The sequence below is a fragment of the Odocoileus virginianus genome, unplaced genomic scaffold, assembly GCF_023699985.2.
Source record: "Odocoileus virginianus isolate 20LAN1187 ecotype Illinois unplaced genomic scaffold, Ovbor_1.2 Unplaced_Contig_31, whole genome shotgun sequence".
Taxonomy (NCBI): Eukaryota; Metazoa; Chordata; class Mammalia; order Artiodactyla; family Cervidae; genus Odocoileus; species Odocoileus virginianus.
In genome coordinates, this window is record NW_027224348.1 from 866095 (window position 1) to 938183 (window position 72089).

The following is a 72089-nucleotide window of genomic DNA, read 5'->3' on the forward strand; positions in this document are numbered from 1 at the left end:
GTGGAGAGTTCTGACAAAATGTGGTCTACTGGAGAAGGGAATGGCAAACTGCTTCAGTATGCTTATCTTGAGAACACCATGAACGGTATGAAAAAGCAAAAAGATATGACACTGCAAGATGAACTCCCCAGGTCGCTAGGTGTCTGATATTGCTATTGGAGAAGAGTGTAGAAACAGCCCCAGAAAGAATGAAGAAGCTGAGCCAAAGCAAAAACAACAAACAGTTGTAGGTGTGATTGATGATGGAAGTAAATTACAATGTTGTAAAGAATAATATTGCATAGGAACCTGGAATATTAGGTCCATGAATCAAGGCAAATTGGAAGTGGTCAAACAGGAGATTGCAAGAATGAAAATTGACATTTTAGGAATCAGTGAACCAAAATGGACTGGAATGGGCGAATTTAATTCAGATGGCCATTATATCTATTACTGTGGGCAAGAATCCCTTAGAAGAAATCGAGTCACCCTGAGTCAACAAGAGTCTGAATTGCAGTATTTTGGTTCAGTCTCAAAAATGAAAGAATGATCTTGGTTTGTTTCCAAGGCAAACCATTCAATATAATGGTAACCTGTCTATGCCCCAAACACAAATGCTGAAGTAACTGAAGACAAACAGTTATATGAAGACCTACAAGATCTTCTAGAAAAACACCCCCCCCCCCAAAAAAAAAAAAGTCTTTTTCATCATAGGGGACTGGAATCCAAAAGTAGGAAGTCAAGAGATACCCAGAGTAACAGGCAAGTTTGGCCTTGGAGTACAAAATGAAGCAGGGCAAAGGCTAATAGAATTTTGCCAAGAGAACACACTGGTCATAGCAAGTACCCCCTTCCAACAACACAAGAGATAACTGTACACACGGATATCACCAGACAGTCAGTACCAAAATCAGATTGATTATACGCTTTGCAGTCAAAGATGGAGAAACTCTATAGAGTCAGCAAAAACAAGACTGGGAGATGACTGGCTCAGATCATGAACTGCTTATGGCCAAATTCAGACTTAAAGAAAGTAGGGAAACCACTAGACCATTCAGGTATGTCCTAATTAAAATCCTTTACAAATATGCAGTGGAAGTGAAAAATAGATTCAAGGGATTAGATCTGATAGAGTGCCTAAAGAACTATGGACAGAGGTTTGTGACACTGTACAGGAGGTGGTGATCAAAACCATCCCCAAGAAAAGAAATGCAAAAGGCAAAATGGTTGTCTGAGGAGACCTTGCAAATAGCTGAAAAAAGAAAAGAACTGAAAGGCAAAGGAGAAGAGGAATGATATATCTCATCTGAATGCAGAGTTCCAAAGAATAGCAAGAAGAGATAAGAAAGCTTTACCAAGCGATCAATGCAAAGAGATAGAGGAAAACAACAGAATGGGAAAGACTAGAGATCTTTTCAAGAAAATTAGTTACCCAGGAAATATTTCTTACAGAAATAGGCACAATAAAGGGCAGAAATGGTATGGAACTAACAGAAGCAAAAAATATTAAGAAAAGGTGGCACTAATACACAGAAGTACTATACAAAAAAGAGGTTAATGACCCAGATAACCACAATGGTATGATCATTCACCTAGGTCCAGTTATCCTGGACTGGGAAGTCAAGTGGGTCCTTTAGGAAGCATCACTACAAACAAAGCTAGTGGAAATGATGCAATTACAGCTGAGGTCTTTCAAATTCTAAAACTGATGCTGTTAAAGTGCTGCACTCAATGTGCCAACAATTTTTGGAAACTCAGCAATGGCCAAAGGACTCAAAAGATCAATTTTCATTTCAATCCCAAAGAAAGCCAATGTGAAAGAAGGTTCAAACTAATGCACAATTGTGCTCATCTCACACATTAGCCAAGTAATGCTCAAAATTCTCCAAGCTAGGCTCTAGCAGTACATGAACGGAGAATTTCCAGATGGTCAAGCTGGATTCAGAAAAGGCAGATAAACCAAATATCAAATTGCCAATATCCATTGGATCATAGAAAAAGGAATAGAATTCTAGAAAAACATCTATTTCTTCTTCATTAGATTACGCTAGAGCTTTTGACTATGTGGATTACAATAAACTGTGGAAAATTCTTAAAGAGATAGAATACCAGACTACCTTACATGTCTCCTGAGAAATCTGTATGCAGGTCAAGAAGTAACAGTTAGAACCAGAAATGGAACAACAGACTGGTTCCAAATTTGGAAAGGAGTACATCAAGGCTGTATATTTCCATCTTGCTTATTTAACTTATATGTATAATTATATCATGTGAAATGCCAGGCTGGATGAAGCACAAGCTAGAATCAAGATTTCAGGGAGAAATGTCAATAACCTCAGATATGCAGATGACACCACCTTATGGCAGAAAGCAAAGAGGAACTAAAGAGCCTCTTGATGAAAGTGAAAGAGGAGAATGAAAAAGCTGGCTTGAAACTCAACATTCAAGTGGTCCCATCACTTCATGGCAAATAGATGTGGAAACAATGGAAACAGTGACAGACTTTATTTTCTTTGGCTCCAAAATCACTGCAGATGATAACTGCAGCCATTATATTAAAAGATGCTTGCTCCTTGGAAGTAAAGCTATGACAAACCTAGACAACATATTAAAAAACAGAGATATCACTTTACCAACAAAGGTCCATCTAGTCAAAGCTATATTTTTTCCAGTAGTCACATATGCATGTGACAGTTGAACTTTAAAGAAAGCTGAGCACCAAAGAATTGATACTTTTGAACTGTGGTGTTGGAGAAGACTCTTAAGAGTCCCTTGGACTTCAAGCCGATTGAACCAGTCAATCCTAAAGGAAATCAGTCCTGAATATTCATTGGAAGGACTGATACTGAAGCTGAATCTCCAATACTATGGCCACCTGATGTGAAGAACTGAATCATTTGAAAAGACCCTGATGCTGGGAAGAATGAAGGCGGGAGGAGAAGGGGACAACATAGGATGAGATGATTGGATGGAAACATCTACTTGATGGACATGAGTTTTTGCATGCTCTAGGAGTTGGTCATACAGGGAAGCCTGATGTGTTGCAGTCCACGGGGTCAGAAAGAGTCAGACATGACTGAGCAAATTAACTAGACTGAAAATATTTATAAGTTAACATACATTAAAAAGACATTAACACACAATCAAATAAATGAGTGATGATGAAGAATACATATTTCCAGTTACTCTTTTAATCAATATGTGTTAGGGACTAAATATTCAATACATGCTTACAGAATTAGATAAATATTTCATCTCTACTTTTGCTTGAACTATAGATCTGACACCAAATCAACTGGAGCTGTGCACATAAGAGTAAAAAAGGGGAAATTAAAACGATATGCCCTATTGTCAAACATTAAAATGATATGACTAATGAGCATTGGTCAAGAAGTATGGAATGTATACATATACTCTAAAAGTATTTTAATATTATTATGTTTAAAAATAGGTTCCATTTGACTCAACAATAATCTTTAAGGAATTTATATTAGGGGATAATGGAATAGCTGTGAGAATATTTATGTATGAAGAAATTTGTCACAGCAAAAAATCAGGAAAACATGATAGAAGCCTAAGCTTCTACTGATAAGCATTGATAAGATATTCATAACATGAATTTGGATATATTTATATAATTATGTTTTCAAAATAATTAAATACATTTGATATTGATAAGCTATATAAGAACGTTGTCAGTGTTTGAGTGCAAAATGCATAATAATTTGTGTAGTGTGATACAATTTGTATAAAATTATACTTGGATAACTGTGTGTGTTACTTTGTGTAGAAGGAGGAGTCATATACAGACAGATGGAAACAGAGATAGACAGAGACAGAGAATTGACATTTGAAAGCATGATCTCCAAAATTTTATCAGTGATTACTTTAAATGGTGAAATTTAGAGTGATTTTGAAAATTTTTCTTCTTTATCTTCTGCTTTAATTGTTTAATGAACACACATGAATTGTATACTAAAAATTCTGATTTATTTACTGTAGCCTGGTTGTTTTCCTAGGAGATTTCTTAAGTGAATAGATACTATCTTTTTTGTATCTTCTTTGTTCTATAAGCCCCATAGCACAACACCCTGCAGTTTTGTAGTCCTCAATAAATATTTCTTAAATATTTAAACTACACAAGGAACTATGTCAACTTCTAGAGTACTGCTAAAGTTTAAAAGAGTTAAACTAGAATTCAGAGTGATCTGATATACTAGCAAAGCATTACTTCCAAATCAGAATGAACTATAATAATTATATACAAAATAAAATGAACAATATCAAAATGGACAAATGAATCACAGAAAAAATCAGACATGAACAACAAGGTACTGAACAACAACAAATAGTTCAGTTCAGTCATGTCCAACGGTTTGCAACCCCATGGACTGCAGCACGCCAGGCTTCCCTGTCTATCACCAACTCCCAAAGCTTGCTCAAACTCATGTCCATCAAGTCGGTGATGTCATCCAACCATCTCATCCTCTGTCATCCCCTTCTCCTCCTGCCTTCAATCTTTCCCAGCATCAGGGTCCTTTCCAATGAGTCAGTTCCTTGAAATATATACAATTAATACAACAAATAGTGGATACATTAAATCTACATTATTCTAAAAGCTAAACAGAATTAGGTATGTATAGAGGTGTAAGAGGTCACATTTAGAAAGCTGACACCATCCTTTCAACTCACATATACATTCTTTTCTTTTAATTTGTCTTCTAAAAGTTGTAATTTTCTTTAAAAAATAGTTAATTAAAAATAAAAATAAAAAATAGTTAATTAAGAAGCTATTGTTTTTGTTGTTGCTGTTGTTCAGTTGCTAAATTGTGTCCAACTCTGCAATCCCATGTACTGCAGTATGCCAGGTCTGAAGCTGTGCTATTCATACAGTATTTGCCATGATGGCCAGAATCTTTTTTTTTTTTTTAAATTGGAGAATAATTGTTTTACAATATTTTCTTAGTTTCTGTTGTATAACAAAGTTAATCAGCAATATACTGCATATGTGTGTTGTGTGTGTGTGTGTGTGTGTGTGTGTGTGTGTATCCCCTCTCACTTGAGCCTCCCTTCCTCCTGCATCTCACCCCCAGATCATCACAGAACACTGCATTGAGCTCCCCATGCTATAGAGCTACTTAGTGCTAGCTATCTATTTTATACAAGGTAGAGTATGGATGCCATTTGCAATCTCCCAAGATAATGATTTTCATATGCTTAAATAGCACACGGACCTAGAAGAGAAAATGTGAGAGTTGGACCATAAAGAAAGCTGAGTCCTGAAGAATTGATGCTTTTGAACTGTGGTGTTGGAGAAGACTCTTGAGAGTCCCTTGGACTGAAAGGAGATCAAACCAATCAATCCTAAAGGAAATCAGTCCTGAACATTCATTGGAAGGACTGATGCTGAAGCTGAAGCTCCAATACTTTGGCCACCTGTTGTAAAGACCTGACTTATTGGAAAAGACCCTGATGCTGGGAAAGATTGAAGGCAGGAGGAGAAGGGGATGACAGGGTGAGATGGTTGGATGGCATCACTGACTCAATGGACATGAGTTTGAGCAAGCTCTAGGAGTTGGTGATGGACAGGGAAGCCTGGTGTGCTGCAGTCCATGGTGTTTCAAAGAGTCAGACATAACTGAGTGACTGAAATGAACTCAACCTAGAAGAGAAAATGTATAAAATTTATTAACTGTAATGGGAAAATTTTTCCTCTTGTCTTTCTTTATTCTAATTTTTTCTTTAAAGTCAGGCATTTTCAGGCTTCCCTGGTGTCTCAGTGGTAAAGAATCTTGTTGCCTGTCCAGGATATATGGGTTTGATCCTTCATCCGGGAAGATCTTGCATACCACGGACAAGCTAAGCCAGTGCACCACAACTGTTGAGCCTGTACTCTAGAACCCAAGAGCCACAACTATTGAGCCCATGTGTCATAACTACTGAAGCCTGAGTGCCCTAGAGTCCATGCTCTGCAACCAGAGAAGCCACCACAATGAGAAGCCCATCACTGCAACTAGAGAGTAGACCCTGCTCTCCACAACTAGAGAAAAACCCAGACAGCAACAAACACCCAGTACAGCCAAAAATTAATAAGTGAAATAAAAAATATTTTAAGCTTTTTTTTTCTTTTAAAGCATGCCTTTTCAAATCAGTATTCAAATTTAAGTCATACTTGGAATAGTAAAGGAAGATTTGACATTTTTTTAAATGTATAACTACCTACAGCTTTGTAAAGCTGTATAATCTTAACATGTTTTGATTTTTAAAGTTAATAAAGTTAAAATCTTTTGTAATGATTTTTTTCTGAAAATCTGCTCTAATTTATAATGATATTTATATGTATACAATTCCAATTATAGTTACTAAAATTATATCTTATGGTTTAAAACATTTCCAATTTCTGAAAGAGAGGTGAAGAGGTAATTTCATGTCAATGAACATGTACATTCTTATTCAGAGGATTTTAAGTAATCTGTTCACATATTGATTGAAGGAAGAGAATGAAAGAAAAAAGGAGTTTCAGCTTTATTTTATTCAAGTAGACAAAAGGAAGTATTTCCAGATTTTGAGAATTTTTAAAGGTTAAAATGGAAATCTAAGGAGGGCTATAGGGAGCCTGGTTGGGGAAGGCAGGCAAATTCTGGTGAATGAAATTCTTAGCTCTCCATAACAGCTAAGAATATCATCTAATGAAAGCAGGTTAGAGGGAGTAACTATACTATACAGCTGAAGATGATTAAGAGTCTAGAAGGGGGAAAAGACTGATTTTTACATGTTTGGGGGAAAATCAGAGTTTTTTCAATTTTTGATAGTTTTCAAACAATTCAAAGCTATAGAAAATTGTAAGAATTCTACATCTTTCACTGCAGCTCACTGTTTGGCTTGATTTTTCATTCATTTGTATATATACAAGCATGACTGCATATGTTTATATAAGAATATATATATATATATATGTGTGTGTGTAAATATAATTATATTAACTTGATGAGCTGAGAGTAAATTACAGATATCAGTGTTATTTATCCCCAATAATTTTAATAGGTTTCCTCTAAGAGCAAGGATTTTTTTGCACAGCTATTATATGACTGTCAAGTCAATGAAACTTAAACATGATCCCAAATATTACTCACCTTATAGTTCATAAAATTTTGACTGATTGTTCCAATATTATCTTTAAAATATTTCATTTTTCCAATTCAGAATCAAACATTGCATTTAGTTGTCATGTTCTCTTTAGTTTCTACTAACTTAGAGGACTTCTTCAACTTTGTCTTTTCATAGCACTGAAATTTTGAAATAATTCAGGCCTGTTGCTTTATAATTAGCTCTTAGTTTTGGTTTTTCTTATTGTCTCCTCATGGTTAGATTGATTTCATGTGTTTTCAAAAAAGAATATCAGAGAAGTCATGGGTGTCCTTCATAGCATATCATATAAAGAGATACAGGATGTCCACTTGTTCTAATACTGTTAGCTTTGATCACTTGACTGAGGTAGTGTTCACCAGATTACTCCATTGTAATGGAAACTTTTTTCCCCTTTGGAACTAGTAAGTAATCTGTGGAGAACATGTCTAAATTATATATCCTTCCTTTAACCCAAAGGCATAAGTAGTTTTGGAAATAATAAGCACTAAGTGCAAAACCCTACGAAGAGTCTAATCAAAGAGTGTTCCTTAGATAAGATGCTCTTAAAAACTGGTAAACCTCATGTTTCCACATTCTTATGATGTATTCCTTGGCATGTATAATATCAATATAAACATATGAGAAAATTGTAGTGTAAAAGTAGGGAACTTTTGCTCAAAATGTCACATGAACACACACAAAATACTTTGAGCTAGTAAAGCCCCAGTGTGATATGATCTATAATTTAAGTACAAGAAAGAGCTATGTGATTTCTGAAGAATATAGCTCATTACAAGGTAAGATATATTTGGTAGATACAATGGAGGTACAGCCACTGAACATTTAAGCTACCATAATAAATGCTATTTTAATTTCTTAGAGGAATAAACAAAATATGGCAAAGGAGGAAAGAACAAATGTGGTTATTTAGATTTTAAGAACTTTTGAAAAGTTTTTATGTAAGAAGCTATTTAAAATAAGTCAGCATAGGAATTTAAAAAAAAAGCCTATAGACATTTGAGTTTCTCCTCACAATTATTTCAAGACCCCAAAAAAATCTGCAAAAGGATTAAAAGAGCAATTATTCAGAAATAGTATTTGCATTGGTTGCAGTGGGAGATTGGTTACATGCCAGCGAATAACTAAATAAGTAGACACATTAAGGATAAAATGAGCTCATTTCCTCATTGTTGAGGAAGAGAATTACACATACAGAAAAGGAGAAAATTTCGATGAACCTTGTGGTGTTTAGGCTTTATCTGAATTAGTAGCTGGATAGTAGTTCCTAAATATCATTCAGAACACCTTGGGAAAATTATGATTTCAGTTCCAGGACATGAAGAGTACATGAAAAGCCTTAGACATTTCCTAAAACCAATAGGCAAAGACGTGTTCAAAGAATGATGGGGATGTATGAAGAGAACGTAGTAGGCAGTTTAAATGAGGCCCCACTGGTGAAGGACAAATTAGAGCAATTTCTCATTGAAATAAGTCTTTATAAAGTATATTAAATCCAACTAAATACAGTAGGAAACTATGAAATCATATCTATAGAAATTAATAAAGGCAGAAATAATAATTATAATGAACAATGTGATATTTACAGAGATTCAACTATTAAAATACTTCATGATTACAGAGAGAAAAAATAGAAAGCTTGCAGTGGGGAAGTCTGTCATACAAGTTCTTAATCAAGATCTGATCAAAGTGCATATCAATAATGAAAAAAAAATGTGCAACCTTATTAGGTGGAATGAGAAGAACACAAAATCTGTTCTGCAATATTGCTGCCAAAGGTGTATGACTTGAATGAAATTGTGAGGAACCATCAAAAAAACCAAACTGAGGAACATACATTATAATTGGTCTGCGCTTTTCAAAAGTGTCAAGGCAATGAAAGTCTAAGAAAGATAGTGGGACTGTTCTAAAGGGAAGGAAAAATAAAAGAATATAATAACTAAGCTTGGTCAATGTGTATATTCTGAAATAGATCTTATTTGCTATAAAGAACATTGTTTTAACATTTGGCATTACTTAAATGAGATCTGATGATTAGCTGGTGGTATGGCATTTATGTTAATTTCCCAGTTTGAGACATGGTGAATGTCCTTCTTTGTAGAAAATATAGACCAAATTATTGCTGGAAAGTCATAGGGCATCAAGTAACAATTTACTCTCAAATGGATCAAAGAAAATGTTTGTACTGTACTTGCAAGTTTTCTGTATAAATTCCAAATTGTTCCAAAAAAATTTAAAGCTCAAAGGATAGATGTGAATAGATCATTTACCTTTATTTTTATATTTTTGTCAATATACTACAATCTCTTCTGCTACTTATTGTACTTAAGTATGAAAAGGATAAGAGAATAAACATGCATTTAAAGTGCAAATATAGTTCATAAAGAGTGAAGTTTAAGCACGCAATAAGCTGTGGGATGCTCCAGAATAGTGTCAAGTTGATTATTTGACAGAAATGTAACTCAAAGAAAAGCTACAGGCAAGAATTAAGAAAACATTGAAATATGCTGTTAAATCAAGAATTTTTGAGTCATCCTTATGAGGAGAATATAAAGTAAATTAAGCTGCTTCGGTTCCTCTTTCTCCCTCTGCCTTTTTTATCCTTGTTATAATAAATTCTGGTTCTTATTAGTACAGCGTCCAAATGTCCCAAGAGCAATATAGTATTCATCAATAGTTGAAAGATCATTTTTATCCTTTTACAAGAGGTTGTAAGAACTTATAAATGAATGGTGCACAGTTGTTCTCCATTTTTAATGTCATGTATGTAACGAATCAAGTGTGAGCCACCTAATATTCCCTCTGGAAAATATGAAACAAAATTATAAAAACAAACGAATACATGCTAAAACAGAGAGAGAAAAGTTGGTAGAACATGGTGAATAAATAGTGAAATTAATGTACTATAAAGATCTTGGGAAAGAATTAACATATATAGTGTGTAAGTTGTGAAAAGCAGACTATAAAGTCAGAATATGTTTCAAAAGAATCATTTTTTCTGCCTGTTTGAAATAAGGATGTGGATTCACAGACAGGCTGGAACATTTAATTTTGTACTGTGAAATTGCTAAAGGATGTCTGGGAGCAATAATTTTGGACATAACAAAACCTATAAGGACAAATATATATATACATATATGTATATATATGTGTGTGTGTGTATATATACAATAAGTGCATATAGGCATTTGAAAATATTAAAAGAAAAGCAACAGTGCAAATTAGAATTATAAAAGTGATGAAAATACTAAGTCATCACTAATAGCTATTGAAGGGAACAGAAGTCAGGAACATAGCAGGGTATTTAACCCTGAGGACAATGCATAGAATATAAAACAAAGAAATAAAATGGAAAAAGACTGCCATATAATTTTGAATTCATAAAGGGGAATGTTTGTTCAAGAGTATTTTCAAAAATGCTGATCTTTAATTTTTTTTGTTTGTCTTAGACAATGCTTCCATTTAAAAAGAAAAAGTAAATTATTTATAATAACATTAAGACATAAAAACATTTTAATGAAAATATCAGTGACCATTTTTAAACAAAGAAAGCTGTTTAAGTAGCAATAATATTGTTTGGTATGTAAAGTGAAGTGAAATTCGCTCAGTATGTCCAACTCTTTGCAACCCCATGGTCTGTAGCCTGTAGCTACAGTCAGGCAGAGGACTACAGGCAGCCACAGGCAGAGGACTGTAGCTCCTCTGCCATGAGTATTCTTCAGGCAAGGATACTGGAGTGGGTTGTCATGCCCTCCTCCAGGGGATATTCTCAATTCAGGGATTGAACCCAGGTGTCCCGCATTGGAAATAGATTGTACCAACTAAGCAACCAGGAAAGCCCAATATTATGTATAATAATGATCAAAAAATAATAATTTCATGTGAAGATTTCTCAAAATGGAAAATGAAGCTAAGAGAATCAATATCATAGGGAAAATTCCTTGGCCTCAGCAGGAATATACAGTCATAAAATTGTGAACATTAAAGATCAATTCTTCAAGCAGGCACTTTTGAAGAGTATTAAGGGGAATAAAATAAGAAATGCAAAATATAGGAAACTTTGAATATATGAGCTTTGGCAATAACAAAGCTTAACTTCATGAAATATAATCATATTATCTCTCCATTATGAATAGTGTAGATTCTGTGGTTAAGGAAAACATTATTTTTGATTAATAGTGTAGGTAGAATAAATTGTTGATTCAATCTAGGTCACTGTTAAGAAATCAAGATGTATCAATATTGAAATGAATTTTCATTATCCATATTTCTTGCATATAAAGAAATTACATGAATTATTTTCTCTCCAAATAAGCTGTGCACTGTGAACTTTACAATCTCATATATATGTATAAAACTTATATAAGACTTATGTATATGTATATGTATAAGTCTTATAAAACTTATATGTATAAGTCATATAAGACTTACATGTATAAGTTTTATACATGTCTATGACTCAAAATAACATTATTGCCAATATCTGCTAGCATTAAATCCTTCAAAAACATCAAATAAAATGTTTGGATGAATCTGATAATTTCAAATTTATTTTTACTTTGTATTTACAAGAGATTTCAAATACAGAAAACTTGCAAGAATAAGAATAATACAAAGTATCTTGTAGTAAACTATAACGGAATATAATCTGCAAAAAAACATATATCATTATGCTGTAAACCTGAAACTAATGCAATATTGTAAATCAGATATGCTTTATTTCTTTTAATGAGTAATAAGGAGAGGGGAAATAAAAAATAGTACAAAAATATCAGTATGAATTTTACCAACTGTTAACATTTTCACTATTTGTTTATCATTTGCTTTTTTCTCTCTCCTCCTGCCCTCCATATGTAGTTTTTTTTTTTTTTCCAGAACGTTTTGAGATTAAGTTGTATACATCATGGACCTTCCACCTAAATACTTCAGTGTGTATATCTTAAGAATAAGGATCCTTTCTTAATAATCATAATAACATTTTCAATTTCAGTAAATTTACCATTGAACTTATACTTTTATAAACCATGTATATATAAATTTTCTGTAACTGAGCTGCAGGAGTTATTTGTATATTTTTGAGATTAATCCTTGGTCGGTTGCTTTGTTTCCTATTATTTTCTCCCATTCTGAAGGCTGTCATTTCACCTTGCTTATAGTTTCCTTTGTTGTGCAAAAGCTTTTAAGTTTAATTAGGGCCCATTTGTTTATTTTTGCTTTTATTTCCAATATTCTTGGAGGTGGGTCATAGAGGATTCTGCTGTGATTTATGTCAGAGAATGTTTTGCCTATGTCCTCCTCTAGGAGTTTTACAGTTTCTGGTCTTACCTTTAGATCTTTAATCCATTTTGAGTTTATTTTTGTGTATGATGTTACAAAGTGTTCTAGTGTCATTCTTTTACAAGTGGTTGACCAGTTTTCCCAGCACCACTTGTTAAAGAGGTTGTCTTTTCTCCATTGTATATTCTTGCCTCCTTTGTGAAGATAAGGTGTCCACAGGTATGTGGATTTATCTCTGGGCTTTCTATTCTGTTCCATTGATCTATATTTCTGTCTTTGTGCCAGTACCACACTGTCTTGATGACTGTGGCTTTGTAGTAGAGCCTGAAGTCAGGCAGGTTGATTCCTCCAGTTCCCTTCTTCTTTCTCAAGATTGCTGTTGGCTATTCAAGGTTTTTTGTATTTCCATGCAAATTGTGAAATTATTTGTTCTAGTTCTGTGAAGAATACCGTTGGTAGCTTGATAGGGATTGCATTGAATCTATAGATTGCTTTGGGTAGTATAGCCATTTTGACAATATTGATTCTTCCAATCCATGAACACGGTATATTTCTCCATCTATTTGTGTCCTCTGATTTCTTTCATCAGTGTTTTATAGTTTTCTATATATAGGTCTTTCGTTTCTTTAGGTAGATATACTCCTAAGTATTTTATTATTTTTGTTGCAATGGTGAATGGGATTGTTTCCTTAATTTCTCTTTCTGTTTTCTCATTGTTAGTGTATAGGAATGTGAGGGATTTCTGTGTGTTAATTTTATATCCTGCAACATTACTGTATTCATTGATTAGCTCTAATAATTTTCTGGTAGAGTCTTTAGGGTTTTCTATGTAGAGGATCATGTCGTCTGCAAACAGTGAGAGTTTTACTTCTTCTTTTCCTATCTGGATTCCTTTTATTTCTTTTTCTGCTCTGATTGCTGTCAAAAATGGGTCTAAGAACTAAACAGACATTTTTCCAAAGAAGACATACAGATGGCTAACAAACACATGAAAATATGCTCAACATCACTCATTATAAGAGAAATGCAAATCAAAACCACAATGAGGTACCATTACACCCCAGTCAGGATGGCTGCTATCCAAAAGTCTACAAGCAATAAATGCTGGAGAGGGTGTGGAGAAAAGGGAACCCTCTTACACTGTTGGTGGGAGTGCAAACTAGTACAGCTGCTGTGGAAAACAGTGTGGAGATTTCTTAAAAAACTGGAAATAGAACTGCCATATGACCCAGCCATCCCACTCCTCGCCATACACCCCGAGGAAACCAGATCTGAAAGAGACACATGCACCCCAATGTTCATCACAGCACTGTTTATAATAGACAGGACATGGAAGCAACCTAGATGCCCATCAGCAGACGAGTGGAAAAGGAAGCTGTGGTACATATACACCATGGAATATTACTCAGCCATTAAAAAGAATTCATTTAAATCAGTTCTAATGAGATGGATGAAACTGGAGCCCATTATACAGAGTGATGTAAGCCAGAAAGATAAAGACCATTACAGTATACTAACACATATATATGGAATTTAAAAAGATGGTAATGATAACCCTATATGCAAGACAGAAAAAGAGACACAGATGTATAGAACAGACTTTTGGACTCTGTGGGAGAAGGCGAGGGTGGGATGATCTGAGAGAATAACATTGAAACATGTATATTATCAAGTGTATATCATTTATTTTCAGTTGACCCAATTCACTTGGTGGCATATTATCCCTCTAGAACAAGATCCATAACTTTTAATTAATTCTCTTTAATCCCCTTTTCTGGAACATTTTACAGCATTTTTGTTTATAATATTGACATTTTCGAAGTGCATAGTAACCTACCTTTTTTAAAAAATCAAATATTAATGACTTAGCTTTATATTATATTTTGTCATTCGTGATTAAAGTTATACATCTCCAGCAGAATTCTGTAAAAGTGATGTCACATTTCCTCAAGGGCGTATCATCCAAAGGCAGATGAATTCCAACTGTACTATATTAAAGATGTTAAGTTTGAGCACCCAGTCAAGTTGTGGTTCTAACTGTTCATCTAATTACCTACAACCAAACTCCATTCTATGGTAATAATTTTCCATTGTAACATATACTGTCTGTTGGGTGAATCTTTAAGATCATATAAACATCCTGCTTTTCTTTAAACTTTCATTATAAAATTGGCATCTATTTTTTCCTGAATCAGTCTTTATTGGGATAGTTACTAAATGAAGATTGTCCCATTATTTCACATTCACAAGTCAGCCTTTGGCATTCTGTTCATTTATCTATTTACTAATGGGGTAGACTCATATATTTTTGTAATTTTCCCAATTGTTTGATTCATTAATATACTCATTTTAGTGCTAAGATTTCTCAAATTTGGCTAGCAAAAGACTTTTCAAGCTGATTCCTCTGTCATTTTACCATGTCTCCAGCCTAAGATATTGGTTCAGTGTTCATTTTGACCTATACTGCCCTAGTCTAGGAAACAGATATCTCCCCTAGGAGCCTTAGTCTCTTTAAAATTCCTATTGGAAACTAAGATTTAGGTGGTAGTTGTGTCCACTGTTATCAGGGTTCCTTTGCTTCTAGGTTGTTTCATTGCTAAGTATAGGAAATATATGCATGTTTATACACATTGCATATGCACGTGCATTTACATGTACATATTTATGCATAAGTGGGCAGGTAGGTATATATTTAGATAAAATCACAATTTCTTATTGTTGTTGTTCAGTCGCTAAGTCATGTCCGACTCTTTGCGACCCTGTGGACTGTAGCCTGCCAGGCTCCTCTGTCCATGGAATTTACCAAACAAGAATATTGGAATAGGTTTCCATTTCCTTCTGCAATATGGATATCTCCAACTTCAACCCATTCCACAGGTTCTTTCTTGTCTAAGCATATTCCACATTTGTATGATTCTTCTTCCACAGTGAGAACCCTGGTTCAGTCAATCTGTTTTAATCATTAAAAAAAAAAAGTATTATTTAAATACTTGGATTTGGGTTCCCCAAGACAATCTTCATGCTCAATGGTTCGCTAGAAGGAACCCTAGAACTTTTCAATCCAATCCCAAACTAGGGCAATGCCAAATAATGTTCAAACTACTGCACAATTGCACTCATTTCACATGCTAGCAAGGTTAATTCTCAAAATCCTTCAAGATAGGCTTCAGCAGTATGTGAACAGAGAACTTCCAGATGTACAAGCTGGATTTAGAAAAGGCAGAGGAACCAGAGATCAAATTGCCAACATCCGTTGGATCATAGAAAAAGCTAGAGAATTCCAGAAAAACATATACTTCTGCTTCATTGACTACACTAAAGCCTTTGACTGTGTAGATCACAACAAACTGTGGAAAATTCTTAAAGAGATGGGAGTACTAGACCACCATACCTGCCTCCTGAGAAACCTATATGCAGGCCAAGAAGCAACAGTTATAACCAGACAGGAACAACAGACTGGTTCAAAATTGGAAAAGGAGTATGTCAAGGCTGTATATTGTCATCTGCTTATTTAAGTTATATGCAGAGTACATCATGTGAAATGCTGGGCTGGATGAAGCACAAGCTGAAATCAAGATTGCCTGGAGAAATATCAATAACCTCAGATATACAGATGACACCACCCTTATAGCAGAAAGTGAAGAGGAATTAAAGAGCTTCTTGGTGAAAGTGAAAGAGGAGAGTGAAGAAGCTGGCTTAAAATTCAGCATTCAAAAAATGAAGACCATGGCATCCAGTCCCATCACTTCATGGCAAATAGATGGGGAAACAATAGAAACAGTGAGAGACTTTATTTTCCTAGGCTCCAAAATCACTGTGGATGGTGATTGCAGCCATGAAATTAAAAGAAATTTGCTCCTTGGAAGAAAAGTTATGCCAAAACCTAGACAGTGTATTGAAAACAGAGACATTACATTGCCAACAAAGGTCCATATAATCAAAGCTATGGTTTTCTAGTAGTCATGTATGGATGTGAGATTTGGACCATGAAGAAGGCTGAGTACTGAATTGATACCTTTGAACTTTGGTTCTGGAGAAGACTCTTGAGAGTGCCTTGGACAGCAAGGACATCAAACCTATCAATCCTAAAGGAAATTAATCCTAAATATTCATTGGAAGGACTGATACCAAAACTGAATTTCTAATACTTTGGCCACCTGAAATGAAGAACTGACTCATTGGAAAAGACCCTGATGCTGGGAAAGACTGAGGGCGGGAGGAGAGGGGATCACAGAAGATGACTTGACTGGATGACATCACCGACTCAATGGACATGAGTTTGAGCAAGCTCTGGGAGATGGTGAAGGACAGAGGAGCCTGGTGTGCTGAAGTCCATGGGGTTGCAAAGATTCGGACAAGACTGAGAGACTAAACAACAGTAGCAAGAGTATACAGATCAATATCAGAAAATAGAAAAAGGCATGTGTGGCCAACTTCAGGAGAAACCAGGCACAAGCTTTGCCTCCCAGTGGAGTCACACAGGGACAAACTTAATTGTCCCAGCAATGATATAGGACAGTGCATGAAAATTTTTGCCAGCTAGGAAATCTCATCCAAGCCTCAATGTTCAGGGTTTTAACTAGGGTCATTCATGCATGCATGCAGTCCATGTGACTAGCCTCACTCTTAAGAGTGTTGCTGGCCAAAATCTTGGCTTTCTCTGCCCACTGAAGCTGAATAAAAAATATGGAGACAGAGTTTGGAGGAAATAGAAAGGTGGCTTTAATTCTCACCTGTCAAATAAGGGAACACAGTAGGCTCATGCCTCAAGAACTGTGCCCCTGTCCATGAGGAGTCTAGGGGCTTATTTGATGTCTCCCGGGTGTTAGTATTTTGTCTTCTTTCTTTGACATTATTTCCGAAACAGTCTTAGGCTGGCTTCAGTAGCCCAGTAATTGAGTCTGACAGTTAGGTGACTCTGAGGCCTTCTTTCTGATATGTAAAAAATAAAAAGAGCTATAAAAGACAAAAGTCAAGGGAATACTTAGCATAGAGTCAAAGGATAATAGGTGGGAAATGTAGCTACTGCAGAGTTAGGGGGTAGAAAATCAAATTTAGTAATAGACATGAAGAGTCAGGAGCAGTTAAAGTAAAAAAAAAAAATGGGAATGTTCAGACTGTTCTTCTTATCTTCTTTGTTTTCAGGAAAGGGGAAAAAAAAATCATTCTTCTTTTTTTCCTTGTCACTGCAACAAGATTCCTGTCTGCCCCGCTTAGAGAAAAACAGGCACTGACTTTAAATCACATTATTAAATTAATCTATCAAATCAAAATTGTACTAAACACATTTATCATGCAGAATAACCCAAGTGCTAAGAGCATGAATATCAGGAGCCAGCTGAATGCCAGTTCAGAAAGCTGGTCCTTCTTTGGAGACCATAGAAAGTTTCAAGGTTTCAGTAACCAAGGCCTATTGAGGTAACTCTTTAATGACCTGTATATAACTTCCCATGAAAGAATGAGTTTTATGCCAAAATTTTTATATCATTATGATAATAATTTTGAAAGATCTAGAGATGATTTACCATTTTCTTCCAGATTCATGATTTTGTGTTTCCTATGGTACTATTCTATTCATATAGTGTTAACAAGATCAGTTTCTGTCTCAAACCAGAAAAAAAAAAATTGCCAGCAAATTTTTAAGAATAATATGCTTATTTCCACTACAGTGGATCTTCCCAACCCAAGGATCAAACTCAGGTCTCCCAAATTGCAGGCAGATTCTTTACCAGCTAAGCCACAAGGGATGCTCTTGCCTAGAGAATTCCAAGGACAGAGGAGCAGGACAGGCTGCATTCCATGGACTCACAGAGTTGGACACTACTGTGAGACTCACTTTCACTTTCACTTTTTATGCTATTTCTTAGATCTCAAGACCATTTATTGCTTATGATATTTACTATAGTAATATATGTTGACTGTAGATATTTTGTAAAATGCAGAAACATATAAATAAGAAAATTTGGCTAATACCACTACTATTAGGAGATGGCTGCCACACAAACTTGCTCAGTGCATCCTCCTACATCTAGCAACCTATCTCTTCACTATGGCTTTTGATTGAATGCATTTAAAATGTTGAATTGTAAACTCAGAAAAAATTTTTCCTTAAGAATTTGGGCATAACGATTTTTCCTAACTTTAAAGGAAAATGACTAAGTCCCATATAAAACATTTATAGCATATCTGTAAGCCCACTCACAGAGAATTAATAACATAATTTGTTTTGACTTCATTAAAGCCAGAATCATCCTATAAATTAAGGTCCATACATTAAAAAGAAAAGTTACTCTCCATAAGTAAAAGAAACAAAAAAAGCAACAAATTAAATTTCTTTCTCTGCTTATTACTGCTAAATTACCTTTCTTATTGAATATACATATGCAGTGTTTGGGCTTTCAAGGTGGTGCTAGTGGTAAAGAACCTACCTGCCAATGCATGAGACATAAGAGATGCAGTTCATTCCTGGGTTGGGAAGATCCCCTGGAGGACAGTACAGCAACCCACTACAGAATTATTGCCTGGAGAATCCCATGGATAGAGGAGCCTGGTGGGCTACGGTCCATAGCGTCACAAAGAGTTGAACACAACTGAAGTGATTTAGCAAGCACACATGCTGTCTTTAGTGTGTTATTACACAGTTTAATACAGAAACATATTAAAAACACTTTTGGCATTTCAGAAATCTTAGAATCTTATGATTAAGTCTGTCAGAAATATACTAAGAATATCTTTCAAAAATGATCCTTGAAAGAAGTTGCAATTTTAATCAATTCCAGGAATGGTCAATATGAAATTATCAGATTTCTATTAATATCAATGTATCAGTCAAGATTCTCCAGAGAAACAGAACCAATAGTGTGTGTGTGTGTGTGTGTGTGTGTGTGTGTGTGTCTGTCTGTCTGTCTGTCTGTGTCTGTGTCTGTGTGTGTGTGTAGATAAAATGATATAGAGATAGAGAGACAGAGAGAGATCTATTTTAAGGAATTACCTCATGTGATTGTGGAGCCTGACAAGTCTAAACTCTACAGGGTAGCTGGCAGCCTGGAGACTCAGAAGAGTTAATGTTTCAGCTCAAGTCTGAAGGTAGTCTGCTAGCAGAATTCACTCTGTATTTGTCTGTGTCCCAATCTCCTCTTCTTATAAGGACACTAGTCAAATTGGATTTGGGTCTACTCTAATAATTTCATTTTAACTTAATTACACCAGTCAACTAAAAAATAAAATAAAAAAAAGGAACACCACAATGTAAGAGTTATGGGTTAAGTTTTATTGGGGACAAAAAGAGAACTATAGTCCAGGAGACAGCCTCTCAAATAGCTCTGAGGTACTGCTCCAAAGAAGTAAGGGGAGAGATTCAGTACATATGTGATTTTAGTGAAGGGAAGATAGGTGCTGTCAAGCACAAATTTTGGCAGAGGTTGCTGGTAGTCACAAGAAGTTGCTGCTAGTCACAAGGAGCAGATGTCTCCATTAATGATTTTAGTGCTTTTCTAGATATGAGAAGATACAAGAATTTGATTCATAAAATCTTCTCCTGAAAATATCAGTTTATCTGAAGGCCTGTTCTGCCATTTTTTCCCAGGTCATGATCTCTGCCCTGAACTTTCAGGATGTGATGAAGGTCAGTGACTGTAGTGGCTAGTAAACTACTCCTTGTAGAGGCAGATGGTGACTGACAATATTTACTTAGCACAGTTTTAAATAACCAAATACAATCAAATTTTGAGTTGTTAGGGGTTAGGACTTCAACAAATGACTTCGGAGGAGAACACAGCCCATAACAATCAACAACTGTGATTTAAATTTTAAAGTAATATACAATGTATACTTTTATCAAGTGTTTAAGTTTATAGTATATCAGAGAAGATTTCCCAATAAAATTTCTTGAGAAAATTCAGCCTGTGTCAAATTTTGTATTTCTCCACATGTTTTGAACAGGTTGGGTCTTAATTTTTATTTTAGAAATACTTTTATTTAATATATATTGATTTTTTTGAAAGTAATAATCATCTTGTGTCCTTATTTTTAATTTATTTAGCTATTGCATGGAAAAAAAAGTCCAGGAATATGTCTTTGTGAAATGAAATTCACAAAAAGAAAAGTATCAAACAGTTGGTAAAAACCCAGGGTATTCAGATATCCAGGGTAAATTTACGCTAAGTTGTTGTTTAGTTGCTAAGTCATGTCTGACTCTTTTGTGACCCCGTGGACTGTAGCCTGCCAGGCTCCTCTGTCCTGGATTTCTCAGGCAAGAATACTGGAGTGGGCTGCCACTTCCTTCTCCAGGGGATCTTCCTGACCCAGGGATCAAACCAGGTCTCCTACACTGCAGGCAGATTCTTTACTGCTGAATGACAGGGAAGCACATATGCTGAAGTCAATTGCTTAAAGTTGAAAGACTAAGAGAAATAAACTGCTGTAATGTTATACAAAACTGCTATTTTGAAAGAAAATGGGAATTCTAGACCCTTTTATTTTGGCCAATTTTCAGTTCTATCAATCCTTCAAAGCCTAATGTGAAGTTTTCCTTCATCATGAAGTCTTTCTGAGCATTTACATTCATTTATTTTATTTTGAGGTCTTCACACATTTATGTTTTCTATCACAATGATTGACACATTTGATACCTATCAAAAAAAAAAATTCTTTAGAGGGCAGGAACTTCATCTTGCACTATTTTATGCCCAAAGCTGCTAAAAAGTGAATATACACTAATAAGTTCCCGATCACTTTACAATGTTTAGATTAGATTTCAGGAATTTCTTTAAAAAACATTTTATGTACTTATTTATATTTGGCTGTGCTGTGTCTTCATTGCTGAACGTAGGCTTTCTCTAGGTGCAGTATATGGACTTCTCATTGCAGTGGCTTCTCTTGTTGCAGAACATGGGCTCTAGATGCTCAGGCTGCAGTAGCCGTGGCTCTCAGGCTCAGTTGCTCCATGGCATGTGTGATCTTTCCAGACGAAGAATCAAATTCCTGTCCCCTGCATTTGCAGATGAGTTCTTAACCAGTGGAGCACCAGAGAAATCCAACTTTCAGGCGCTTTGATAAACATGTTACTGTAGTTCTGAAAGAGAAAGTCAAGGCAAGGCATCAGAGCTAAATGTGAAGGTTGTTGAAGTTGTGGGAATGCATTTCTGAAATATTCTCTGATTACCTTTTGATAAGGATACAGAAATCAGCTAAGCATGATACTGAGATTTTCAGAGGACAAAAGACTCTTATGTGATCATGAAACATACTTTCTGTTACCAAGGATTTGTTGTTGTAACAAGTGAACTAAAAGTGATTATACTGAAAACTAGCTCTGTATGGTCAGCAGGGTATTATTTCCCTTTTGCCTCATACTTTTTTCCTATTAGTCCATGTCATAGATTCCTTGCATTTCACTTCCCAAAACTTTGAAATGCATTAGGTAGACAGTTATATACATTTCATCATCGTTTTCCCATCTAAGAAAAATAAATTTGATCATGCATTACATGCTTAATTGATACTTGTTCCCCACACCCAAGTCCCCTATTTTCTTTTGAGTTACATACTCTTTATTTCCTTTTGATTGTGTGTGTGCTCAGTCATTTACGACTCTTTGCAACCCGATAGACTGTTGCCTGCCAGGCTCCTCTGTGCATGGGATTTTCCAGGCAAGAATACTGGAGTGAGTTGCCATTTCCTTCTCCAGGAGATCTTCCTGACCCAGGGATTGAACTCAAGTCTCTTATGTCTCCTGCATTGGCAGGTGGGTTCTTTATCACTAGTTCCACCTGGGGTTCAGTCTGGTGGGTTATAGTCCACAGAGCTGCAAAGAGTCAGAAATAATTGAAGTGACTTAGCAGGCACCTGTGCTACTGTCATAAGCTTCTTTCTCCTGGTTAGCGAACATATTTTCACTAGTAAACAAAGTTATTTTTTTCTTACATGCAATCTATTTCTGAGACTAAATATCCAGTAGCTTAATCAATTCAGTTCAATTCAGATGCTCAGTCATGTCAAAAATTTGTGACCCCATGCACTGCAGTAGGTCAGGCTTCCCTGTCCATTAACAACTCCTGGAGCTTGTACAAACTTACGTCCATCGAGTTGGTGGTGCCATACAACCATCTTGTCCTCTGTCGTCCCCTTCTCCTCCTGCCCTCAATCTCTCTCATCATGAGTGGCTTTTCCAATGAGTCAGTTCTTTGCTTCAGGTGGCCAAAGTATTGGAGCTTCAGCTTCAGCATCAGTTCTTCCAATGGATATTCAGGACTGATTTTCTTTAGGATTGACTGGTTGGGTCTCTCTGCAGTCCAAAGGACCCTCAAGAGTCTTCTCCAACACCACAGTTCAAAAGCGTCAATTCTTCAGCACTCAGTTTTCTTTATGGTCCAACTCTCACATCCAAACATGACTACTGGAAAAACCATAACTTTAACTGTATGGGACTTTGTTTGTAAATTAATGTGCCTGGTTTTTAATATGCTGTCTAGGCTTGTCATAACTTTTCTTCCAAGGAGCAAGCATTTTTTAATTTCATGGCTGCAGTCACCATGGTGACTGAAATCACCATGACTTCCAGTGATTTTGGAACCCCCCAAAAAAAAGTCTCTGACTGTTTCCATTGTTTCCCCATCTACTTTCCATAAGGTGATAGGACTGGATGCCATGGTCATTTTTCGAATGTTGAGTTTTAAGCCAGCTTTTTCACTCTCCTCATTCACTTTCATCAAGAGGCTCTTTAGTTCCTCTTTGCTTTCTTCCAAAAGGGTTGTGTCATCTGCATATGGTTATTGATATTTCTCCTAGCAATCTTGATTCCACTTGTACTTCAACCAGCCCAGCATTTTGCATGATGTGCTCTGCATATAAGTTAAATAAGCGAGATGACAATATATAGCCTTGAGGTACTACTTTCCCAATTTGAAAGCAGTCCATTGTTCCATATTCAGATCTAACTGTCACTTCTTGACTTGCATAGAGATTTTTTTCAGGAGACAGATAAGGTGGTCTGGTATTCCCATCTCTTTAACAATTTTATACTGTTTGTTGTGATCCACATAGTCAAAGGATTTAGCATAGTCAATGAAACAGATGTAGATATTCTGAAATTCTCTGACTTTTTCTATGATCCAAATGATGTTAGCAATTTGATCTCTACTTCCTCTGCCTTTTCTAAATCCAGCTTGAAAATCTGGAAGTTCTTGGTTGATGTACTGCTGAAGCCTAGCTTGGAGATGTTTGAGCATTATTTTGCTTGCCTGTGAGATGAGTGCAAATGTGTGCTAGTTTGAACATTCTTTGACATTGCCGTTCTTTGAGATTGAAATGAAAACTGAGCTTTTCCAGTCCTCTGGCCACTTGCTGAGTTTTCCAAATTTGCTGGCATATTGAGTGCAGCACTTTCACAGTATCATCATTTAGGATTTGAAATAGCTCAGCTGGAATTCCATCACCTCCACTAGCTTTGTTCATAGTGATGCTTCCTGAGGCCCACTTGACTTCACACTCCAGGATGCCAGCTCTAGGTGAGTGATCACATCATTGTGGTTATCTGGATTATGAAGATCTTTTTTGTGTATTTCTTCTGTGTATTCTTGCCACATCTTCTTTGTATCCTCTGCTTCTGTTAGTTCCATACAATTTATGTCATTTATTTTGCCTATCTATGCATGAAATGTACCCTTGGTATCTCTAATTTTCTTGCAGAGATCTCTAGTCTTTCCACTTCCATTGTTTTCCTTTATTTCTTTGTACTGATCACTTAGGAAGGCTTTCTTTTCTTTCCTTGCTTTTCTTCGAACTGTGCATTCAGATGAATATATCTTTCCATTGTTTCCTTTGCCTTTAATTTATCTGCTTTTTGCAACTATTTGAAAGGCCTCCTCAGGCAACCATTTTGCCTTTTTGTATTTCCTCTTCTTGGGAATGGTTTTGATCAATGCCTCCTATACAATGCCTTGAACCTCTGTCCACAGTTCTTTAGCCACCCTGTGTATCAAATCTAATCCCTCGAATATATTTGTCACTTCCACTGTATAATCCTACAGGATTTGTTTTAGGTCATATCTGAATGGTCTGTTGTTTTTTTCTACTTTCTTCCATTTAAGTCCAAATTTGGCAATAAGCAATTCTTGATCTGAGCCACAGTCAGATCCTTGTCCTTTTTTTTTTTTTTTTTTTTCCTGGCCATGTAGAGCTTCTCCATCTTCAACTGCAAAGAATATAATCAATCTGATTTTGGTATTGACCATCTGGTGATGTCCATGTGTAGAGTTGTCTCTTGTGTTGTTGGAAGATGGTGTTTGCTATGACCAATGCATTCTCTTGTCAAAATTTTGTGAGCCTTTTCCTTGCTTCGTTTTGTACTCCAAAGACAAACATGCCTATTACTCCAGGTATCTTTTGACTTCTTACTTTTGCATTCTAATCCCCTATGATGAAAAGGACATCTTTTTTTTTTTTTTTTTTTTTTTTGGTGTTAGTTCTAGAAGGTCTTGTAGGTCTTCATAGAACTGTTCAACTTCAGCTTCTTTGGCATTAGTGGTTGGGGCATAGACTTGGATTACTGTGATATTGAATGGTTTGCCTTGGGGGAAAAAAAAAACAAACAAACACGGGATTATTTTGTCGTTTTAAAGCCTACACACAAGGACTGCATTTTGGACTCTTGTTGACTGATGAGTGCTACTCCGTTTCTTCTAAGGGATTCTTACCCACAGTAGTAGATATAGTGGTCATCTGAATTAAATTCACCCATCTGGTCCGTTTTAGTTCACTGATTCCTAAAATAATGATGTTCACTCTCGCCATCTCCTGTTTGACCACTTCCAACTTATCTTGATTCATAATGGGCTTCCCTGGTGGCTCAGACAGTAAAGAATCCACCTGCAATGCAGGAGACCTGGATTTGATCCCTGGGCTGGGAAGATACCCTGGAGGAGGGCATGGCAACCCACACCAGTATTCTTGTCTGGAGAATCATTTTGGACAGAGGAGCCTGTTGAACTAGAGTCCATGGGGTCACATAGAATCAGACATGACTGAGCGACTAAGCACACGGACTTAACATTCCTGGTTCCTATACAATATTGTTTCTTACAGCACCAAATTTTCTACATCACCAGTCACATCCACAGTTGGGCATTGTTTTCTCTTTTACTTAGCCTCTTCAAGGTGAAATCAAGATTTCACAAGCTGGAATCAAGATTGCTGGGAGAAATATCAATAACCTCAGATATGCAGATGACACCATCTTTATGGCAGAAAGCAAAGAACTAAAGAGACTCTTGATGAAAGTGAAAGAGGATAGTGAAAAAGCTGGCTTAAAACTCAACATTCAAAAAATGAACACCATGGCATCCCATCCCATCCTTCATGGCAAACAGATTGGGAAACAATGAAAACAGTGACTGACTTTATTTTCTTGGGTTCCAAAATCACTGCACATGATGACTGCAGCCATAAAATTAAAAGGTGCTTGCTCCTTGTAGAAAAGCTATGAACAAACTCGACAGCATACTTTACTGTCATTATTTTGCTGATAAAAGTCCATCTAGTCAAACCTATGGTTTTTCCAGTAGTTATGTATGGATGTGAGAATTGGGCCATAAAGAAAGTTGAGCACTGAAGAATTGATGCTTTTAAACTGTGGTGTTGGAGAAGATCTTGAGAGTCCCTTGGACTACAAGGAGATCCAACCAGTCCATCCTAAAGGAAATCAGTCCTGAATATTCACTGGAAGGACTGATGCAGAAGCTGAAGCTCCAATACTTTGGCCACATTATGTGAAGAACAGACTCATTAGAAAATATCCTGTTCTGGGAAAAATTGAAGGCAGGAGAAGAGGACAACAGAGGATGAGATGGTTGGATGGCATCACCGACTCAATGGACATGAGGTTGAGCAAGCTCTGGGAGTTGGTGATGGACAGGGAAGCCTGGCATACTGCAGTCCATGGGGTCACAAGGAGTTGGACATGACTGAGTAAGTGAACTGAAATGAACAGCATCTTCATTCTTTCTTGAGCTGTTTCTCCACTCTTCTCCAGTAGCATATTAGGCACCTACCAACCTGGGGAGTTCATCTTTCAGTGTCATATCTTTTTTGCCTTTTCATACTGTTCATTGGGTTCTCAATGCAAGAATACTGAAGTGGTTCCCCATTCCCTTCTCCAGTGGACCACGTTTTGTCACAACTCTCCATCATGACCCACCTATCATAATATTAATAACAATATTGATATGAAAATGGTGAACCAAATGCTTCTATTGTCTTATAAGTTACCTATTGGATTTTGAAAATTATCTTTTAATGAACACATTTTATATTCCAGGCACTTTGCAAGGTATTTTATGCATATTATACTAAATTTAATGTTGTCAACCTTTGAGGTAAGTGTTAAATGTTCTCTGTATACATGAGGATACCATATCTTAGGAATTTGAAAAATTCACCGAAAATCATCCATTTCATAAGTAGCTAGCATTTTAGTTTAGTTTTCTGGCTATAAAATTCTCTTTTCATTGTACAATTATGCTTATACTTTGTCAACATGGAAATGTGGATTTGCTTGATCTCTATTGTTCAAGATAAATTGCAAATTCATGAGAAATTGTTGTTTCTATCTGTCAAATGAGGAAACTAATGTTTAGAGCACTCTAAATCTTTCCCAAGTTAACATATCAGTAAACAGTCAAACTGAAATTTCAATACACGTCTTTGTTCAGTGAATAAGTTAGCTTCTGACTCTTTGCACCTCCATGGACTGCAGTATGCCAGGCTCCTATGTCCTCCACTATCTCCCAGAATTTGCTCAAATTCATGTCCATTGAGGCAGTGATGCTACCTAACAATCTCATCCTCTGCTGATCCCTTCTCCTCGTGCCTTCAATCTTCCCAGTATAAGGGTCTTTACCAAAAAGTCAGCTTTTCACATCAGGTGGCCAAAATATTGGAGCTTTGGCTTCAGCAACAGTCCTACTAATGAACATTCAATATTAATTTCCTTTAGAATTGACTGGTTGGATCTCCTTGCTGTCCAAGGGACCCTCAAGTGTTCTCCAGCATGACAATTCGAAAACATCAATTTTTCAGCACTCAGCCTTCTTTATGGTCCAACTCTCACATCCTTACATGACTACTGGAAAAACCATAGCTTTGACTATATGGACCTTTGTCAACAAAGTGATGTCTCTGCTTTTTAATATGTTGTCTAGGTTTGTCATAGCTTTCCTTCCAAGGAGCAAGTGTCTTTTAATTTCATGGCGGCAATCACCATCTGCAGTTATTTTGGAGCCCAAGAAAATAAAATCTGTCACTGTTTTCACTTTTTCCCTTTCTATTTGCCATGAAGTGATTGGACTGGATGCCATGATCTTAGTTTTTTGAATGTCAAGTTTCAAGCCAGCTTTTTCACTTTCCTCTTTCACTTCATCAAGAGGCTCTTTAGTTCCTCTTCAGTTTCTGCCATTAAAGTGGTATAATCTGCATATCTGAGGTTGTTGGTATTTCTCCTCCCAGATACAACCAAAACTAAGTGTCATTTCCACTTTGGTCCAGCCCCTTCATTCTTTCTGGAGCTATTATTCATCATTCTGTGCTGTTCCCCAGTAACATACTGAATACCTTCCAATCTGAGGGTCTCCTCTTCTGATGTCATATCTTTTTGTTTTTTCATACTGTTCATGGGGTTCTTATGACAAGAATACTGGAATGAGTTGCCATTTCCTCCATGAGTGGACCACGTTTTGTTGGAACTCTTCACTATGATCTGCCTTTATTGGGTGGTGCTGCACCTCATGGCTCACAGTTTCATTGAGTTATATAAGCCCTTTTGCCACGACAAGGCAGTGATACATGAAGGGGTCAATGCAGATCTAGAAATTAGATGAATAATGTCAATGAAGCACTTTGACCTATGTCTTAAATATGTTTTTAAATTGCATAATCAACTTTATATATAAATAAATAAATAAACTCATCACATTTGTAAATGTGTTCCACCGAGATCATTATGGTTTTCATTAAAATTCCAAGATTCTGATCTTGTTACAAATAGCATTTCTGATATCCCTGAAGAGAAATTGCTATAGTGAAATCTGAAGGGGGAAAAAATATGAAAGGTAGTTAATGAGGTGATTTGAAAACAATTTTCTTCAAATTATATTGGCAATGTTTTGTCATTTGTGTGTTTTCATAGTAACATCCCACAAAAATAAATATATCTCCTTTCTAAAGTTATATCTGGGGAAATCTTACCTATACGCTATCCTTAGATAAGGTAGAGATGTTCATCAGAGAGCTTTCTTTTATCCTCACTATAGGTATTCAACTGAAGAAACTCCATTAAAGCCCACTCCCCAAAGAAAATCAACGGAAAATTTATTTTACCATCTAGCCTCATAATGACTGCATTGTACAGTGTTGAATGTTATGAAATATTAATGAAGCTGAAGGAGTTATTATTTCTTACTTTTATCTCCCAACTTTCTTTTATCTGGGAAATTTCAAGAACACTTTACTAAATAAAAACAATTGCTATTAGCATTTGTATGTTAAGTGATTCATAAAATGCTTTTCCTTGACACATGCATTGGTGTATTTGCATAACTAACTACTTTTTAAATAAGTCCATACTCCATTACAAAATGTATTTTATTTCTCTCCTCATTCAAACTCAATGGTATTCATCCTTATCCTAAGACATGGGGTAATAATGACACATTGTGTAAATATCTGGTCACAATACTTAGAGAAACTTTTAAAGACAGCATTCACAGTTATTCAAATGCCCATTCAGCTCTGAAATAAAGCCTCACTTTATCTCTCTATTGTCTGTACATCCATTCATGTACCTAGACACTATCTTTTTAATAGTGTAATGTACCCCAATGCTGATCTCTTTAAACATAAGTATCTTCATAGATTTAAATTGTGTATTTCTATTTTTATTTCCATTACTCTAGAAGGTGAGTCATAGAGGACTTGCTGTGATTTTTGTCATAGGGTGTTCTGCCTATGTTTTCCTCTAAGATTTTTATTATTTCTGGTCTTGCATTTAGGTTTTTAATCCATTTTGAGTTGATCTTTGTGTATGGTGTTGTGTTCTAATTTCATTCTTTTACATGTAGCTGTCCAGTTTTCCAAGCAACAATCCCACTACTGGGCATATACTGAGAAAATCATAATTGAAAAAGACACATGTACCCCCAATGTTCATTGCAACACTATTTATAATAGCTAGAACATAGAAGCAACCTTGATGTCCATCAACAGATGAATGGATAAAGAAGCTGTGGTAATCATATATGATAGAATAACAACCATAAAAAGGAACTCATCTGAGTTATTTTTAATGAGGTGAATTCACTTAGAGCCTATTATACAGAGAATGAAGTAAGTCAGAAAGAGAAAAACAAATATCATATATTAACACATATATATGGAATCTAGAAAAACAGTACTGATGAACCTATTTGCAGGGCAGCAATGGAGATGCAGACATAGAGAACAGACTTGTGGACACAGCGGGGAAGGAGAGGGTGGAATGAATGGAGAGAGTAGCAGGGAAACATATATACTACCATATGTAAATAGATAGAGGGATTATTTACTACTGAGCCAGTGGGGAAGCCCAGATATATGTATACTTATGGCTGATTCATGTTGATGTATGGCAGAAATCAACACAATATTATAAAGCAATTATCTTTCAATTAAAAATAAATATTTTAAAAGCAAAATTAATAAATAAATTAAATAAATGTATAAAAAATAGGGATTTCCCTAGCGGTCCAGTGGTTTGGACTTCACACTTCCACTGCGTAGGCACAGGTTTGATCGCTGTTTGGGGAATTATGATCACACATATCATGTGGCATGGCCAAGAAAATTAATAAAATACACTGTGCAGAATACAGAAATGTTTGGAAAAGTATCTTTTTTATTCTGTCTGTATTTCAGATAACATTGTGCCTCAATTTAGTAAGTTAGAAAATTATAAAAACCTATCAATATAAGTATCTATTTTATTGTGATAAGAAAACATTTTGCCCACTTTTACCTATTAACAAACACTAGCATAAAAAAAATCAGATTCAAGATTGAGTAACATCTTAACTAGCTGAAACAGTAAAAGCAGCAGGGAGGAACAAAAATACTGGGTTGACCAAAAGGTTCATTTTTTTTCCCCTATAAGATGGCTCTAGTAGCACTTAGTTGTCTTTAACTTCATTTGAAACAATTTTGTTAGATTGTATCATGACAGCTGTCATACCAGCATGCATTTTGAAAAAAAAAAACATCAAAATTGGTTAATTTTTATGTCACCTGCTTCATATGGAAGATAGAACTAAAAAGCAACATATTGGTATATTATGCTTTATTATTTCAAGAAAGGTAAAAATGCAACTGAAAACACAAAAAAAAGATTTGTGCAGTGTATGGAGAAGGTGCTGTGACTGATCAAACATGTCAAAAGTGGCTTAAAAGTTTCATGCTGGAGATTTCTTGCTGGATGATGCTCCACGGTCAAATAGACCAGTTGAAGTTGATAGCAATCAAATCAAGATATTAGTTGAGAAGAATCAATACTACATCATGCTGGAGATAGCTGACATACTCAAAATATCCAAATCAAGCATTGAAAATCATTTGCACCAGCTTGGTTATGTTAATCACTTTGATGTTTGGGTTCCACATAAGTTAAGCAAAAAAAAAAAAAAAAAAACCTTCTTGACCATATTTCCACATGTGGCTCTCTACTTAAATGTAACAAAATGTTCTGTTCTTAAATTGTGACGAGTGATAAAAAGTGGATATTGGACAATAACTTGAAGTGGGAAAGATTGTGGGGCAAGTGAAATGAACCACCACCAACCACACCAAAGGCTGGTCTTCATCCAAAGAAGGTGATGTGTATATGGTGGGATTGGAGGAAGAGTCCTCTATTATGAGTTCCTTCCAGAAAACCAAATGGTTAATTCCAACAAGTACTGGTTCCAATTAGGCCAGCTGAAATCAGCACTCAATGTAAAGCATCTGGAATTAATCAACACATAGTCAAGATTAGAAAACACATAATCTTCCATCAGGATAATGCAAAACCACATGGATTTTTGATGACTAGGCAAAAAAGTGTTATAGTTTGTCTGGAAGTTCTGATTCCTCTGTCATATTCACCAAACATTGAAACTTTGGATGGTCATTTATTTTGTTCTTTATGAGATTCTCTTAATGGAAAAAAGTTCTGCTCCCTGAAAGACTGTAAAAGGCACCTGGGACAGTTCTTTGCTGAAAAAGACAAAAAGTTTGGGGAAGATGGAGTTACAAAGTTGCCTGAAAAATGGTAGAAGGTGAATATATTGTTCAATAAAGCCCTTGGTGAATGTGTCTTATTTACTTAAAAAACTGAATCAACTTTTTGGCCAATTCAATAAAAATTAGCATCAGAGAATGTAGCCTCAAGCCTTGGTTCTGTCAGTTATCTGCTATCGTTGGAAAGACGTTTCACCTCTATGAACTTTACTGTCTTCATCAATCAAATAGGAAAAAAAAAAAATCTACCTCACATAATTGTGAAAATTTATGTTAGGCTATGGGAAATACCTGGTATATAAGAGCTACCATTTTTTAAGTTATTTTTATAACACCAACCAGTTAAATTTGAAAGAATAAATAGAAAACCCTATATTCATGTTCATGAATAAAGAATTAGGATTGTCAAGATTAGTAAAAGTTCTTGATCCCAATGAGGAATGGTTTCCAACAGACATGAACACCATTCTTCTTGATGTTCATATCAAAAACCTTAAAGTAACCCTTGATTCTTTTCTTTCTCTCATATCCAAATTCAATGCATCAGAAGACTCTGTCAGGTATGCCTTCAAATATCCAGACTATTCATATCTCACTATCCCTAAAATTTTAACTATCATCTCTTTTATGAACTATTGTGATAGCCTACCAATTAGTCTCTTTATTTCTGTCCTTATTTATCTCCGTGTGTGTGCATGCTAAGTTGCTTCAGTCATGTATGACTTTTTGTAACCCCAGGGACTGCAGCCCACCAGGCTCCTCTGTCCATGATATTCTCCAGTCAAGAATACTGGAGTGGCTTGCCATGCCCTCCTGCAGGGGATCTTCCTGACCCAGGGATCGAACCTATGTCTCTTATGTCTTCTGCATTGGCAGGTGGGTTCTTTATCACTAGCACCACCTGCCAAGCACCTATTTACCTCCAGTCTTTTTACAAAAGAGCAGCCAACATGATCATTAAGAAATGTGGGTATCTATTTAAGTTTCATTTTATCAAACTTTTCCAGATTATTCTATATGAAATAATTCCTCTATAACACCTACATCTCTTAATTTCCTTTTAATTTTTTAAAAGTGTATATTAAACTAGCACATATTAACTTAATAGGATTTTTGTGTTCTCTTCTAGAATGCAAGATCTGTATGAGCAAGAAGTTTGTTGGCTTTATTCATCACTGTACTTCAACACTCCTGAAACATAATAGGGGTTTCTGATCTCTTAATATTTTGTTATGAAAATTTTCAAACATATAGTAAAGTTGAAGGAATTTAACAATGAGAACCCATTTACACTGACTCCTAGATTCTAACACTAACAGTTTACTGTACTTTACAACTTGATTTTGAGTCTAATCTTTGTCATTTAAGGCTTCCTAGGTGGCACTAGTGGTAAAGAACCTAACTGCCAGTGTAGGAGATGTAAGAGAAATGGATTTGATCCCTGGGTAGGGAAAATACCCTGGAGAAGGAAATGGCAACCCACTCCAGTATTCTTGCCTGGACAATTCCATGGATAGAGGAGACTGGTGGGCTATAGTCCACAGGGTTGAAAAGAGTTGGACATTACTGACACAACTTAGCATTCAGCATTTATTTGTTGTCTAAAAAGCACTTCTTATATATTATGAAGAAGGGAAGATATTACTATGCTCATTTTACAAATAGGAAAACTGAAGTTCCAATAAGAAAACCAGCTACTCGCTAGTTTATCCTGTGCTGTGCTGTGCTAAATTGCTTCAGTCATGTCCAACTCTTTGTGACCTTATGGACTGTAGCCCACCAGGCTCCTCTGTCCATGGGATTTTCCAGGCAAGAATACTGGAGTGGGTTGCCATTTCCTCCTCCAGGGATCTTCCCCACCCAGGGATCAAACCCATGTCTCCTGCATTGGAAGGTGGATTCTTTTACCACTGCACCACCTGGGAAGATCCACTTGCTACTTTAGTACCATATAGACTCCTTTATATATACAGTGTTTCCTTACCTTGGCTGTACATTGTAATTACTTGGGAAGCTTTAAAAGTACTCATGTTCAGGTTCTAATCTCAGAGATTTTGATATAATTAGTCTGGGAGGCTACCTGAAAGTCAGTATTTTTAAACCTGACAGATGTGCACTCAAAGTTAGGAACGCTTGCATATTTATTTGTAGTGGTGATGCAGTTCAGTCCAGTTCAGTCGCTCAGTCGTGTCCGACTCTTTGCGACCCCATGAATCACAGCATGCCAGGCCTCCCTGTCCATCATCAACTCCTGGAGTCCACTCAAACCCATGTCCATCGAGTCGGTGATGCCATCCAACCATCTCATTCTCTGTTGTCCCCTTCTCCTCCTGCCCCCAATCCCTCCCAGCATCAGGGTCTTTTCCAATGAGTCAACTCTTCGCATTAGGTGGCCAAAGTATTGGAGTTTCAGCTTCAGCATCAGTCCCTCCAGTGAGCACCCAGGACTGATCTCCTTTAGGATGGACTGGTTAAATGAATACTAAATAAAATGTTTTTAATTAACAACTTTATTTACATATAAGTCCCATAAAATATAATTCTCCAATTTTGAGTGTACAATTTAATACTTTTAATATACTCACAGAATTGTGTAAGCATCACCACACCCTTAGAACATTTTTATTACCCTCCAAAAAGAAACTCCATACCTAGTCTCAGTCACTCCTTGTGTTAGTCAATTTAGGTTAAAAAAAAATACTACGTATTGGATGACTTATAAATAACACAAGTTTATTTCTCACAGTTCTGGAAACTAGGAAGTCTGAAATCAGGGTGCCAGTATAGTCGGGTTCTGGTGAAGCTCCTCTTCAAAGTTGCAGACTACTGACTTCTCACTTCGTTCTTACATAGCAGAGGTAGTGATGGGGCTCTCCCCAGGCTCTTTTACAATGACATTCTCATTCATGAGGGCAGAGCTCTCACGTGCTAATCATCTTCATAGACCTCGCTTCCTAATACAGTCATGTTGATTATTATAATTTCAATATCTAAATTTTAGGAAGACACAGACATTCAGACGGAAGCACTCCTAATTGCTTCCCAAACTCTCTACTGTCTAGCCCCTTGCAACCACCAGTTTGATTCATCTCTATATATTTATCCTAGATATTACATGTCAATGGAATAATGCAATACGTGGTCTTTTATAGCCAGCTGCTTTCACTTAGTATGTTTTCAAGGTTCATCCATGGTATAGCATATATCAATATTCTGTTCTTTTCCATGAATGAATATAGTATGAATATCCATCTCCCACAATTTTTTTATTCATTCATTAATCAGCTCAGTTCAGTTCAGTTCAGTCACTCAGTCGTGTCCGACTCTTTGTGACCCCATGAATCGCAGCATGCCAGGCCTCCCTGTCCATCACAAACTCCCAGAGTTTACCCAAACTCATGCCCATCGAGTTGGTGATGCCATCCAGACATCTCATCCTCTGTCGTCCCCTTCTCCTCCTGCCCCCAGTCCCTCCCAGCATCAGGGTCTTTTTCAACGAGTCAACTCTTTGCATGAAGTGGCCAAAGTATTGGAGTTTCAGCTTCAGCATCAGTCCTTCCAATGAACACCCAGGACTTATCTCCTTCAGGATGGACTGGTTGGATCTCCTTGCAGTCCAAGGGACTCTCAAGAGTCTTCTCCAACACCATAGTTAAAAAGCATCAATTTTTCAGCTCTCAGCTTTCTTCACAGTCCAATTCTCACATCCATACATGACCACTAGAAAAACCATAGCCTTGACCAGATGGACCTTTGTTGGCAAAGTAGTCTGTCTGCTTTTTAATATGCTATCTAGGTTGGTCAGTAGATGGACATTTAGGTTGTCTCTAGTTTTTTACTATTATGAATAATACTGTTAGGAACATTCATATATGAATTTTCATGTGAATATGTTTTTAATTCTCTTAGACATATACCTGGGAGTATAATTGCTATGTCATATGGTAACCCTTTATCTGAATTTTAGGAGAAGCTTTTCTAAAGCAGCTATATCATTTTACATTCTCATGCATTATGAAGGGTCTGACTTCTCCACATCCTCACCAATTCTTGTTATTATTCTTTTTTATTATAATCAACCCAGTTTTTGTGAAGTTGTACCTTAACAGAGATATCTGATAAATATTTGTTAAATGAATGAATCAAGTTAATCCAGAAGTGCTAAGTTGTTGATTTAAAGAATTATTTTATCTCTGAGTAAAAATCAAAACAGGTAGCTTTGCAGTTTCCAATATCTCTGTCTACTCTGACCAATGGCACCTTCCATATCTCTTTCTTGCCTTTCCCGTGATTGAGTTCCAGTCAGGCAGCTTCTCCCCACACCATTTGGAAAACTGATGCAAGTCTTCATGTGCATTCCTTTAACTCTTACTTCACTTTTCACAGAAAGTTAAACTTAACATTCTAATTTTAATATTTCAGGTAATAGCCAAGAACAAAGAAAGTAAATGTGTGTGTGAAGGGATATGAAGCTTATATCTTTATTTGAACAAACAACCATAGAACCTGGATACCGGACTAACTAATGCAATTCAAGCTCTAATCACATAAGTGAAAGTGAAAGCGTTAGTCGCTCAGTCATGTGCAACTCTTTGCGACGCCATGGTTCCTCTGTCCATGGGATTCTCCAGGCAAGAATACTGGAGTGGGTTGCCATTCCCTTCTCTGGGGCATCTTCCCCACCCAGGGATTGAATCTGGGTCTCCTGCGTTGCAGGCAGATTCTTTTACTATCTGAGCCACCAAGGGAGCCCCAGTCACATAAGTACAATGGTCAGATATGAACAAAACACTTCTCTGCAAAGCCATTTGTAAAGGATACTGAAGAATGAGAGTTCTTAATAGAATGATTTCACACTGAACACGTTCATCAAACTATACTGAACTGTGAAAATAGCTTTACCTCTCCATTAAATGAAGCATTGAAATATAATCAGGTCAGAAAGTCTACATTGCTGCCACTGATATCACATAATTATAAATTCCTCCTTATTTTAAATATATAAACTATATTTTAACTTCTTTTTTTTCATTTATTTTTATTAGTTTGAGGCTAATTACTTTACAATATTGTAGTGGTTTTATTTCTAAAGGTAACGAAAAAGTACATGCACATTATATTTTTCCTGTCATGATTTTGGGTGTTTTCTGAAAATGTTGCATGTATATAAAAATATTGCCAACATTTAGGGGATGGCAAAAGAAAAGTATTTAGAGAAATTATTTCTCTGGTCTGTTCAGTGACAGAAAGATAAGTAAAATTAGCAATCCCAGAACCAGGTACTGATAAAGCCCAGAGTCACAAACTGCACTAAGAGTAACTTCATAGGAAAGTGCATGAGATAGTCTACTTATCTGTACTCTATTTTCTACTTGGAGTAGTTTCTTCTAATAATGAATTGTTTTGAAAGTTGTATTATTTCACAACTTTTCTTTAGCAGTGTGTGGGTGTGTGTGGATGTGAATGACTGCTCATATATTTTGCAAATTACTGAAATGAAATGCTGATGAAGTCAATTCATTTTTCATCATGTAAAACATCAATTTAGTCACTATCTTTTCCTTAGTATAACAAAAGATTTTAAGATTTAATATGGCAATATAATTGGTTTTACATTCTTAAAATCTCCAGGCATATTTTTTTTGTAAATTTATACAACTATAAATTTATCAAAAAAGAACAAGTACAATGCATTTTTAGTGATTAAAAAAAATCACATGTTCAAGCTGCTGGTGGAGATGTATTCTGGCAAGATATTAAATATTTTGTAGTCTTTCAGTTAAAAAAGGATAGATTTGTGTTGATGATTAGTTGCTCAGTTGTGTCCAACTCTTTTGCAACCCCATGGACTGTAACCCACCAAGCTCCTCTATACTTGAGATTTCATGGGATTTTCCAGGTAAGAACACTGTAGTGCGTTGCCATTTCCTTTCTCCAGGGTATCTTCCCAACCCAGCAATCAAATCCACATCACCTGCATTGCAGCTGAATTCTTTATCACTGAGCTACTGGGGAAGCCCATAGTGTTATTATTAGCCTTCCTATATTTAAGGATTTGATTCATTTCATTAAGCCAGTTGATTCAGTGGTTTAAAATGGATGAGATATTCTGTCAGAATCTGATATATTAAATAATTTCCTATGTGGAATGACCTGAGGGATTTAAATAACAAAACTGACACTGAATCACTAAATAAATGAATTGAACTCACAATTTTCTTTTGTCCATCTTTTGCTTGATCCTGGAAATGAGATCATGCAAATTATAAGAAAATATATGTGTCCCAAGTCTTTTTTTAAAACTTTATTGGAGTATAATTAGTTTACAATGTTGAATTAAGATTCTGCTGTACAGCAACTGAATCAATTATACATAAACATACATCCACTCTCTTTTAGATTTCCCATATAGGTCATTACAGAGCATTGAGAAGAGTTCCCTGTGCTATACAGTAGGTTTTTATTAGTTATCTATTTTATATATAATAGTAAGTATATGTCTTTATTCAGGTGCAATTTCAAGCTATATTCTAGACTTTAAAAAACTGCCATCTATCTTGTACTGTCACAATATCATATGGTTATTATTCATGTTTAAAATGATAAAGGAATCTTTGAATAAAAAAATGTTTAATTATGTTACCTATACTGTTTTACTAACATGAGGAAGGGGAGTAAATGCATTTTACAAGACTATTTTAAAATACAGCTTCATTACTAAAATGTTTTCAAAATAATTTTCAAATTGTTTATAATTCACATGCCCAGGTTTCCCAATTGTTATTTATTCTAAGTTCCTGGGGGAGAAATAACATATTGCTGGTATTGGCTTTTCATATGATATGCTCTTTTAATTCTGTCCAGATATTATTGTATGACTACAAGGCAGCAAATGATCCCCTGAATTTTTGTACTACCATGGAATTCAGTTTAAGAAACAGATCTTCTCTTTAAAGAACTTACAATATGACTAGGTCAATAGATCACAAACCAACATTTAAAATGTTTTAAGAAAGAAAAGTTTATAGGGTACAAAACTGCATTAGTACAGTCAACTTATACATATGCGGCTCTATTAATTTTGCCTTATCCATTTTTAATGCCATATTTGCTACCCTCAGTCGCTACTATAATTACTGCACCTATTCTTACTAGTGTTTACTGAGTGCTTAAAATGAGCCAGAAACAGAGTTTAGAACTTTGCAAATAATATTTCATTAAATATTTGCAATACTGTTATGAGGTCAGTATTATCACCATTTTAGAACTATGCAAACTGAGATGTCAAGAGCTTAAATGACTTGTCTACAAACTCTGAATCTGCCAGCCAAAGAGCTAAGATTTGAACTCAGCTAAGTTGACTTAAAGCTCAACATTCAGAAAACTAAGATCATGGCATCTGGTCCCATCACTTCATGGGAAATAGATGGGGAAACAGTGTCAGACTTTATTTTTGGGGGCTCCAAAATCACTGCAGATGGTGATTGTAGCCATGAAATTAAAAGACGCTTACTCCTTGGAAGGAAAGTTATGACCAACTTAGATAGCATATTAAAAAGCAGAGACATTACTTTGCCAACAAAGGTCCGTCTAGTCAAGGCTGTGGTTTTCCCAGTGGTCATGTATGGATGTGAGAGTTTGTGAAGAAAGCTGAGCGCCAAAGAATTGATGCTTTTGAATTGTGGTGTTGGAGAAGACTCTTGAGAGACCGTTGGACTGCAAGGAGATCCAACCAGTCCATCCTGAAGATCAGTCCTGGGTGTTCATTAGAAGGACTCATGCTGAAGCTGAAACTCCAATACTTTGGCCACCTCATGGGAAGAGTTGACTCACTGGAAAAAGACCCAGATGCTGGGAGGGATTAGGGACAGGAGGAGAAGGGGAAAACAGAGGATGAGATGGGTGGACGGCATCACCAACTAGATGGACATGACTCTGAGTAAACTCTGGGAGTTTGTGATGGACAGAGAGGCCTGGCGTGCTGTGATTCATGGGGTCACAAACAGTCCGACACAACTGAGCGACTGAACTGAACTGAACTATGACTCCAGAGCTTCTATGTCTATCAGTATATTTTTTTTTCATTTATTTTTATAAATTGGAGGCTAATTACTTCATAATATTGTAGTGGTTTTCGTCATACATTGGCATGAATCAGCCATGGAGTTATTGTATTCCCCATCCGGATCCCTCCTCCCACCTCCCTCTCCACCCGATCCCTCTGGGTCTTCCCAGTGCACCAGGTCCGAGCACTTGTCTCATGCATCCAACCTGGACTGGTGATCTATTTCACCCTAGATAATACACATGTTTCAATGCTGTTCTCTTGACACATCCCACCCTCGCCTTTTCCCACAGAGTCCAAAAGTCTGTTCTGTACATCTGTGTCTCTTTTTCTGTTTTGCATATAGGGTTATCATACCATCTTTCTAAATCCCATATATATGTGTTATTATACTGTAATGGTCTTTATCTTTCTGGCTTACTTCACTCTTTATAATGGGCTCCAGTTTCATCCATCTCATTAGAACTGATTCAAATGAATTCTTTTTAATGGCTGAGTAATATTCCATGGTGTATATGTACCACAGCTTCCTTATCCACTCGTCTGCTGATGGACATCTAGGTTGCTTCCATGTCCTGGCTATTATAAACAGTGCTGCGATGAACATTGGGGTGCACATATTTCTTTCAGATCTGGCTTACTTGGTGTGTATGCCCAGAAGTGGGATTGCTGGGTCATATGGCAGTTCTATTTCCAGTTTTTAAAGAAATCTCCACACTGTTTTCCATAGCGGCTGTACTAATTTTTATTCCCACCAACAGTGTAAGAGGGTCCCCTTTTCTCCACACCCTCTCTAGCATTTATTGCTTGTAGACTTTTGGATAGGAGCCATCCTGACTGGTGTGTAATAGTACTTCATTGTGGTTTTGATTTACATTTCTCTGATAATGAGTGATGTTGAGCATCTTTTCATGTGTTTTTTAGCCATCTGTATGTCTTCCTTGGAGAAATGTCTGTTTAGTTCTTTGGCCCATTTTTTGATTGTGTCATTTATTTTTCTGGAGTTGAGTTGGAGGAGTTGCTTGTACATTTTTGAGATTAATCCTTTGTCTGTTGCTTCGTTTGCTATTATTTTCTCCCACTCTGATGGCTGTCTTTTCACCTTGCTTATAGTTTCCTTTGTTGTGCAAAAGCTTTTAAGTTTCATTAGGTACCATTTGTTTATTTTTGCTTTTGTTTCTAATATTCTGGGATGTGGGTCATAGAGGATCCTGCTGTGATTTACGTTGCAGAGTGTTTTGCCTATGTTCTCCTCTTGGAGTTTTATAGTTTCTGTTCTTACATTTAGATCTTTAATCCATTTTGAGTTTATTTTTGTGTATGGTGTTAGAAAGTGTTCTAGTGTCATTCTTTTACAGGTGGTTGACCAGTTTTCCCAGCACCACTTGTTAAAGAGGTTGTCTTTTTCCATTGTATATCCTTGCCTCCTTTGTAGAAGATAAGGTGACCATAGGTTCGTGGATTTATCTCTGGGCTTTCTATTCTGTTCCATTGATCTATAATATCTGTCTTTGTGCCAGTACCATACTGTCTTGATAACTGTGGCTTTGTAGTATAGTCTGAAGTCAGGCAGGTTGATTCTTCCAGTTCCATTCTTCTTTCTCAAGATTACTTTGGCTATTCGAGGTTTTTTGTATTTCCATACAAATTGTGAAATTATTTGTTCTAGTTCTGTGAAAAATAACATTGGTAGCTTGATAGGGATTGCATTGAATCTATAGATTGCTTTAGGTAATATAGCCATTTTGACAATATTGATTCTTCCAATCCATGAACAAGGTAGATTTCTCCATCTGTTTGTGTCCTCTTTGATTTCGTTCATCAGTGATTTATAGTTTTCTATGTATAAGTCTTTTGTTTCTTTAGATAGATATAGTCCTAAGTATTTTATTCTTTATGTTACAATGGTGAATGGTATTGTTTCCTTAATTTCTCTTTCTGTTTTCAAATTGTTAGTGTATAGGAATGCATGAGAATTCTGTGTGTTAATTTTATATCCTGCAACTTTACTATATTTGTTGATTAACTCAAGTAATTTTCTGGTAGAGTATTTAGGGTTTTCTATGTAGAGGATCATGTCATCTGCAAACAGAGAGAGTTTCACTTCTTCTTTTCCTATCTGGATTCCTTTTACTTCTTTTTCTGCCCTGATTGCTGTGGCCAACACTTCCAAAACTATATTGAATAGTAGTGGTGAGAGTGGGCACCCTTGTCTTGTTCCTGATTTTAGGGGAAATGCTTTCAGTTTTTCACCATTGAGGGTGATGCTTGCTGTGGGTTTGTCATATATAGCTTTTACTATGTTGAGGTATGTTCCTTCTATTCCTGCTTTCTGGAGAGTTTTTAATCATAAATGGATGTTGAATTTTGTCAAAGGCTTTTTCTGCATCTATTGAGATAATCATATGGTTTTTATCTTTCAATTTGTTAATGTGGTGTATTACACTGATTGATTTGTGGATATTAAAGAATCCTTGCATTCCTGGGATAAAGCCCACTTGGTCATGGTGTATGATTTTTTTAATATGTTGTTGGATTTTGTTTGCTAGAATTTTGTTAAGGATTTTTGCATCTATGTTCATCAGTGATATTGGCCTGTAGTTTTCTTTTTTTGTGGCCTCTTTGTCTGGTTTTGGAATTAGGGTGATGGTGGCCTCATAGAATGAGTTTGGAAGTTTACCTTCTTCTGCAATTTTCTGGAAGAGTTTGAGTAAGATAGGTGTTAGTTCTTCTCTAAATTTTTGGTAGATTTCAGCTTTGAAGCCATCTCCTCCTGGGCTTTTGTTTGCTGGAAGTTTTCTGATTACAGTTTTGATTTCCTTGCTTGTGATGGGTTTGTTAAGATCTTCTATTTCTTCCTGGTTCAGTTTTGGAAAATTATACTTCTCTAAGAACTTGTCCATTTCTACCAAGTTGTCCATTTTATTGGCAAAGAGCTGCTGGTAGTAGTCTCTTATGATCCTTTGTATTTCAGAGTTGACTGTTGTGATCTCTCCATTTTCATTTCTAATTTTGTTAATTTGGTTCTTCTCCCTTTGTTTCTTAATGTGTCTTGCTAATGGTTTGTCAATTTTGTTTATTTTTTCAAAAAAACAGCTTTTAGCTTTGTTGATTTTTGCTATGGTCTGTTTAGTTTCTTTTGCATTTATTTCTGCCCTAATTTTTAAGATTTCTATCCTTCTGCTAACCCTGAGGCTCTTCATTTCTTCCTTCTCTAGTTGCTTTAGGTGTAGAGTTACGTTATTTATTTGACTTTTTTCTTGTTTCTTGAGGTAGGCCTGTAATGCTATGAATCTTCCCCTTAGCACTGCTTTTACAGTGTCCAATAGGTTTTTGGTTGTTGTGTTTTCATTTTCATTCATTTCTATGCATATTTTGATTTCTTTTTTGATTTCTTCTATGATTTGTTGGTTATTCAGAAGTGTGTTGTTTAGCCTCCATATGTTTGAATTTTTAATAATTTTTTTCCCTGTAATTGAGATCTAATCTTACTGCACTGTGGTCAGAAAAGATGACTGGAATGATTTCAATTTTTTTGAATTTAACAAGACTAGATTTATGGCCAAGAATGTGATCTATTCTGGAGAAGGTTCCGTGTGCACTTGAGAAAAAGGTGAAGTTGATTGTTTTGGGGTGAAACGTCCTATAGATGTCAATTAGGTCTAGCTGGTCCATTGTGTCCTTTAAAGTTTGTGTTTCCTTGTTAATTTTCTGTTTAGTTGATCTATCCATAGTTGTGAGTGGGGTATTAAAGTCTCCTACTATTATTGTGTTACTATTAATTTCCTCTTTAATACTCCTTAGTGTTTACCTTACATATTGCAGTGCTCCTATGTTGGGTGCATATATATTTATAATTGTTATATCTTCTTCTTGGGTTGATCCTTTGATCATTATGTAGTGTCCTTCTTTGTCTCTTTTCACAGCCTTTATTTGAAAGTCTACTTTATCTGATATGAGTATTGCGACTCCTGCTTTCTTTTGGTCTCCGTTTGCATGAAATATTTTTTTCCAGCCCTTCACTTTCAGTCTGTGTGTGTCCCTTGTTTTGAGGTGGGTCTCTTGTAGACAGCATATATAGGGGTCTTGCTTTTGTATCCATTCAGCCAGCCTTTGTCTTTTGGTTGGGGCATTTAACCAATTTACATTTAAGGTAATTATTGATATGTATGGTCCCATTGCCCTTTACTTTATTGTTTGGGGTTCACGTTCATACAATCTTTCTGTGTTTCCGGTCCAGAGAAGATCCTTTAGCATTTGTTGAAAAGCTGGTTTGGTTGTGCTAAATTCTCTCAGCTTTTGCTTGTCTGTAAAGCTTTTGAGTTCTCCTTCATATCTGAATGAGATCCTTGCTGAGTATAGTAATCTAGGTTGTAGGTTATTCTCTTTCATTACTCTAAGTATGTCCTGCCATTCCCTTCTGGCCTGAAGGGTTTCTATTGCTAGATCAGCTGTTATCCTTAAGGGAATCCCTTTGTGTGTTATTTTTTGTTTTTCCCTTGCTGCTTTTAATATTTGTTCTTTGTGTTTGATCTTTGTTAATTTGATTAATTCTTAGGGTGTTTTGCCTTGGATTTATCCTGTTTGGGACTCTCTGGGTTTCTTGGACTTGGGTGGCTATTTCCTTCTCCATTTTAGGGAAGTTTTCAGCTATTATCTCCTTGAGTAACTTCTCATGGCCTTTCTTTTTGTCTTCTTCTTCTGGGACTCCTATGATTCGAATGTTGGGGTGTTTCACATTGTCCCAGAGGTCCCTGAGGTTGTCCTCATTTCTTTTGATTTTTTTCTTTTTTCCTCTCTGCTTCATTTATTTCCACCATTTTATCTTCTACCTCACTTATCCTATCTTCTGTCTCCGTTATTCTACTCATGGTTCCCTCCAGAGTGTTTTTGATCTCATTTATTGCATTATTCATTTTTAATTGACTCTTTTTTATTTCTTCTAGGTCCTTGTTAAACATTTCTTGCATCTTCTCAATCTTTGTCTCCAGGCTATTTATTTGTAACTCCATTTTGTTTTCAAGATTTTGGATCATTTTTATTATTATTATTCTAAATTCTTTTTCAGGTAGATTCCCTATCTCCTCCTCTTTTGTTTGACTTGGTGGGCATTTTTCATGTTCCTTTACCTGTTGGGTATTTCTCTGCCTTTTCATCTTGTTTAGATTGCTGTGTCTGGAGTGGGCTTTCTGTATTCTGGTGGTCTGTGGTTCCTTTTTATTGTGGAGGTTTCACCCAGTGGGTGGGGTTGGACGATTGGTTTGTCAAGGTTTCCTGGCTAGGGAAGCTTGTGTCAGTGTTCTGGTGGGTGGAATTGGATTTCTTCTCTCTGGAGTGCAATGGAGTGTCCAGTAATGAGTTTTGTGATGGGTCTATGTTAGGTGTGACTTTTAGGCAGCCTGTATGTTGACACTCAGGTCTATATTCCTGTGTTGCTAAAGAATTTGTATGGTATGTCTTGTTCTGGAGCTTATTGGCTCTTGGGTGGTGGTTGGTTTTGGTGTACCTATGGAGACTTTTGGATGGCCTCTTATTCCTTAATGTTCCGTGTAGTCAGGAGTTTTCTGGTTTTCTCAGGTTTTGGGCTTAAGTCTTCTGCCTCTGGGTTTCAGTTTTATTCTTCCTGTAGTCTCAAGACTTCTCCAACTATACAGCACTGATAATAAAACGTCTAGGTTAATGGTGAAAAGATTCTCCACCGTGTGGGACAACCAGAGAGGTTCACAGAGTTACATGAAGAATAGGAGAGGGAGGAAGGAGATAGAGGTGAGCAGTATGAGACAAAGGGGGACTCAAGTGGAGAGAGACAGATCTATGCAGTTATCTGTTCACAAAGTGTTCTCCATAGCCCAGACACCCACAAAGATTCACAGAATTGGATTGGGAAGAGAAGAGGAAAGGAGGAAATAGAGGTGCTCTGAGGTAGAAAACAGAGAGTCAAAAGTGGGAGAGAGTAATCAACACACTCCTGAATAGAAATGGGAACTGAATATTGGATTCTTAATATGTCCAAAATTTATATCACATACTGAAAAACAAAGATTAAAAATCTAGCATAGAGGTTAGACTCTTTGAAATACAATATTTAAAAACAAAAACACACAAAAAATTTAGAAATATATATGAAGTTCGGTTTAAAAATAGGGCTTCTCTTTTTTTTTTTTTTTGCAAGGTTATAGTGAAATGAAAATGAAAATTAAGGAATAATAGAGGAGTATTAGAGGACTTTAAAAGTAAATAGGAGAGAAAAAGAAAAAGAAGAAAAAAAAACAAGAAAAAAATTATTTTTCCCCTAATTAAAAAATGGTAAAAATATATAAAAATGAAAGTTGAGGAGTAATGGGGGAGTAATGGGGGAGTAATAGGGAATTTTAAAAGAAAATAAAAGAGAAAAAATTTAAAAAAAGGAAAGAAAAAAAATTTTTTTTAATTAAAAAAATATATACATATATATCTAGGAATTTCTCTGGAGCTGTTGCAGTCAGTGTAGGTTCAGTTCAATTTCAGATAGCTCCTCTTTCCAGCTTACACTTCTCGATATCTATAGGCCCCTTCCAGTATAATTTGTGTTACCTTCAGAGATTTTAATCTGTTGCACCAGTCCTTTCTGAAGCGGTTCCCTTTGTTTATTTGGCTTCTGTTTGCCGTCTCTTTGGTGTCTAATTTCTGCCCTGACACAGGCGGGCGGAGGTGATCTCTAATTTAGGTTCACTAGTTCAGTTCAGTCCTGCTAAGAGGAGGGCGGGGCGCTGCAGACATATATTGCTGTGTGTGGATAGCACTCACCGTGTTCCGGCCACACTGGGTTTGCCCTGCTCACGGTGTGTGCTTTCCCCGTCTACACTGCTCAGGCTCCCGGCTGCTCTATATGGAGCGGGCCCTGCATTGCGTGCGGTTCCAGTTTTCAGGTATTCCACAAAAGCACGGACTCGGTTGTGCCTGCGTTTTGTGCCTTCCCCGGCCTGAGCAGCTCAGGCAGCCAGGGGCTTGGGCGCACTCTCCCCGGGTGTGGCGCGCCTTTTCCCTCCGCGGCCCCAGCGCACGCCGGTCGGGTGCCTGCGGCTTGTGTTTGTTCTCAGGAGCTGGCCTCTAGCCGCGACCCTCCCGGCGGCGGATGTCGACCATCCAGAATCTCAGGAAGTCTTTAGATAGAAACCGGAGGCCTGTTTGCAGTGTGGGAGGGGGTGGCTTCTCTGGGGCTGAGTTTGCCCCTTTCCCCTCCCCCCTGCCTCCTACCTCCAGCGGGGGATGGGCCGGCTCTTCTCTGGAGTTTCTCAGTCCCTTTGTTTTGCGAACGGCCGGCAGTGTGTTCGGGCCGGTTAATTTTCTCCCTTGCTATCCCACAGTTTAAAAGAGCTCCCTCCGATTGCTCTCAGGGCCTTCGGGCCCGGTCCTTACCCTAAGCAATGCCGCCCGCTCCTCTCCGTTCCGCCCCCACTTGTTGGTGGTGGGTGCGGGCGTCTGGGGTACTTTTCTGCTGGGAGTTGCTTTTAGGCACGTAATCTGTGGGCCTTATTTAATTTTTCCTCCCAGTTAGGTTGCCCTCTGAGATTTGAAAACTTCCCCAAGATCCGCCAGTGCGAGGGTTTCTTGATGATTGGAAACTTCCTCTATTAAGACTCCCTTCCAGGGATGGGTCTCCGTCCCTAGCTCTTTTGTCTCTCTTTTTATCTTTTATATTTTGTCCTACCTCCCTTGAAGACAATGGGTTGCTTTTCTGGGCGCCTGATGTCCTCTGCTAGCGATCAGAAGTTGTTTTGTGAAATTTGCTCAGTGTTCAATTGTTCTTTCGATGAATTTGTAGGGGAGAAAGTGATCTCCCCGTCCTATTCCTCCACCATCTTCGCTCCTCCTCAGTATCTTATGTTGTCTCCCAGAATTGTGTTCATTTCTTTAACAAAGCTATATTTTACTAATGTTAAAGTAAAACTGTTAGGAAAGCCAATATGCTAAAGTGCATTCCCTGGCATGTCTTAGTGCATTCAAAAACTAAAACTACTCACACACAAACACACACACACACACACACACACACACACACACACGAGTCTCCATATATTTTATAAGGGAAAAAAATCTAAATTTATATTTTTCTTGTAAGAATTGCAAGTGGAAGGAAAGAAAAGCATTTTTGCTATCTCATATCATTTTTAACTACCGTAGCTGCACAAACGGCCATATAATTCAGCAATTCTAAGACAAAAAGAATGCCAGATTTTTATAAAGTTTCCTAACTTTGTCACTTAAGCTTGGAAAGATATTACTCACTCTTTTGCATATACTAATTACTCATACATACAATCTGAGGGAAAAAGATTGGTTACAAATTAATTTCCTTAACCCTTATAGGTTAAAAAAAAGCATTATTATATTAGAAACAACTTTAATTAAATCTAGATAATAGAAAAATAAGAAATGTGTGCATTTTAATTTTAAAAAATCACCAGTTGGAGGACACCAAAATAGGAAAGCAATCAGGAAAATATTGAGATATAAATTATAGAGTTAAATAAATGGAATTTGTTAAAAGTTCTTTGTTTCAGAATACCATGATAGATTGAAAAATAAAAGAACAATACTTGTTATGTATATTATTTTAGAGAAATTTTAGGGTTCTTTAAGAAGTAAATTCAGTAAAAAAGATAATACAGAACAAATACAATGTGGTAATTGTAACTGTTTTATATTTATTCAAGATGTTCACTAATCTACATGTTCTTTGATTCCTTTCTGATTTCTGCTAACATTTGAAAATCATGTTTCCTTACAGTGGCTCAAAACAATTAACTCCAAAACTATATCTTTAAATAGATTTCACTTCAGAAACACAGATTGGTTTTGAAGTCATTCATATATATATCAACACAAGATATTGTGGATATTATCATATGCTATCTTTATTGAAGTATTTATAATAAATTTAGATAAGCATAATGAATAGCAGTCTGTTTATAAGTAACACATGCAGCTCATAGAATCCTTCAAATTGAAGGAAAATGCAATTAAACCCTATAAGAATTTATAGGTGAAATACTAGATGTAAATTTTGAAAACATCCTTTATTTTTCCTTTGAGTTAACCCTATCCAAATTTAAATAATTTGCACAATTATTATTTTGTTACTTTGGTAAAAATCTAAAGCCCTACCCTGAGCTCTATGGCAAGGCATATCTAAAGAAATGTCTGAGAATTAGAGCAAGCTTAAAATGTATGCTTTCTTTACAATACTCTATTGAGTCTTATTTGAGGTCTGTAGCATAAGCTCGTGTGTATTAGTCACTCAGTTGTGTCTGACTGTGACCTCATGGACTGTAGCCCTCCAGGCTCCTCTGTCCATGGAATTCTCCAGGAAGAATACTGAGTGGGTAGCCATCCCCTTCTCCAGGGAATCTTCCCGACCCAGGGATCAAACCCATGTCTTCTGCATTGCAGGCAGATTCTTTACCATCTGAGCCACAGGGAAGCCCAGCATAAGCCATAAATTAAATTGGCCCGTTAGGTCTGTCTCAATCATGGCAATAAGAATTTAGGTATATTCTTGGTGTATGCTTTTAGGTTTAAGACCAAACGACTTTCAGTTTTTGTTGAAAGTTTTTGTTGAAGCCAACCAAAATAAATTTTGAAGTAATGAAATTGCAGATTATGTCAATTTAAAATGTCATTACAGACTTCCACTTGTGGTAAAGACACAGATACAATTAAGGAACTATACAGAAAAAAAAAAAGAAAGAAAGAAAGAAAGAAATTTGACCAATATGTCAAGCCATACTTGATAGATTATGTGTCTACATGTGAAAGACAAAACAATACAAATTTTCAAAGATAATGAGGGAGACTATCTTCACAATATCAGGAAAACTGAATATGCTTAAACAAGACAAAGAAAGCAACATGCAGAAGGAAAAGATTCACAAATTCTGCAACATTGAATTAGAAGACACTACTTAGGAGTGGGATAAGACAAAATACAAAACTACAAACTGAGAGAAGTTATTTTCAACACATATCTCTAGAATAGGGTATTTGTTGAGTTTTTAATATTTATTTTTTTCATTTTACTGTTTATGTGCAAACAAGGATCTCTAGTGATTGTATGACTTCCCCTACTTGTCCTAGTCTTTGTGATGAAAGCCAGAAGGAAAAAAAAAATCTACCACATGTGAAATACTCCAGACGCACCATAGTTGAGTGGATGGAGAAAATGAATTTTTTCTGCTTAGATAAGGGAGAAAGGGTCAGTTGCCTCTCGCTCCTCTCCTAAAAGATGATAAGAAAAAAAAAAGAGCTTTTTTTCTTGGAGAGATTGAATGGAAATAGTTCTGGGTTCTCATTATAAGCCTTGAAATGTAAATATATTTCCTCCAGAATCAGATAAATCTCAGAGTCTCCATCTTTTATGACCTGGATATACTACTGTCTTCTGGCACCTACTCTCTCCCTTGAAATGTAACTACATACCTCCAGAGTCAGATAAATCTTTTTGTAGTTCTCTCACTATTTTTTTTAATACATACCACAACTTGTTTCAAGAATATATAAAATACTCTTACAAATCAATTAAGGAAAAAACAGCCAAGTAGAAAACTAAGTATGAAACTTGACAAGTATAACATATGATACACCTCAGAGAAATACATCAAGTGATAAGTACCAAGGGGTGTGGTCAAGATGGCAAATCAGGAGGACCCTGAACTCACAGCCTCCTGCAGGCACACCAAAATTACAACTACTTAAATAGTAAATATCTATGAAAACAAAGTGAAAATTAACACATAGCATTTTTCACAACTGGAGATATAAGGAAGGAAACACAGTGAGACAGGTAGGAGGGGCAGAAAGGCAATGTAGTCAAAATCCTCACTCCCTTGTCATTGACTCACAAATGAGTGGAATATCACAATCTTAGAAGTCCTTCCCAAGGAACAAAAAGTCTGAGCTCCACATTGAGTTTCTCTGCTCAGAGGTCCTGCCCTAGAAAAATGAGCCCTCAGAATGTTTGGCTTTGAAAACTAACAGGGCTTAAGTTTGGGATAGTTGGAAGTTGATAGAAAACAGAGACACTACCCTTATAGGGCATGTCCAAAATCTCACATGCTCTGAGTCCCAAATACTGACCCCTTATTCCAAACTTGCAACCAGACCAACTCCCACTCCTTGTGGGCACCACTAGGGACACCTTCTGTACCATTCTTTTGTGGAAATATTTTGGGCATTAACATCTGTTTGGGAGACTATATTGGAAGGGATAACTTCTAAAATTGTAAGTTCAAATCTTTACCAAGGTGCATGGTGGATTTTATCTTGAGAGAAATTTTGGATAACACAGGAGTTAGAGACATCACCTCAGGCTTAGGTCTGAAATGGGTCAGACTGCATCAATCCCGGCTGATACTCCTGTGGACAATATACTCTGGGATTGGGAAAGATTAGGACAACAATAATTCTAAAAAGGAAAAAAAGAAACTCTTAATAGATTATGTGCTCAAGTTTGGCCACAATATGAGTTAGGAAATTTAAAATGGAGTGAAGGATCCTATGTTCAAATTTTGATGGCCTTGTATCTAGGTGTATGTGTTAGTCACTCAGACATGCACGACTCTTTGTGACCCCATGGATGGTAGCTTGCCAGGCTTCTCTGTCCATGGAATTCTCCAGGCAAGAATACTGGAGTGGATTGCCATTCCCTTCTCCAGAGGATCTTCCTGACCCAGGGATCAAACCCTGGTCTCCTGCATCACAGGCAGATTCTTTACCATTGAACTACAGGGAAGTAATGGAATCCCAAAAGAATTTAAGCTCAGGTATGTAACTCTAGGAAGGACACAGAAGCCATTTTAACTGATCAACCCATGGATTTCAAACTAATGTGGATCCCTCCTTCCCTGAGGTACAGGCACCTTTGGCTATGCATTTCACAGTTCAATCTACCATAGACATCAGATGAAAAATTTAGAAAACAACTGCCAGTCCTCAGACTCTGATGAATGATTTGTTCTAATTGGCTTATTTTGTTTTTAATAATAGGGAAATGGTTGAAAAGGCTGAATGCACCCAGGAAAACTATGCAAAAAGTTGAAGTGATGGCAGTGGCTTTGCCTGCTCAGAGACTACCAAAAGGGAAGTTGGCTTTTCTGGACCAATCTTGCCCTGGCAGACTGCTAGGCCCATGGGTACCCAGACAGGAACAATGCACCCTGTGTAGACACAAAGGGGCACTAGAGGGAGGATTGCAGCTGATGCACCTTTTGCAAACAGCCAGGGCATTGGAAGAAGGAATGTCCCAGATGCCAGAGAATGATGAGGTCCCCTCAGACATAGATGATTTTGCAATCAGAAGACTGAAGGGCCAAGGTCAAAAGTGACTCTGCTTAAGATACCATCTACATAACTAATGTCAAGTCTTGGGTGGTCATTGATGTGGTGGGTCATTTGATAGAATTTCTTATAGATACTGGTGCAACCTTTTTGGTCTTAACCCATAGGATTGGAAACTTTAGCAGTCATAAGGACTATGTAATGGAGGTATCAGGGAAGATGCAGGGGCACACTTTAGTACAAGATCAACGGCCAGTTGTTTTTATGTTCCTTATTGTGCATGCCTCATTGTCCAATCATTTTAATGGGCAGAAATGTATTAACTAAGCTAGAGGCCATTCTGTTTCTTGAAGGACAAGGGGACTACCTTCATCACCAAATGATTCTAACAGAATGTAGAAAGTGATAGATTAAATCTGGAGCAGATATAGAAGCCTTAGTAGACCCTGGAATGTGGAATATCAAGGTTCCATGCTTGGATGAAGATATCCAGCAAATGATTATTAAGTATAAAAAGTTATAGAGTGTCTAAATACAAGGTATATATTTCTTAACCCCAGGGAATATCCTCAAAAATTTTTGTAAATAAATTACCTAAGGGGAGGCTACTGGTCTAATTAAATTGACCATGGCCTGATAGAAATTTTGAAGGGAGGCCTTTTCCCCTAAGCTAAATGAAGGAAAATTAACCCTTGCAACATAGGTTATAGCAGGTGTATCAGCCCTTTGATATCATTCAGGTGGCTACCCAATGCTTTGAAAAAGAAAAGAAATAGTCTGTCATTGTTTTATAAATCTATCATTTACAGGACCTAAAGTGTGGGTCCAGATAAAACCCAAAGCCCAGCAATCCTTTTACCACTTTCAAACCCTTCCCAATTTATTTTAAGAGGCTTGTGATAATTAAAAAAGAGTAAACAAAGTCATCTAGGAAGAACTTTTTGTCTTTTCAAACTGTCCATGGGTTCTCCAGACAAAAATACTGGAGTATGTAACAATTTCTTTCTTCAATGGATCATGTTTTGTCAGAACTCTTCACTATAGCACATCCATCTTGGGTGGTCCTACAAGGCATGGCTCACAGCTTCATTGAGTTATGTAAGAGCCTTCTCCATGACAAGGCTGTGATGCATGGAGGGACCTTTGAATGCATTACTATGAATAAAGCTAGTGGATGTGATGGAATTCCAGGTGCATTATTATTTCAAATCCTAAAAGATGATGCTGTTAAAGTGTTGTACACAACATGTAGCAAATTTGGGAAACACCAGTGGCCACAGTAATGGAAAAGGTCAGTTTTCATTCCAATCCTAAAGAAATGCAATGCCAAAGGATGTTCAAACTACCATACAATGAGGTTCATGTCACATGCCAGTAGGGCAATGTCCCATCCTTTGAGCTAGGCTTCAACAGTATGTGTACAAGCTGGATTTTATAAACAGTAGAGGAAACAGAGATAAAATTGCCAACATCTGTTGTATCACAGAAAAAGCAAGGGAACTTCAGAGAAAAATCTACTTCTGCTTCATTTACTACACTAAAACCTTTGTGTGAATCACAGCAAACTGTGGGAAAGTTTTTAAGAAATGGGAATACCAGACCACCTTACCTGCCTCTTGAGAAACCTGTATGCAGGTCAAGAATCAACAGTTAGAATGGGACATGGAACAACGGGCTGGTTCCAAATTGGGAAAGTTTACATCAAGGCAGTATATTGTCACCCTGCTTATTTAACTTATATGCAGAGTACATCATGTGAAATGCCAGGGCTGGATGACTCACAACCTGGAATCAAGATTGCCAGGAGAAATATCAACAACCTCAGATATGCACATGATACCTTCCAATGGCAGAAAGCAAAGAAGAACTAAACAGCATTCTTGATTAGAGTGAAAAAGCTGGCTTAAAAGTCAGGATTCAAAAAACTTAGATGATGGCATCCATTCCATTCATTCATGGCAAATAGATGGGGAAAAAGTGGATACAGTGGCAGATGTTATTTTCTTGAACTCTAAGATCACTGTGGATGGTGACTGCAGTTATAAAATTAAAAAAAAAAAAAAAGAGAGAGAGAGAGAAACAAACAAACAAAGCCACTTACTCTTTGGAAGAAATACTGTGACAAACAGAGTATTAAAGAGCAGAGACATCACTTTACCAAAAGAGGTGTGTATAGTCAAAGCTGTGGTTTTTCCAGTAGTCATGTACTGATGAGACAGTTAAACTGGAAAGAAGTCTGAGTGCTGAAGGATCGATGCTTTCAAACTGTGATGCTGGAGAAGACTCTTGAGAATCCTTTGGACAGCAAGGAGATCAAACCAGTCAATCCCAAAGGAAATCAACCCTGAATATTCGCTGGAAGGACTGATGCTGAAGCTGAAGCTCCAATACTTTGGTCACCTGATGCGAAAAGCTGAATTATTGAAAAATACCCTGATACTGGGAAAGGTTGAAGACAGGAGGTCAAGGGGACAACAGAGGATGAGATGGTTGGATGGCATTATTGACTCAATGGACATGAGTTTGAGCAAACTCCAGGAGATAGTGAAGGACAGGGAAACCTAGCATGCTACAGTCCATGGGGTCACAGAGCCATATTCGATTTAGTGACTGAAGAGCAATTTAGATAGGTGACCTCGATTTGTTCCATCTGCCAAAAGCACAATTTGATCCCAACCTCTTGTAACTTATGGGTTTTGCACTGCTGTACCTGACTCAGGACTGAAGTTTTGAAATGAAAACAATAGGGTATTGGTTTGTGTTTGCAAGTATCTATGTGTGCTGTAGATGTATGGTATTACCACATTTAATTTGTGAAAGAGTTCTACTTAATTGACTTTAAGGAAGTTAAATGTTAATGTAAATACTTAGAAATATAAAACTGGCCAGAATGAATTTGGTTAACATTATCTAGGTTATATTCAACGTTAAAATGATATCTGGCATTAGCAACAGTTCCATATTGGGAAAGGAGTATGTCAAGGCTCTATATTGTCACCCTGCTTATTTAACTTCTATGCAGAGTACATCATGCAAAATGCCAGGCTAGATGAAGCACAAGCTGGAATCAAGATTGCCGGGAGAAATATCAATAGCCTCAGATATGCAGATGACACCACCCTTATGACAGAAAGCGAAGAGGAACTAAAGAGCCTCTTGATGAAAATGAAAGAAGAGAGTGAAAAAGCTGGCTTAAAACTCAACATTCAAAAAATGAAGATCATGGCATCTGGTCCCATCACTTCATGGCAAATAGATGGGGAACACAAACAATGGAAACAGTGACAGACTTTATTTTCTTGGGCTCCAAAATCACTGCAGATGGTGACTGCAGTCATGAAATTAAAAGACACTTGCTCCTTGAAAGAAAAGCTATGACCAACCTAGACAGTATACTAAAAAGCAGAGACATTACTTTGCTGTCAAAGGTCCGTCTAGTCAAACCTATGGTTTTCCAGTAATCATGTATAGATGTGAGAGCTGAACTATAAAGAAAGCTGAGCACCAAAGAATTTATGCTTTTGAACTGTGGTGTTGGAGAAGACTCTTGAGAGTCCCTTGGACTGCAAGGAGATCCAACTAGTCAATCCTAAAGGAAATCAGTCCTGAATATTCATTGGAAGGACTGATGCTGAAGCTGAAACTCTAATACTTTGGCCACCTGATGTGAAGAACTGACTCCTTGGAAAAGACCCTGATGCTGGGAAAGATTGAAGGTGGGAGGAGAAGGGGATGACAGAAGATGAGATGGTTGGATAGAAACACTGATCCAATGGATATGAGTTTGAGTAAGCTCTGGGAGTTAGTGATGGACAGGGAAGCCTGTCGTGCTGCAGTTCATGGGGTCGCAAAGAGTTGGACATGTCTGAGTGACTGAATTGAACTGATTAATGACAATGGCTTAAGTTTGTTGGGCTGATTAATATAGACATGTGTTTAGAGTCATCAGTGGTATGTATAATATTTCTGCTCTGCCTCGGTTTACTAGACCTTTTATGTATTGCAAATTTGTCATCAAGAAATGTAACTCAATATGGAAAAACTTTTAAGGAAAGTAAGATGTATGTTTTTAGTAAAAGGCAAGAGGAATGACAAAATATAATAAAGAAATAACTGTATATTATTAAGACTTTCTAAGATTTTATTAAATCCAGTTGAATAAATGGATTTTGTTGGGAATGAGCTAGGACAAGACTGGATTTGATTTCTCTCCCCAACCCCCAATTTTCTTAAAGTGTCAAATTGTCTTTGGTAACAAATTTTAAATTTCTTTACTTTGTAAGTTATCTGCTCTTTATTTGCCTTTGGAGCCTTTTATTGAATCTTTGCTTAAGATATAATTATTGTCTCACAGTGACTTATGATCTATCTTATTTGACCAAGTATTTTAAAACATTCTGACAAACTTCCCAAATAGCAAATTTTACTTACAGTTCTTTTGGCCTCCAGCTAACATTGGGAAGACTTAGATGGCCCTTGAGGATCTCAGAGAAATGTTGTAACTAAGATTATTTTGTATGTGAAGTTAAATGTCATCATTCATAATCCTGGTTATTTTAACTGAGTTCCTTTATTGATTACACTGTAATCAGATGTTTAACCATGTTTTTTATGTCTTTTGTCATTTATAGTAATTTTTGCACTCTGATGCTGCTATAAGAAGTGTTTCATAGGATGCCTAAGGAAGCAGATGATGGCTATGCAGGAATTTCAGTCCATATGGATTAAAATAAGTCACTGTCCTGCCCTGGGGCCTCTAGATCAGGCATACAGAGATTTTTTTTTTTTTAAACTCCCTGGCAGGTAGCATTGATTTCCCTTATTCAGCCTTGAAGTAGTCACAGGAGATGAATCATTGCCCTTCTGCCTTCCATAGGAATATGGGAGTAAAATCTCTGAGGGAGGAGTGATATAGGAGGAAAGGAGGCAGGATGTAAATGTTAAAAGAATGACATAGCCCAAGGACATGACATAAACTGATTAGAACCAAATAGGTCCAAGATGGCAGACAAGTCAACTTCCACTAGACTTTGAGCCTCAGTATATGCTCATTGTAGCACATCAGCAAGCTAAATGACACAACTACCGATGCCATTACGGTTCTGAGGCTGACCATCAAATCAGAATTTGGGCAGTAGTCCAATTCCTGGAAATCCCCATCCTTCTCCAAAATAATTGAAATAATGCTCCTACTAATTAGTCTACGAAATTACGCAGCCCATAAAAACTATGTCATAGTTCCAGGCGGTTTTTGTCTTCTGATATGGCCTGCACTTTGCCTGTGAAGAATATTTCTCTCTAAATAAATATACTTCTTATCTATCAGAAATAAATAAATAGATAGGTAGATAACTAAAATATCACTGGGATAATATCAAGCATACTAACATTTTCAGTATAGAGGTTCCAGAGGAGAAGAGATAGAGATAAATGAGCAGATGACTTATTTGTAAAAAACAGTTGCTGAAAACTATTCTAAGTTGGGGAGGGAAACAGACATCCAGTTCCAGGGAACACAGGTGTCCCAATCAAGATGAAAGCAAAAAGCTCCATACCAAGACACATTATGATTAAAATGGAAAAAAATGAAAGATGAAGAGAGAATCTTAAAAGTAATAGGAGAAAAAATAACTAGTTGCATTCATGGAAACTCCTATAAGCCTAGCAGCTGACTTTTCAGCAGATATTTTGCAAATAAGAAGGCAGTAGCAAACTGTATTCAAATGATTAAAGAAAAAAAAAAACAATGCAAAGAGCATTCTACTTTCATGACTATCATTCAGATTTGAAGGAGAAATAGAGTTTAAAAGAAAAAAGTCTGAGTTCTACACCTCTAAACTAGCTTTATAAGAAATGTTAAATAATTTCTCTAAGCAGAACAGCAAAGTCACACAATAAATATGAAAAGTATGAAAGGAAAATTGTCGCAGGTAAAAGCAAATATACAGTGATGGCAGTAAGGTAAAGTTAAAAGTTTACCTTAAAGTTAAAGTTAAAAGGAAAGTTAAAAGACAAAAATAGCAAAATAATTAGTAATTAAGGGATACACACACAAAAAAAGATGTAGAGTATGACCTCAAAAATTTTAAATGTCAGAGGGGTGAGCAAAAATATAAGGTGGTTAGAACCCACTCAAACTTATGAGATCATCAACTTGAAAAAAAAATAAGGTTGTTATATATGAACCTCATGGTAACCACAAACTAAAACCAGACAGGAATCTAAGAACAACACCTAAGATCATCATCAAATCACACGCCAAGAGAGCAAAAGAATAAAAATTACAACCAGAAAAAATTAGTTGAATGGTAATAAGTATGTTCTTCTGCTGCTTAGCTGCTTCAGTCATGTCCGACTCTGTGCAACCCTATGGACTGCAGCATGCCAGGCTCCTCTGCCCATGTGATTCTCCAGGCAAGAATACTAGAGTGGGTTACCATGCCCTCCTCCAGGGGATCTTCCCAATCCAGGGATCGAACTCAGGTTTCCTGTATTGCTGGCAGAGTGTTAACCACTGAGCCACCAGGGAAGCCCGATACACACACACACACACACACACACACACACACACACACACGCACACACACACACTTATCAATAATTGCTTAAATGCTCCACCCTAAAGAAATAGAATGACTGAAATGATTTAAAAATTCACATATATGATCATATTATAGAGGGCAACCTGCAAATCCTGTGCAATCCCTATCAAAATAACAATGGCATTTTCACAGAACTAGAACAAGTAATTCTATTTGTTTGGAAACACATAAGACCCTAATAGGTACAGCAATCTGGAGAAAGTAGCACAAAAGTTAAGGCATTATGCTCTTTTCTTAAACCATACTACAAAGATACAGTAATCAAAGCAACACGTACTGGGACAAAACAGACACGTAGGACAATGGGACAGAATAAATTCACACTTATATGGACAATTAATCTAAAACAAAGGAGACATGAATATAAAATAAGAAAGGGCAGTTTTTTCAACAAATCTGTTTTGGGAAAACTGGAGAGTTACATGCAAAAGAATCAAACTGGACTATGTTTCACACCATATACAAAAATAAATTTAAAATGGATTAAAGGCTTAAAGGAAGACCTGAAGCCATACAATTCCTAGAAGAAAACAGGCATTACCCTCTTTGACTTCAGTCTTACCAATAGTTTTTTGGATCTATCTCCACAGACAGGTAAGGGAAATAAAAGCAAAAATAAACAAATAGGACTACATCAAACTAAAAATTTCTGCACAGGGAGAGAAACTATCAACAGAAAGGCAATCTACTGAATGGGACAAGATATTTTCTAACAATATATCTGATAAACATATAATATCCAAAATATACAATGAACTCATGCAACGTAAAAGGATAAAAAAATGGCAGAGAACCTGAATACATGCTTTTTCCATATCAGACACTTGAAAAGATGTTGATCATCACTAATCATCAAAGAAATGCAAATCAAAATCACAACGAGATACCATCTCAGAGCTGTCAGGATGACTACCATTTGAAAGACAACAAATAACATGTGTTGGTTAGGATTTGGAAAGAAGGGAACCCTCATGTACTGTTGGTGGAGTTGCAAACTGGTACAGTCACTGTGGAAAATTGTATGGAGTTCCTCAAAAAACTAAAAACGGAGTAACCAAAAGATTCAACAATTTTCTTTCTGGGTGTTCACTGGAAGAAAACAAAACCTTTATTTGGTAGCATTATTTACATTGGCCAAGATATGGAAACCACCAAAGATAAACAGATAAGGAAGAAGTGGTATACATACACATATTAATAATATATATACAAGGGAATATTAAACAAAATCTTTCTATTTGCAACAATATGAATGGATCTAAACTGAAACTCCAATACTTTGGCCACCTCAAGCGAAGGGCTGACTCATTTGAAAAGACCCTGATGCTGGGAAAGATTGAGGGCAGGAGGAAAAGGGACGACAGAGGATGAGATGGTTGGATGGCATCATCAACTCAATGGGCATGGATTTAAGTGGATTCCAGGAGTTGGTGATGGACAGGGAGGCCTGGTGTACTGTGGTTCATGGGGCCACAAAGAGTCAGAGGCGACTGAGCGACTGAACTGAAATGAATGGATCTAAAGGATATTGTGCTGTGTGTGCTAAGTCACTTCAGTCATGTCCAACTCTTTGTGACCCTATGGACTGTAGCCCACCAGGCTCCTCTGTCTGTGGGATTCTCCAGGCAAGAATACTGGAGTGGGTTGCCATGCCCTCCTCCAGGGGATCTTCCCAACCCAGGAACTGAACCCACATCTCTTACATCTCCTGCATTGACAGGCAGGTTCTTTACCACTTCCCTGATAACTCAGTTGGTAAAGAAACCACCTGCAATGCAGGAGACCCTGGTTCCATTCCTGGGTGGGGAATTTTCCCTGGAGAAGGGAAAGGCTACCCACTCCAGTATTCTGACCTGTTGAATTCCATGAACTGCATGGGGTCACAAAGTGTCTGACATGACTTTCACTTTTTACCACTAGTGCCATCTGGGGAAGCTAAAAGGTATTAGGTTAAGTGAAATAAATTAGAGAAAAACAAGTACCATATTATCTCATATGTGAACTTTAAAAAGCAGAACAAGTAAAGCAAAATGAAAATATACTTTTAGATACAGAGAAAAAGTAGGTGCTTGCCAGAGGTGAGGGGTTTGATGGTACAAAATAGGTGAGGGGTATTAAAGGTACAGACCTCTAGTTATAAAATAAATGATTTAGGGGGATGCAACATACAACATCGGAGAAGGCAATGGCACCCCACTCCAGTACTCTTGCCTGGAAAATCCCATGGACGGAGGAGCCTGGTGGGCTGCAGTCCATGGGTTCGCTAAGAGTCGGACACAACTGAGCTACTTCACTTTCACTTTCAACGTACAGCATAAGGAGTACGGTTAATGGTATTTTAATAACTTTATATAGGGACAGTTACTAGACTTATTGTGATCTTTTCACGATGTATGCAAATGTCAAGTCAATTTTTAGTACATTTCAAACCAATATAACATTATATATCAACAATATTTCAATAAAAAGGCAAGTGTCTGAATGTTTAAAGCATCTCTATTATTAATAATATATAAATAGAAGCAATCCAAAAATATATCAACAATAGAATGGATAAAATGATCATGGGCTATGAGCCAGAGCTGCATATAATGAATAGATCTCATGAACATAATTTTGAAGACTAAGAAGCCAGAAATAAAATAAAATGAATATTACCTCATTTATATAAAATTCTAAAAAAGGGAAAGCTAAACCATAGTGTAAGAAATGCATATCAGGGCCAAGAAGAAAAGTAAGACAGTGAAACAAAAGTCAGCTTTTAAAAAATTTTGTCATGCAGTATCTTTTAATATAGGTAATATCAGAGAGTATATAAATGGGGCAATTAAAACAAACTTGAGAAGATGAAGACATGCTAGCCTTTCCAGAAGAGGTGATGCCTGACCTTTATTTTGAAGAATAAGTATGAATTATTTAGCTGAAGAAGATGAGGAAAATCACCTGATTTAGGAAAATTTAAATAGTTCTATATGACTAGAGCAATATGATCTTATAAAAATTTTGCGAGAAATACTATATGCCCTCCAATACATTCCTGTAACTCTTTTAAAATATTTAAATTGTTTGCTAATTTTCTGTTTTCTTCTTAGATTATAAATTCCATGAAAAACTCCTATGTCTCTTTACTTCTGTATTGCTATTATCTAGTCCAGTTAAAATACAGAAGATATTCAATAAATATTTATTGAATGGAGGAATAGATAGATGAATGAATGTATAGTTAGATAATGCCTACAGGAAAGGGTTATCAAAGACAGCATTTGATAAAGGAAGGACTTTTAATTAAACTTTTTTAAAAACTATAGAACAGTATGTTAATCAGGATTCTTTTTCATAAGCAAATATGAATATTCAGAAGTGACTAATGAAATAAAACTCACTAATAAATAACAAACTGGGTAGGGGGAGAGTGCAACAAGGATCTCTCTCTCTCTCTTTTTTCTCCCTTTCCCTCCCTTTTTCCATTCACCCTTACCTTTCTCCTTCAGTCTCTCACTGTCACATTCTTTCATTTTTCCCTGCTTTTTGATTCAGGGATTCCTCCTCAGACCAGTTTTTTATAAGGTCTGGGTGATCCTATAATTTATGGTCCACACTGGAACATTTTGGAGATTAAAAAGAAAGGAATGCTGTTAATACCTACAGGGTGAAAACTGGCATGAACTGAAACTGTCCCCAACAACCTGTGAGCCACTATCACCCAGTGATTACCATATAGAGGAAGATTATGGATAGAATCATTAGCTCCTATCTTCTCTGCTTTATGATCAGAGAGAAAATGACCTCTCTTTCCAAGCCCTACTGCAGAAATTTTGTGAAGGGAATTTGTCCTAGTTCTGGCCTTGTAATCAAGGGACTGGATTATTGTGAATAGCACCTCACCTTGAAATACTTCTGAAACACAATGGATAAGCATTTCCAGAATAATAGTGAAGGAGTTCTAGATTTAAAAATTAAAGTAATGCTTTAAAAGTAATTCAAATATTTCAAGCTGTTGGGGAAATTTTAGTGGAGGAAGTCGTGTTCAGGCTTCAGAGGCAGCCAAGTAGGCCTCTGAGATGTTTCTGACCTGCCTGGACATTGTCTGGATTACATGCCTGCCCACAAAAGCACTGATTGTTACCAGAAAGTCAAGTGGCACTTTAGATAAGAAGTGGGGCTCTTGGAATTTTCTTGAGTCCCTGGAAGCCTGGCCAATCCCCCAGAGTTCAGAAAATCTGGTGACTCACAAGATGAAACAAACAGCATTGTAAAACCAGAGCTGCATTTTTATACACAAACTGATGATGATATGAGTTTGCAGCCTGGAATTATAAACATGTGCCCCTAAAACTGCAATTTGAAATCTCACCCACAGGGTGGATGCATCACCCAGGATATTTTCCCATTTGGGACTCCAGATTGCTTTCAAAAAGGGACTTCCCAGCACTGTCCAAGTCTGGATGTATGTATGTGCTGTTATTTTCTCTATTGTTTCTCTTCTTTTAATAACTGTATATTGAAATTAAGTCAAATAATCCTCTATTAAATAACAACATTTTTGTTGTGTGAGACAAGTGGTTTCTTTTGTTAACAAATCTTTCAAATCTAAAGTGAAAATAAAATTTTTAGCAAAAGACGAGCATATTTGACATGATCAGATTTATAAACTTATGTATGCATGTGCCTCCCTCATTGTCTATATACAATTTTAAGCAGGTTAAACTTGCAGATAACCCAACTCTTCTGTATTTCACTAATAAGCTTTATCTCCTATATTGTATTTTAAGTTTGGGGATTTTATACCCAAATGCTAGATGTTAAATTTAATATTATCAAAGTAATTTCACCATGCCAGTCTATTAAAATCTTACTGGTTTGTTGCCATTGCTATTGGTGTTCAGTTGCTAAATTGTGTTCAAATCTTTGCAACTCCATGCACTGCAACACACCAGGCTCCCCTGAACATAGCCACCTCCCAGAGTTTGCTCAAATCCAAGCCCATTAGTCAGTGATGCTATCTAACCATCTCATTCTCTGCCATCCTCTTCTCCTTTTGCCTTCAACCTTTCAGGCTCATTTCCAATAAGATGGTTCTTCGCATTAGAACACCAAAGTATTAGAGCTTCAGCTTCAGTATCAGTCCTTCCAATGAGTATTCAGGGTTGATTTCCTTCAGGATTGACTGATTTGATCTCTTTGCTGTTCAAGGGACTCTCAAGAGTCTTCAGTACCACAGTTCCAAAGCATCAGTTCTTCAGCACTCAGCCTTCTTTATGGTCCAACTCTCACATCTGAACATGACTACTGGAAAAAGCATAGCTTTGACTATATGGACCTTTGTCAGCAAAGTGATGTCTCTGCTTTTTAATACGCTGTCTAGGTTTGTCATAGCTTTCCTTTCAAGGAGCAAGCATCTTTTAAGTTTATGGCTATAGTCACCACCCACAGTTTGGATAGTAATGTTACTAGTATATTCAAAATTTTGAGTTTTTTCTTAAAGCACAAAACACTATAAATTTATGCATTTTGCATACATGAAGACTGGATTCTCATATTAAATAGCTTTTTTTCACTTTACTTTTCAATATTTTGGGGCTTCTCTTGTGGTTCAACTAGTAAAGAATCTGCCTGCCATGTAGGAGACCTGGGTATTGATCTTGGATTGGGAAGATCCCCTGAAGAAGGGAAAGGCTACCCACTCTAGTATTCTGGCCTGGAGAATTCCATGAACTGTATAGTCCATGGGGTCGCAAAAAGTCAGACACGACTGAGTGACTTTCACTTCACTATCAATAATTTATCTATCATGTTGGCCCCAGATCTTAGTCCCCTTAGAATAATATTTCATTTTGTTTGAGTTTATTTTAGTATAACAATAAAAAGTGACCATAATGAATGTATCACTAGGAATTCATGTTGTGCTTGTAAAAGATTGATTACTGATTCTATGTTCATAGTGTGTGTATGTGTGTGTGTGTGTGTGTATGTATATATATATATATATCCTTTCAACTCTAAAACTTTGTGATTATGTAATCAAATCTTTAAGTAGCCTCAATTTGTTGCTTCTTAATTTAGCCTTTTGGCTAGATAATTTGACAGATATATGCTATCTAACCTGGAGTCAATGAATTAATAAGATACCTTTTCTATCATTTTGTTATCACCTTTAAAATAAATGGAGGCAATATTTAAGTTTGTAAATCAATAAGGTTTCAGTTTATAACCAGATATGTAAAATTTTTGCAAAAATATTTTTGATACTATGACAATTGCTGAACAAGTATTTATTGTTATCCCAAGTTTATTATATAATATTGACCTTATCTGAAATATATTTCTGTGTCTCTTTCAGTAAGGCAGATTATAAATAGTGGAAGGAAAGTATTTACTAAAATAAAGCTAAACTTTGTTTAATACTTGTCTGAAAATTGTTGTACAATAAATTATTGTTATAAAATAAGCTGAAAAGCATACTCATATTTGTTAAATAATGACTGTACAGAAATCTTATTAAATTTTAAAAACTTTATGTTCTTCATGTTTGTTTTGTTTTGGGTAATCACTTCCTAGGAATCTAGGATATTTCTTTAATTTTAAAAAAATTTATGTATTTTTAATTGAAGGATAATTGTTTTACAGAATTTCATTGTTTTCTCTCAAACATCATTTCTTAAGAAATTGCTGTTACCCTGTTTTAGCTACAGATACAGGGTTTCTCGTCTACAAAATTTGTTGAACTAGAGAGTATTTGGAAATGAATAAAGCATTATGGACTATTCAAAATATATAATATGCCCATCATTACTTCCTTATAAAAACAATGATCTCCTGTTGAACACTTCTGAATGTGAGAACCACAAGTATATTAAAACAATAAGAACTCAACAGCATCCCTGATGCCTTCAAGGTTTTGTAACAGTATTTGTTTAATCCAATCATCTGAGATCAGCAAGTTAACTGGAGTAGTTGATGCAGCCATTTAGAAGCACATAAAACTTATAGTTTTAGTATGTAATAAAATTAAAATGTAGCATCAGTGACAAAAAAATATTTGTAAGTAGGAGAAAATGTGAAAAGATAATGAAATTTGAATCTGGTTAGCCAAATAAATACAAACTCTATGCTTTTATAAAAATTATACATGACTTTCACCTGAAGCCTAGCAAGTTCTAAACTCACCTATGACTGGATACTTTGAAAAATGCCCAATGATAATTTCTGTTCAGTTGAACTTGTATTTACTGTCTATGATGTGGTTGACTGTAAAATGTGAGCACAAAAAAAATATTAGAAGCTGATGTACAAAGAATTCTTAAAACTCTAATTTCTGTATATGTATAACTTTAGGGGCAAACACTATTCTTAGAACTTGATGTGTACTTTCTCATTCCTCTTCCTAAAACTTAAAAGAAACCTATTATTATCACCATTTTACAGTTTCAAGACAGGGGGACTGCTATGTAACTTGCCCTAGGCCATCCATGTGATAAGCAATAACCTCAGAATTAAATCTCAGTGCAGCATTAAATCTCAGTTTTTGAGTTCAGAGCCCAAAATCTTGAATGCTACTCTATATTAAAAGTTCAAAGTACCATATTCTATAAAAGTGTAACTTTAACCAAAGTATCTTAGAAATAGAATGTGATGTTCCTCTGATTTGAAATCTTTTACTGCATATAAAAACTGCTTTAGAGTTTGAACATTCATCACAGTCATACATAAATGTATATTAAGTGCAGCCCAATATGCAAAAATTGACAATTAAAGAATGTCTAAATCAGGATACAAGTTGTATGCTAAGTCATTTATTAGCTTATAGTTAGGAAACCTTTATTTCCCTTTTAGCCTTGTGTTTCAGTCAATATCCTTCTGCTTTTGCTTTCTCATATATTATCCCTGATACATTTTGCCTCCTTCCTTTCCTCCATCCTGCAACCCATATCTATTCTTCTTAAAAAACAACAACAGCTTCCACAGCATCGGGTGCAACTGAGAAAGTGATCACTTCAGATTTGAAACAATGAGGAAGAGGGAGTGATTAACATGAAAATCTCTTCCATGTTCTATTCTCAGTAGTAGCTTCTCTTAAGACTCCAAACACATGTTCCAGAAAACAATGGAAACAACTCTAGCAACTTTATTTTTCACTTAAGCATTGATTGTCCATCCCCCTCAACTACCATATTTGTTTACACCCTTAGTATTTGAAAGATTTTTTCTAATAATAATATAATAATACCTTAGGAAAAATGTTTTTCTTGATGAACTTACTCCAATGAGTGGTAATGTACAAGTTAATTATGAAACAGTTTGATCCATAGTCATGTGCAAATTGCCTTGGATTCATTTTTTTTTTTTTTTAATCTGGACTAAAAGAAAAATGTGGAAAAAAAATCAAAAGGGCAACAATTCCAAATGCAGCAGGAAATAATGTAGCTAGGAGAATATTTTTATAGGGAAATATTCAGACTCAAACACTTCATGACTACTTCTTTAAGTAACATACACCAATTTTGATGCTTATTCTAAGAATTTTACTATGAAAAAAATTGTTTAATAGAGCTTTTTTTTAGCAAGTGATTCCTATATGCCCAAAGAAAATTTGCTGTTGTTTATTCCCTTACAGTGTAACTTGTGTATATGACTTAAAGAAGAAGAAAAATTTGAAGTAATTTCCTTATAAGTTCAAATCAGTTTAATATGTAATTGAAATAAATATATGTTGATAATTAAAGATGTATAAATAAGCATTTACATATAAACACTGGTCAGTCAGTCAGTTCAGTCGCTCAGTCGTGTCCGACTCTTTGTGACCCCATGAATCACAGCAGCCAGGCGTCTCTGTCCATCACAAACTCCTGGAGTTTACTCAAACTCATGCCTATCAAGTCAGTGATGCCATCCAGCCATCTCATCCTCTGTCGCTCCCTTCTCCTCCTGCCCCCAATCCCTCCCAGCATCAGGGTCTTTTCCAATGAGTCAACTCTTTGCATGAGGTGGCCAAAGTACTGGAGTTTCAGCTTCAGCATCAGTCCTTCCAATGAACACCAAGGACTGATCTCCTTTAGGATGGACTGGTTGGAAGTCTTTCCAATCCAAGGGACTCTCAAGAGTCTTCTCCAACACCACAGTTCAAAAGCATCAATTTTTCGGCACTCAGCTTTCTTAACAGTCCAACTGTCACATCCACTGTCACATCCAACTGTCACATCCAACTGTCACATGACCACTGGAAAAACCATAGCCTTGACCAGATGGACCTTTGTTGGCAAAGTAATGTCTCTGGTTTTTAATATGCTATCTAGGTTGATCATAACTTTCCTTCCAAGGAGTAAGCGTCTTTTAATTTCATGGCCGCAGTCACCATTTGCAGTGATTTTGGAGCCCAAAAAAATAAAGTCTGACACTGTTTCCACTGTCTCCCCATCTATTTCCCATGAGGTGATGGGACCAGATGCTATGATCTTAGTTTTCTGAATGTTAAGGTTTAAGCCAACTTTTTCACTCTCCTCTTTCACTTTCATCAAGAGGCTTTTTAGTTCCTCTTCACTTTCTGCCATAAGGGTGGTGCCATCTGCATATCTGAGGTTATTGATATTTCTCCCAGCAATCTTGATTCCAGTTTGTGCTTCTTCCAGCCCAGCATTTCTCATGATGTACTCTGCATATAAACATACTTGATTCTTAAATCTTGATATTTAAGCTATTTTAATCACATTTTCTTTCATGACTATGCCTCTTTAAGAAACTGAAAGTTGATATCCTTCATTTCTAAATGGTGGAATATCAAATACAGGTACAGTGTATTCTCAACTTTCTTTCTGCCCCAATATACCTGCAGGACATAATATACTGCAATAAGTAATGGTTCTTTAGATTAGCAATTATCTAAAAAAATCAGAATGTGTGAGAGTGGGTGGAAGTAGTAACCGACACTAATCAATCCTTTAATAAAGAACAGTCTCTAAGAGCAGTAGAGTTCAAAAAATTACTCCACATCATTTTTATATGTCAAATCACCTTCTAAATCTTGGTTAAGGCTCATTGTTTTAAAGAATGCACTCAAGTTTTAATGCAAACTCTCATTTAAACAGAATCTAAACAACTGTGTCAGAAAATCTACTAAGGTCCTACTATTACTGTATGTTACTTTAAACACCAATCAATTATCCAACATCACCTGGTGTCTATAAGTTATACTAACTTTCCATAGTGAAGGCCCCACAAGCTTTTGTTTTTGTTTTTGAGTTCCTGATATTTTGAACTCTTTTTCATTAAATAGAACTTTTAAAGAAACTAAGCTTAAATAATATGGTACTATATTTTGTATAATCTTATCTTTCTGTAAACTTTTGTCACTAGAGGTAGGAATATTCTTACCTGCTTATCTTGATGATTAAAATGCTTTCATACTTGTCCATAAATAAGATAATATGTTTACTTCTTCACTCCTACTCCACCTTTATACTCTAATTTATTTTTATATAAATTTATTCATTTTAATTGGAGGCTAATTACTTTACAAATACATGTATATATATATATGTGTATATATATATATATATATATATATATACCAGGTGTCAAGATATTGAATTTTCAAATTCAAAAGAAAGCAGCTTACACTATAATTTCATATTTTATCCCATGTCATTAATTTGATTTAACTATTAGTTTACTGATTTTCACAATAAAATAATACTTATAGTGAGTGAATATCACCTACTTTGATGTCATGTAATTTAATACTTTCCTGAGATCCATATTTCATTTAAACATCACATTTTTTAAATAATGAAAAATTAGGATAAGTAAGTAGAACTACCATGGCAAAAGCTATACCTTAAAATGTTCAGTAAATGTAAAGTATCCTAAAAGCAATAATCAAAAGTAGAGTTGTGGCTTTATGATGGACATACAACCTTAATGAAAACGGACTTGGGACTTATATGTATTTGTTTTCTTTCAAAATCAGTTTAGTGTTTGCTTTTTATGAATTTTTTGCCATTCCTTTAAATAATGATTTTTTTTCCCCATAGTAAACTAGAGTGTGGTAGTTTTATAGTTAGTAGGGTTTAAAAAAAAAAAAGTAAAGCTACAATAAGCTCAAGTGAGAAATTATTTGGGCATTCATCGATGTGTTTTATTTATTTATTTAGTGGGAACTATTTCTCCTTTGGGCTTCCCAGGTGGCTCAATGGTAAAGAATCTACTGCTAATGCAAGAGACACAAGAGATGCAGGTTTGGTCCCTGGGTCAGGAAGATCCCCTGGAGGAGGAAATAGCAACCCACTCCAGGATTCATGCCTAGGAAATCCTATGAAGAGGAGCCTGTTGGGCTACAGTTCCAGAAGCCACAAAGAGTCAGATAAGACTGAGAGACTTAGCAGGCATGCATTTTTTTTTTTATTTCATTAATGTACTCTTTTAAATTTATATTTATTTTTTTAATATTGAATTTCTTTTTATTAAATGCCTATTTAATTTCTTCTTTTAAACTTATTTTTTATTTGGAAGATATTACTTTAAAATATTGTGAAGCAGGTATAATTATACAAAAATCCCCTCTGTCTTGAGCTTCCCTCTCCTCCTCAGTCCCACCTGTCTACGTCATCACAGAGCACCAGGCTGGGCTCCCTGTAATATAACAACTTCTTACCAGCTTTCCTTTTACATATGATAGTGTATGTATGTCAATGCTAATTTATCCATGCATCCCACCCTGTCAATCCCTCACTGTGTCCACCAGTCCATTCTTTACATCTGCATCTCCATTTTTCCCCTGCAAATAGGTTCAATACCTTTTTTCAATATTCCATATACATGCATTATTATATATTTGTTTTTCTCTTTCTGACTTACTCTACTCTGTACAACAGGGTGTAGGTTCACACATTTCATAAAACTGACTGAAATTTGTTTTTTATGGATGAGTAGCATTCCATCATATATATGTACCACACATTCTTATATCCATTCAATTGTCAGTGGAAATCTTGATTGCTTCCATATCCTGGTTATTGTAAATAGTGCTGCAATGAATATTGGGTACACATGTGTCTTTTAGAATTGTGGCTTTCTCAGGGTATATGTCCAGCAGTAAGCTTGCTGTGTCATATGGTATATTTATTCCTAGATTTTTTTTTAAAGAAATACCCGTACTCTTCTCCATAATGGCTATATCCATTTATATTCCCACCAACAGAGTAGGAGGTTTCCCTTTTCTCCATATCCTCTGCAGAATTTATTGTTCATAGATTTTTTGATGATGGCCTTTCTGATTGGCATGAAGTGATACCTCATTATAGTTTTGATTTGCTTTTCTCTAATACTGAGCAAAGTTGAGCATTGTTCCTTAAGTTTATTGATCATCTGTTGGTCATCTTTGGAGAAATGTCTGCTTAGGTCTTCTGCTCATTTTTTGATTGGACTTTTTTTCTGATATTGAGCTGTATGAGCTTCTCACATATTTTGTAAATTAATCATGGGTCAGATGTTTCATTTGCAATTATTTTCTCTCATTCTTAAGATTGTTTTTTTAATCTTGTTCATTTTTCCTTTGTTGTACAAAAGCTTCGGAGTTTAATTAGGGCCCATTTTTTTGTTTTGCTTTGCTTTTATATCCATTACTCTAGGAGGTGGGTCAAAGAATCTTGCTCTGATTTATACCAAAGTAGTGTACTGCCTATGTTTTCCTCTAAGAGCTTTATAGTTTCTGGCCTTACATTTAAGTCTTTAGTCCATTTTGAGTTTATTTTTGTATATAGTGTTAGAAATATTCTAGTTTCATTCTTTCACATGGAGCCATCAAGTTTTCCCAGCACTAATTTTTGAAGAGACTGACTTTTCTCTATTATATATTCTTGCCAAAAAAAAAAAAAAATATTGACAACCTGAAAGAAATGAAAAAATTCTTAGAGAAGAACAATCTTCCAAGTCTAAACCAAGAGGAAATAGAAAATGCAGCATATTGATCATAGTAATCTCTTATGATCCTTTGTATTTCTGTGGTGTCTGTTGTAACTTCTTTTTCATTTCTAATTTTACTGACTTGTCTTCTCCCTGTTTTCTTGATTAGTCTGGTTAACGGTTTGTTAATTCTGTTTATCTTCTCCAAGAACTAACTTTTAGTTTAAGAGTCACGTGCACCACAGTGTTCATCGCAGCATTGTTTATAATAGCCAGGACATGGAAGCAACCCAGATGCCCATCAGCAGACGAATGGATGAGGAAGCTGTGGTACATATACACCATGGAATATTACTCAGCCATTAAAAAGAATTCATTTGAATCAGTTCTAATGAGATGGATGAAACTGGAGCCCATTATACAGAGCGAAGTAAGCCAGAAAGATAAAGACCATTACAGTTTTGTTGATCTTTGATATTGTCTCCTTTCTTTTTCACTTATTTCTGCTCTGT